General features: G+C 46.3%; 5 protein-coding genes and 1 pseudogene across 5 annotated transcripts; 2 read left to right on the forward strand and 4 right to left on the reverse strand.

Annotated features, from left to right (window-relative positions):
• Positions 1–10,181: 10,181 nt before the first annotated feature.
• LOC139783350 (uncharacterized) lies at positions 10,182–16,366 on the reverse strand. Its single transcript, XM_071722507.1, has 3 exons — positions 15,928–16,366; positions 14,201–15,481; positions 10,182–13,954 (listed from the first exon to the last, which is right to left on the reverse strand). The coding sequence occupies exons 2-3, from the start codon at positions 15,444–15,446 to the stop codon at positions 10,182–10,184; spliced, it is 5,019 nt and encodes a 1,672-aa protein (XP_071578608.1). The 5' UTR covers positions 15,447–15,481; positions 15,928–16,366.
• A 2,286-nt stretch (positions 16,367–18,652) lies between these two features.
• LOC139783351 (putative nuclease HARBI1) lies at positions 18,653–20,532 on the reverse strand. Its single transcript, XM_071722508.1, has 5 exons — positions 19,876–20,532; positions 19,613–19,757; positions 19,444–19,525; positions 19,048–19,384; positions 18,653–18,667 (listed from the first exon to the last, which is right to left on the reverse strand). The coding sequence occupies exons 1-5, from the start codon at positions 20,437–20,439 to the stop codon at positions 18,653–18,655; spliced, it is 1,143 nt and encodes a 380-aa protein (XP_071578609.1). The 5' UTR covers positions 20,440–20,532.
• Positions 20,533–21,963: 1,431 nt separating this feature from the next.
• On the reverse strand, positions 21,964–22,851 carry LOC139783352 (uncharacterized; annotated as a pseudogene).
• Positions 22,852–24,248: 1,397 nt separating this feature from the next.
• Positions 24,249–25,947, forward strand: LOC139783358 (putative nuclease HARBI1). The gene is made up of 4 exons (XM_071722514.1): positions 24,249–24,277; positions 24,458–25,026; positions 25,270–25,414; positions 25,500–25,947. Exons 2-4 carry the CDS (start codon positions 24,463–24,465, stop codon positions 25,550–25,552), a joined length of 762 nt encoding a protein of 253 aa, XP_071578615.1. The 5' UTR covers positions 24,249–24,277; positions 24,458–24,462; the 3' UTR covers positions 25,553–25,947.
• Positions 25,948–29,579: 3,632 nt separating this feature from the next.
• LOC139783353 (uncharacterized) lies at positions 29,580–31,048 on the forward strand. Its single transcript, XM_071722509.1, has 2 exons — positions 29,580–29,729; positions 30,107–31,048. Exons 1-2 carry the CDS (start codon positions 29,580–29,582, stop codon positions 31,046–31,048), a joined length of 1,092 nt encoding a protein of 363 aa, XP_071578610.1.
• A 22,280-nt stretch (positions 31,049–53,328) lies between these two features.
• LOC139783355 (uncharacterized) lies at positions 53,329–60,966 on the reverse strand. Its single transcript, XM_071722510.1, has 6 exons — positions 60,901–60,966; positions 60,356–60,517; positions 56,217–56,323; positions 55,588–56,175; positions 54,128–54,356; positions 53,329–53,340 (listed from the first exon to the last, which is right to left on the reverse strand). Exons 2-6 carry the CDS (start codon positions 60,509–60,511, stop codon positions 53,329–53,331), a joined length of 1,092 nt encoding a protein of 363 aa, XP_071578611.1. The 5' UTR covers positions 60,512–60,517; positions 60,901–60,966.
• Positions 60,967–71,368: the final 10,402 nt, after the last annotated feature.

A 71,368-nucleotide genomic window follows, 5' to 3' on the forward strand; every position in this document is an offset into this window, starting at 1 on the left:
GATGTATTCATTCAACGATTAATTTAGCATCGATAATTTTTTCATACATCGCCCATCCCTAGCTCGGGCACTCCGGGTTCGCAATACCCGTAGTGGAGGGCTCCCCCGGGCCCCTAAAGGGTCCGGAAGGACTCCCCCCACCACCTGGAGGGATTCACAATGTACCTGACAACGCAATAAATCTCATTCTACCAGACTTCAGGATTCACGAATTACTAGCCTCCGACTTCACTAATCTTCCTGCCATTCCGAAACATGGTCTTTCGAGCCGGATAGGTCATCCGGCGTTTACTGCATCCGCTGTTCGTCACAGCATAGAATCGGAAGGTACGGCGAAAGGAAGTCCCACCAAAGTAAATCGGCATGAATCCCGAAGTAGAAAGCGCCGTGCGGCGCCAGCACGAGGTATACGGTCAAATGGCAAGAGCCTATGACAACCTGAAGAAGTCAGGAGCCGCTTAAATCACTGCAGGATCCGTGACGGCTCGCATGGCCGGCCTTGATTCGAACTGGGAGGTATTCAAGGAAAATCACGATGACATGATGACTACACATTGGAAAGCTCTCAGCGAGCACGAATACGTCAAGGATGACTTCTACGCTGTAGCTGAGGCGATCTACCTTTCTCAAAAGACAGCGTTTCTCGACCTGCTGGCGAGATTTCAGCGCCAATCCGCCGACCAACCAGAGAACGCCAAACCAGCTGAGGGTGCAATGCGCAAGACATTGCCACGCATCCAACTACCACAATTTTCTGGTGCATACGAGGACTGGTCCGCCTTCAGAGATCTTTTCCACTCCGTGGTGGATAGAGATACCTCCCTAGAGGATGTCGAGAGGCTTCACTATCTTAAGACAAGCTTGAAGGGCGAAGCTAGCACCCTTGTACGCAATCTGCCTACCACGGCCGAGAGCTACTCTCGAGTTTAGACCATGCTCACTGAGCATTACGCTAACACGCGCCTTTTGGTGCGCGCCTGCTTTACCTCATTCTCATCGCTGCTTAAGGGGGTATTCTAGTGTAAAATGCGCTTTTTTCGGGATTTTTTTACAAATAACCAGTGAAAATTGTTAATATCAGCTTTTTATGTATATATTTTATTATCTTTAGAGAACACAAAAAATATTTTTTGAAGCTAAATTAATGAATATAAATATTAATTATACCCTATCGAATACATGGCAAAAAAAACGGTACACATGATTGCGTCTATTCTGGTTGTCTGAAACAAAAAATTCAAAAAGATTCAATTAGTATGAGTTTGGCTATAGCAGGAACTAAAATGGAATTTTTAAATTGAAAATTTAAAAAATGGCGGCACTTTAAAAATTTAGTATGAATTTTTTTTATCTTTCAAAGGTTGTCAAAATCGTAAAAAATTTTTTTTTTACTTAATTCTAGTTCCGGTTATAGCGGCACATCTGCTGAGGATGTACGCAAAAGCCGGACTTGATCGATCAAATAGATCTTGAGATATCTTGTGTACCAGTTCAAAAAACATGGTTTTGAGAAAAACGCGTTTAAAGTTTTGCGCACCGTTTATGAAGGATCTTTACTTACGAAGATTAATCTGCCAGTCCAGGACCATACAGATGTTTTCTCAGAAAGATCAGGTAGAAACCGTTAGGCCCCTCTTTCAAACTGAAAACTACGAGACCTGTCGAGACAAAGCTATTGCTCGTCTCCCGCTGCGTTCGGCACTGCGCGCTGTAAGCCGCTCCCTTTAAACCGCTACAACTTCGTCAATTTTATGAATTTAACCAAATCCCTTTACAGACATATTTTTCATAACATATACTTTGAGACAAAAAAATATTTTTTTTCGATTTTTTGAAATTTTTACAGTAGAATACCCTCTTAAAATGAAGAATGAAGCAGTGGACGACCTACGGAAAATCTTCCTGGGAATGCTAAACACAATGGGCTCTCTCGAAAGCATTGGACGACCAATCACCGACTGCAGTGATCTGTTCGTGCACCTTGTCGTGGAGTTGCTCGATCCCCGTTCCCGTAGGGAATGGGAAACCGCGGTCAGCGGAACTACTGACCCGCCATCGCTCGACACGCTGAAGAGCTTTTTGGAGTGTCGAGTGCGCACTTTGGAGGCGCTTCATCCTGACAGGGGCGAGCCATCCCCCGGTACGAAAGAGGACTCACAGAGCACGCTGTCTCGCTCTGCGCGGTCTCACGTAGCGGGCCAGCAGGGCGATTCTCTAACTTTATAACGACAATGTCGCTATCGTTTCGTAGCGACAATTGTCGCTTGCGCTAACGACACTCTAACGAAAATGTTATTCCGTAATTCCGGTTGACGTGGGTTGACGATACGATATCGATACAAAATACAATATCGACGTCGTTATGAAACGTCGTATATCTTCATCGGTGTAACTCCATCAATTTTCTCTTAACCAATCAGATCATGGATTTTTATGGATATATCTGAATGTACGAACGCGAAACAAAATTGCACAGAGAGAGAGAGAGAGAGATCTTAGATGTAAGGAAAATTAATTTTATATTTGATGAAAACATTAATATAAGGTTAGTCTATAATATTGTTGCACCCGTGATGGAACACCCGTTGCGCGCGGAACTTCGCTCACGAGAAGCCTGAACTTTGCTCGAATAGCTTCAAGCCAAAGCACGTCCCTTGACAACGGGACTCTTTGATTGATTTATTGATTTAATGAAACAGCTGATGATTTGTTCTGGAGCTGCTGGACCGAACGGACGTGTGTCCACGCTCTCTTGTATCGCGCCTTGTTTTAATAAACGCTAACCGAGTTCCTTTTGTAAAACGGTGTTCCCTTTATTTCCGCGGGTCACGGGAGTGAGTGCGCGTGAGAGTGCGAGCGTGAGAGAGTGCTTCGCGGCGAGCGCAACATTTTGGGGGCTCGTCCGGGATCGCACGGATCACACGGATCGTACTGTTCGGACGGATCTGACGAGCGGACGAGCGGAACTAAATGACGAGTACTGACGAGTTATTTACAGCACCCGCGACGAGAAAGAGAGCGCGGATGGGAACCCCGAGGCCGAGAGCTCCACGGCTCGAGACAGAGACGGAGATACGACCCGGATCGAGCGCCCCTCAGCTCTCAGCGGAAGTGGTGACACTGCAGGCGATGATGCAGGAGATCCGCCAGATGCGTGAGGATTATGCGGCGTTGCTGCGACAGCGGGAAGCGGAGCCACAGCGTCGAGAACTCCCGCAGCTAAGTTCCTTATTTAACGCGACCGGAGATACGGGAGCGCGGGCCGCCGCGGTCGCGGAAGTGACGCGTGTAGATTTCGTAGACGCGAGAGCGCGAGCCGCCGCGGAAGAAACGCGTGGAAGCTGTGCGCATACGGAATTGGGCTTCAAGTTGAAGCCCGACACGTTCGACGGCTCGACGCCGCTGCGAGAATTCCTCTCCCAATTTCTTCTCATCGCGCGTGCGAATAATTGGGACGACGCGTCAAAATTCGTTGCGTTGGCCGCGAGTCTTAGGGGAAAAGCGCGGACGGTATTAGAGTCGGTCGAAAATTTAGAGAATTTATGTTTTAAAGAACTAAAATCGAAATTGGAGTTGCGTTTCGGCGAGGGGGGTTTGTCGCAAAACTTTTATACGCAATTTACAGGCCGAAAGCAGAGAAATGGAGAAGATTTGGCTTCTCTTAGTGCGGAATTGGAAAGACTGTCGCGATTAGCTTACCCCGAGTGTTCTTTTTCGGTTCGAGATAAGATCGCGTGCGCGCAATTTGTTTCTGCAATATCTGACGGCTTTCTGAGGAGGACTCTCCAATTGGAGGGAATTACCTCCTTAAAGTTAGCGGTAGAAAGGGCGAAAGCTGTAAAGGCCATTCACGGGGAAAATTTCGGAAGTGAGAGGGGTTTTGAAAAAAAAGAAAGACGCATTTCGCGAAACTCGGAAGGGAAGGTGGGAGAAGAGAAGGAGGAGGAGGGTGGAAAGGACAGCGCGTCTCGAGGAGGTTCCAGGACCAATCGCGGGGAGTGTTGGTCCTGCGGAGAGACGGGGCATTTCCGTTCTGAGTGCCCCAGTTATGAGAAAATTTAGACTTTTTTTTATCTTCTATAGAAGCTTAATCGTTTTAGCAATGTTACTGCGAGTTATGTTACTGTTTTTGTTGAAGGAAAGTCTTTGTTCCTGGTAAATAAGAGGAGTTTTCTAAGGAATCCGAAGCGGTTCGTCATCCAACCAAAGAAAGTCTCGGCTCCTTAGAAGAAGCCGCCTGCCCACGGTTTTTGACCCGTGGTTTTTCCGTGGGCCGTAGGGCAAATGCCGGGCGGGGACCTGGGGAGCCCTGCGGGGCGCAGGGTCCACGGGCAGTTCCCCCCCCCTTGTCCGAAGATTTCGAGGAAGAGCGGTAACGTCGGGGGATGTTCCCGCAGAAGAGGAGGTTCGCCCTGGTGTCGGAGGGGAGGAGTCTGGCCAGCTCTTTCCCGGGAAGCCGAAAGAAGCGAAGCCTACCTCGAGGTGTTTTACGGCGAGGGACCAGGAGAGGGCAGTTCGTTAACCTGTGGCAGCAGCCCGGGGTAGAACAAGGGGCCAGCCTGGTGCCCGGGAAGTCGTGTATCGGGGCACTGCCCTTCTGTGGATTGTCGGGACGACAATCTAGGAAGAAGGGGGGCAGTGTTGCACCCGTGATGGAACACCCGTTGCGCGCGGAACTTCGCTCACGAGAAGCCTGAACTTTGCTCGAATAGCTTCAAGCCAAAGCACGTCCCTTGACAACGGGACTCTTTGATTGATTTATTGATTTAATAAAACAGCTGATGATTTGTTCTGGAGCTGCTGGACCGAACGGACGTGTGTCCACGCTCTCTTGTATCGCGCCTTGTTTTAATAAACGCTAACCGAGTTCCTTTTGTAAAACGGTGTTCCCTTTATTTCCGCGGGTCACGGGAGTGAGTGCGCGTGAGAGTGCGAGCGTGAGAGAATGCTTCGCGACGAGCGCAACAATATAATTTATAGTAAAAAAGGATGATCCTCCACATTGTAACATCCGTAAAACATACGTTACGTTACGCTATGTATTTTTATCATCTTTTTTTATTATAAAATATATACTAACCTTATATTCTCAAGTAGCAAGCTGACGTTATTTATCGTCATTTTAACGTCAAAATGTCGTCAAAAAGATCTTTTTAACGTCAAAATGACAATAAATAACCTCAGCTTGCTACCTGGGTTGATGTTCTCATCAAATAATATTTTTCAATATTAAATTAATTTTTCTTACATTAATTAGATTTATCTTTTATCTAGATTTATCTAGATATTATTTTTGATAGCAGTTCTTTCTCTTATCAGGTAAGAATAATATTTTGTATTAAAAATGAGTACCTAATTAAGTAATATGTTGTGTTGTGGTTATTCTTGTTCAGAAGCTCTAAATCATGTATACATAACTTCTTGTGTTACAGCTTTCGTTATAAGAGAGAAATAAGTGCTAAATAGTGTGCTTTCATTATAAGAGAGAAATAAGTGCTAAATAGTGTGCTAAACATGACAGAGTAAGTACAATCTATGAGAAATTCGTGGTTATATGTATAAAAAATGTAATACATCTTTTTCAGAAAAACTAGTAAAACACGACAAGGCAGAGCTAATCGCCAATAAATTGAGACTCTCATATGCCATTTGGAACGCCATCCATACATGGCCACGGGAAAATTGAATAGCATTAACGAAAATGAAAATGCATAAGACAGTTGGAACGAATTAGCCACATTATTGAATTCGTTAGCACCAGATGGAAAAAAAAGATGTGAAATCCTGGAAGACCGTAAGTATATATAGTGCATTAATATTCTTTATTGATATGTATATATATATATACATAGTACTAGACACTACAGACGCTTTGCGCGCGCTATTTAGCTTTAACATTATGCTATTACTATGACACTATTAACTCCTTGATACACACAACTGTCAAAATATACAATGACAGCTGCAAATGAAATAAGCGCAGCAAGAGAACCAATCGGCATCGCGGAAAAGCGACAACAATAAACTTCACATCTCCTTTTTAGAACAGGATTGTGATATAAAGATTAATATATTTATATTTTTATTATTTATTATGGTATATTACATTATGTTGTAGACTTGGCGAGATTATAAATCGAAAGTATCAGAAAAAGTGCAAAAATTAAGACGATTAAGAGCACAGACAGGAAATAATCCAATAAATATTACTATAGACGAATTGGACAAGCGTGTGTTAGGTATCATTGGACATGACTATGTTCAAGGTTTACCTAATGTACCAGATAGTTTTCCAGAGGAAAATAATGTAAGTAAAAATGTTTCATATAAAAATGTATGTACACTTATTTCTATGCAATATATCTATATATATATATATATATATATATATATATATATTAAACATTATCTCATTTGCAGAATGCTATAGAAGAATTAACAGCAGAAAATGTTGAAATATTAAACATTCCGCCTGTGCCAGTTGTTATTCCAGAGATAACAGACAGAATAGAGACTGGTATGTTTTTTATTTTATTAATGTCATAGTAAGAATTTATTTAAACGTAATATATTTATAAATAACTTTAATTTTAGTTTAACTTTAGCTACTGCAACCCGATTTTCCTCGGTCTCGCCAGCCGAGAAGGCGCGGCCACAAATTAATTGCTAATAGACAGGCGGCAGCTCCGAGGTGTTCACGGTGTCAATGTCCTCACCGTCACCTTCCATATACGTTATCCTCGACGAAACATTCCGATTGGGCGCCAGGTGCGATTACGCGCACCACGTTTCGACAATTCAAGTCTCGAAATCTGTTTCTACTGCCTCACCGCAAGCTCAGGGCGTAGTTCCAAGTCACGAGGGGTGAAGGCGGAGAGGGAGCGTAACGCAATCGACACAAAATAAATAATAACAATAAAGATATATTTCACATAAGCGGTATGCACAATATGGTTGGAATTCAGGATCAAATACAGTTCCGATGTTCGGTAGCACCGCGGTAATCGAGTCGGCGGCTAACACACGCACGGGGCGCGTGATCGCCTGATGTCCGCGAGGCTCTCTTTTCGAGCGAGCGCGATAATACTTGTCCGAACGAACGGCGCAAAATACCCGCGAGGCTCTTAAGCGAGCTCAGCAATCTCGATCCGTACAGTCGCGGAAACGCGGTAATTCGCACGACGCGAGTACGCAATGTCCTCAATCCGCATACGCAACCCTTCCCAAAACCTCGGCGCTACACATAAACACGAATGCACAGTCGGCCGCGAATGCACAATACCGTAAACTCGAACACGCAATGACTCTCATGAACGCGACATGGTACACGAAACGTGAATTCACAATACGTTCGCGAAATTCCCTTTCCGAGCGAGCGCGACGATACTTGCTCGCACACGCGACGCAAAATATCCGCGAAGCTCTCGACGCAACGCAATGTGCCCGACGCAATATACTTCCTGAAAGTACGTTCGCGAAATTCCTTCTCGAGCAAGCGCGACGATACTTGCTCGCACACACGACGCAAAATGTCCGCGAGGCTCGCGACGCAACGCAATGTGCCCGACGCAATACACTTCTCGAAAGTACACTCGCGAAATCCCTTCTCGAGCAAGCGCGACGATACTTGCTCGCACACACACGACGCAAAATATCCGCGGAGCTCGCGACGCAACGCACGCACGATGCTCCTCCGTGCACGACGAGCACCGATTTCCACAACTACGCAACACTATACAACCATATCTTCCGAAGCGCACCGCCCGCGGCACGTTTCCGCCCGCGGCACGCTTCCGCCCACGACTCACGAATATGCAACATTAGACAATTAACTCGAATTGACTGTTGCCCGCGTTTGGAGCTTTCGAGGAGGGCCTCACTAATTTTCCTGACTGCGATCCCGGCCGGCCACGCGTCCGCGATCTTAACTGCAAGCCACGACAAGCGAACCGGCATCCACGGCAACGGGAGCCGGCAACCACGTGCAGAGGTTAATCCGGTCGATCTGCACGGTAATCTAATCGGTATTCACGCTCAATCGTACGGGGCCGTGGCCGAGATCGAGCCCTTAATATCGCGGCAGTACCGGAGTGGAGATCTTACAGGTTAGCTGCTCGCTGCTGCTCGGCAGCGTCGGGGCGCTCGTCCAGAGGTGGCTCCTCGGCTGCGGCTGGTTCGACAGTGCGGAGTGGCCGCTCTGGCGGGACCGCGCCGGGCCCCCGCACACGCGCCTTAAAGCTCGTAGTGTTCTGCCCCGCCGATTGGTCGTGCGTGTCGCCGTGCTCGCGGCGCCGCTCGTAATGTCCGCCGTTTCCCGCGGTCCGTTCAATCCGCTGTTTCGTATACGGGCCCATTGCCGTCCTAGCCCGGCTGGCCAGGCCGTGGCTATGCCGCTCGGCCCGTCGGTCCCGACGGAGGAGATGTACGGGTCATCCACCCGCGCTGCAGCCGCGGGGGTGCACCCTTGGTAACGCTGCGGCGGGGCCAGGGTCGTGCCGTGCGAGACTTGTTCCTGCGCTTCTTCAGCGGCGGGCCCCGGCGACCCGCCCGTCGGCCAACCACTCCGCCCAGCGCTCTCGAAACGCCCGTCCTTCCCTCGTAGCGACACTCCGGTCGTTACATGCCTCCATCGTCGGTGATCCCACGCTCCGGCACCACCGGTCATTCCTACGAAATCTAACTTAAAGGCGATTAGCGCAAATGGCCCTTCCCCTTCCCGAGTCGAGGCGCCATCCCCGACCTTCCCCTCGGCCGAGCTACCGCCTGGGTGGAGGACGCGACTTTGTCACGTCACACTACATGGTGTATGTGTTTGCATATTAACTTTCATTTATATATGAATATGTACACTCTCGGACGGAATAGCCTACAAGTATGAAGTTGGCTGCGTTCAGAGTTTATCTTTTTTTTTTCAATGTTGAGGAAGAAAGATAAACTCTCAATACGGCCAACTTCATACTTGTAGACTATTCCGTCCAAGAGTGTACGCTATGAAATATATATTGTATATTTAATTGTTTGGATTTTTGTATATGTCTAATGATGAATATCAGTTATTTTTACGTATTAATTTTATTTTTATGTGCATATTAATATTATAAAAGTATATTTTATACAAGAAGATAAGATTAATATGTCTTACTTTTTTAGATACTACAGTTTTAACTGTGGAATTTGAGGAATTCGATGAACGTATATATTAGAATGAAGATTCTGTACTTCAACGTCAACCATTGCAAGATATTACAGAACCCTCAGTGTCACAAAGTAAGTGTTTGCATAAAATATAAAGAAATTGAAATTTTATACAAACATTTCGTGCGATTAAATGAAAAAGGATTTTAAGTGTCCCACACGCAATATATGTTTGTACTAAATTAAAATTTCTTTAAATATAGAAATTAAAAATTTTATCCACAAATATGTATTGTATATCTCAGATTTATCTTTATATTTTAATAGATATACCGGAAGAACTATCACCGTAAAACTCATTCAATAAGAAATCAAATGAAAAAAATAAAAAAGAATCAGGCATGAAACGTAAGTATAGCATTGTTCGCGAAATCGCTGATTAATCCCGGCGATGGTAGCGGGGTGAGAAGGACGCGCGTGGAGGGTGTTAACAAATTATGCCTTTATTTTTTGTGTAACTCAGACCACAGTCTGAGCCGTCTTTAATGAAATATGTACAGTCTGACCTGAGAAACGATGAGCGGTGTATAATGAGAAGTCTTTTGATGCGCGAGGCAATTGTATAAATTGCCTCGCTCGTGGTGATTCGCCCGTGAGCCGTTGAGACACGTGGCGGTCGGCACTCGCGCACGTGTGAGCCTGAGTCGTCGTGTTGATGTACCAGAGCTGGCTGGGGTGAGCGGTCTCTTTACACTTTACAGTCTCTTGGCAGCTTCAATCACTGCGAGCGGCACGGTATGCAGTTCTACGAACAGAACTCACAGAGCACACGTCGTACGTACGATCACAACGCGGACATGTTTCTCTCTGAGGCGAGGGAGAAGCTCGCGATGAGCGCGCCCGTGCTTGCGCAAGCTGCCGCGTCGATCCGGCCTGTCGATACCCGATCGAAGCTGCCATCTGATGAGATGGCGCAACGCGAGCGTAATCTCGAACATTCCGCCCGCCATCAGCAACCTTGTTGATGATTCCTTACTCGTGATCCTTTATCCTGATGAAATGGGTAATACGGCAAGCTTGGCAATTGGCCGGGTGAGCATCGTGGTGGCCGTCTTGAGGGTAACCACCCTAGTAAGTCCATCCTTTCCGGGGTGCAAAGCCGTTACTCTTGCGAGTGGCCATTTGCACGGTGGAGAGCGTTCGTCGGTGAGCAGCACGATAGAACCCACCTTGATGTTGTTGTTAGGATGATGCCACTTGGATATCGCCTGCTGGCGTTGCAGATAATGCGCCGACCATTGCGCCCAAAATTGTTGAACATGCTGCTGGATGAGCTGCCACCGAGATAGTCGCGAGGTTGCCAGGTCGATCAGAGATGACTCGGGTATGGTAGTGAGTGGACCTCCAATGAGAAAATGACCTGGGGTGAGCGCTGAGACGTCTTCAGGGTCGTCGCTCAACGGTTCCAACGGCCTTGAGTTGAGAATGGCCTCTATTTGCGTAAGCAACGTTGTTAGTTCTTCCGTCGTGAGTAGAGTCTCCCCGATGGTCCGTCTCAAATGAAACTTCACGGACTTTACAACCGCCTCCCACTTGCCCCCCATGTGTGGAGCACCTGGTGGGTTGAACTCCCATCTTATGCCGTCAAGTTGCAACACTTGAGCAATCCGTTGATGTTCTTGAGCGTCTTGGACGAACATTTTCTTGAGCGCGGCGTCTGCTCCAATGAAAGTTGTCCCGCAGTCCGAGTACATGGTCTGAGCAATTCCCCTTCTCGCTGCAAATCTTCGGAAGGCTGCTATGAATCCTTCTGATGAGTAGTCACTGACTACTTCGAGGTGAATTGCGGAGGTGGAAAAGCAGACGAACACACAGATCCATCCCTTGTATGTTTTCGCACCTCGTCCCTTCCATGTCTTGATGGTGAGCGGTCCGGCATAGTCGACTCCTGTATGAGCAAACGGACGTGACGGCGTAACCCGAGAGAGAGGTAGTTGGCCCATCAGTTGATGAGCACGGATCCCCCTCTGCCGAGCACACACGACACACCGTAAGATATGAGACTTCACCGGAGCCCGTCCGCCGATGATCCAATATTGTTGCCTGACATGAGCCAATGTCAGCTGTGTTCCTCCATGTAAAGTACGCAAATGGGCGTGGGCGATGATTAAAGTTGAGAACCGTGAGTGGCGAGGTAAAATCGCCTGATGTTTGTTGTCTTGAGCTAGTGCTGATTGGTTGAGGCGGCCGCCAACTCGGATAACCCCTTGAGCGTCTATGTACGCAGTCAATCGACTGAATGCGTGAGTAGGTGGTAGTCTCGAATTGGCCGTGAGCATCTTGATCTCATGCGTGAAGTATGCCGCTTGAGTAGCCTTGATCCAGAATAGTCTGGCCTTCTCCAAAGCTGAGTGCAAGTCCAGTGACTTGGCTCGGCGCTTTCTCAAGAGAGAGATAAACCTGAAACAGAGAGCTGTTACTTTCAATAATTTATTGAGGGTTGAGTACCTATATATGAGGTCCCAGTGGTATTCCGACTGAGATGCCGCTGCATGTAGCGCAATGCCAGGACGGGCCTCACTGCAGCTCAACTCGTCCGACAGCGCGGGTTGTGATGGCCATGCTTCAGGTGTGAGTATCCACGGTGGTCCCGTCCACCATAATGAGTGGCTTTGAAGTTGAGAAGTAGTCAATCCTCGTGATGCGCAATCGGCTGGATTGGATGTACCAGGTACGTATCTCCAGTGTGCCTTTGCAGTGAGATCTTGAATCTGAGAAACTCGGTTTCTCACAAAATCCTTCCAGCGCGATGCATGAGATTTGATCCACGTGAGTGTCACAACAGAGTCCGTCCACAGGTGAATTGCTGTAACGTTCAACTTCAAGGTGGCTTGAACGTATTGCATGAGCCTTGAGAGCAGCAGTGCTGCGGAGAGTTCAAGTCTCGGGATGGTGAGCCGTTTGAGCGGTGCTACCTTAGTTTTGGAGCACACCAATGAAATCGTGGCGTCGTTTGAGCTGCGGACGGTGATATATACGACTGCAGCCATTGCTAGTTGAGAAGCATCAGAAAAGCCGTGAAATTCCACTGACGAGGTACTCCATGTGTTATACCATCGAGGTATTGAGATTCTGCTTAAGCTGGTGAGTTCTTTTCTGATAGTGAGCCACCGTGATGAGAGCTGGGATGGCAGTGGTTCATCCCATCGGAGCTTATGAAGCCATAGCTCCTGCAAGAGCATCTTCGCCTTGATCACTACTGGTGATGCAAAGCCTAGTGGATCGAATATCTGAGCCACTTCAGACAAAACGAGGCGTTTGGTGAACTGAGTGGTGTGCGATGAGATCCTTGTTGAGAATGTGAATGAATCTTCGTGAGGAAGCCAGTTTAATCCGAGGATTTTGGTTGTGCAATCGTCAAATGCAATTTGCGAGCCCTGTTCCTTTTCTGCTTGAACCGCAGTGAGCACATCTTGATGAGTCGCGTGCCACTTTGATAATGGAAAACCGCCCGCCATGCACAAATTCTTCAGTTGCACTGCAATTTCCTTTACCTGCTGAACTGTGTCGGCGCCTCCAAAGGTGTCGTCAACATATCGACCCTCAGTGAGTGGCGGCACTGCAAGGGGAAACTTATGGCCTTCATCCTTCACCAGTTGCAGCAGTGTTCGCACTGCTAAGAACGGGGCACCCTTGGTACCATACGTGACCGTTGTTAGATAATTTTCCACTTCCTTGAGTTGTTTGTCGATCCAGAGAACCCGTTGTAAATTCCAGTCATCCTTATGTACGTTGATTTGCCTGTACATTTTAGTGATGTCAGTTGCCACTAAATGCCGAAACTGTCGAATCCAGAGCAAAACGTCTGTGACGTCTAAATGCAACTTGGCTCCCGTATACATGATATCATTGAGTGAGCGGCCGGATGTAGATACACTCGAGCCATTAAACACCACACGTAATTTTGTGGTTGCACTGTCTGGTTTGAGCACGCCGTGATGTGGCAAGTAATATTGCGCGTGCTGGCTGGAAACGGGTGAAGCCTCCGTCATGTGATTGAGCTCTCGATATTCTGTCATGAACTGATGATACAGGCGTCGATAGTTGTCATCTCGTGCGAACCTTCTTAGTAAGCCCTGCAGGCATCGATGCGCAGTGTGATACGAATCCCCAAGAGTATCAGGTGATGATTTTAACGGAAGTCGAACCGTGTAGCGACCTGTTGAGTCCCGCGAAACAGTGCTCTTGTAATATTCTTCACATCTTTGCTCGTCAGGCGTAAGATCATGAGTATTACTTGCAGGCACTTCTTCTTGTGTCCAGAATTTCGCCAGCAACTCGTCGAGAGCATCTTCTCTCTCCTGAATCGAGGCATGGTGCACTGCAGCAGATGCCGATGATGATGTGTCGACAGGTCCGAGAACGAGCCATCCAAAAATTGAGAGCTGCGCAATTGGCATCAATGGATCTTGTTTGATGATGTTGGGCTTGATGATCTGCCCATATGAGTCAGCTCCAATGATGATATCCACTGGCCGTGGTGTGAGAAAGTCTGGATCGGCCAAGATTAACTTGGTGAGATGCGGCCATTCCTGTGGTGCAGCGTTGAATGATGGCAAGATGTTGGTTAACGTCTGCAAAATGTGAGCTTGAATGATGACGTCTGATCTTGAGTAAAGTGAGCGGAGCTGGAGTGAGGCAACTCCTCGAGTTTGAGTTGACTTTTCGCCCCCAATTCCAGTAATGATGATGACAGAATGATGACGAGGAATGTTGAGCTGACGAATGAGTGATTCAGAGACGAAGGTGAGTTCTGAACCTGAATCGATGAGAAGCCGTACGCGCTGAGTAGTCACAAATGAATTTATCTGAGCCAGGGCCGTAGCTAATAAGGTTGAGTGTGATGAGCGGGCCAAAGAGGAGTGAGCGACGATTGCACCATCTTCCTATTGAGCTGCCGCAGCTGAGCTGGTGCTCGGCTTCGCTGATAAGTTCGCCTGATGAGCTTCATGCAGCATCGTGTGGTGTCGGTTGGTGCACTTCTTGCACCCTCGTGAGCTCTTACATGAGCGGACGTTGTGGCGGCCGAGGCAATTGAAGCAGAGCCTCCGTGAGATGACAAGTTTCTGTCGTTCGACCGGTGAGAGATCCCTAAATTTTGTGCACGTCACAACGAAATGCGTGCCGTTGCAGCAGTCACACGGGTACACCGTGGAGCCGTCTGATGATTCCGTGCGGGCCGGTTGAACTGCCGCATGGTGAGCTGTCGAACGCCTGGATGTTGAGGCGACCGTGCTCCCTGAGCTGACCGTGGACTCTATCCTCTCGAGTGCTCGAGCTCGAGAGGTGAGAAACTGCTCGAGCTGCTCGAATCGCGGATACTCGCGTTTTGCTCCTAGGGACGTCTCCCACTGCTCCTTCGTCTGGCGATCCAGCTGCCTGGACAGCTGGTACACCAGGATGCTGTCTCCCAGATCCTGTGAGACGCCCAAGGCTTGCAGGCCCTTTATTCCTTCCTTGAAGGTGTTGAGCAACTTGTCCAGTGATGCGGCGTTTCTCTGCACTGGTGTTGAGCTGGCAAAGAGTTGGTCTAGATACGACTGAATGAGCAGGCGTTTGTTTTCGTATCGCTCGACGAGCATCTCCCATGACGGGTTGAGAGAATCTCCGGTGAGAGGCAGTCCGGAGATGAGCTGAGAAGGTGTGCCTTCAAGCGAGAGTCGCAGATAGTGAAGTTTTTCCACGTCAGTGATTTGTCGGCTATCAAGGATGACGGCCCTGAATAGGTCGCGGTACGTGGGCCAAGTAGCGTAATCGCCCTTGAAGGACGGGATGTTTATGTCCGGCAGTCTCTGTTGAGACTGTGAGGGCTGCACCGTTTCAAGCGCCGCCTTCGGAGCAAGCCTCTCCGCTAATGCGCCCTTGAGCTTCGCCAGAGAGCGACGAGCCGCCATGCACTCCTGCGCCTCCACCGCGAAGGCGTTCTTCGAGAAGTACTCATGAGTGATGAGCGCCGCCGGCCATGAGGCTTCGAAATAGGTGTGATCCTTAAGGAACGCCTTGTGCACTTCCTCGAGCTGGATCGAGATCTGGAGAATTTCATCCACCGACGTGTCATCTGCGGTAGATGGCAACGTCTGGTTGATGGCCCGCACCGTTGCGATGCGATTCATCTGCGTCTGCACCTTCAGCGTGAGCTCCGCGGACAGCCGCACCGGTGAGGCCTGACGCTCTGAAGTGCGCTTGTCGGTCGGCAGCTCGAGTAATGGAGAGGTCTTCCCTCCCGTCCCGGTTTTGGCGGGATCCGTCATGATGAGCCGCCCCTGAGCTGTTCACGATGAGAAACCTGAGAAACGTCGAGACACGTGTAAGAAAATGCTGCACGAATCGAGAACGTTCGAGGAACGCGAGAGAAAGCGCTATGCGAAGCGAGAGTCATGTATTGAGCACGTGATACTGTTTATGTGACACTCGCGAGGGCGCGTGAACACTCGTGTAACACTCGCGAGCGCGCGTGAGAATGTCTGTCTTTCACTCGCGACAGCGCTATAATGTCTACGTGGCACATCGCGGAGGGCATGCCCCTTTCACGTGATCTGTGTCTGAGCCACACCACAAGTTCCACGCATCCGGCTCGAAGGACCAAATGTTCGCGAAATCGCTGATTAATCCCGGCGATGGTAGCGGGGTGAGAAGGACGCGCGTGGAGGGTGTTAACAAATTATGCCTTTATTTTTTGTGTAACTCAGACCACAGTCTGAGCCGTCTTTAATGAAATATGTACAGTCTGACCTGAGAAACGATGAGCGGTGTATAATGAGAAGTCTTTTGATGCGCGAGGCAATTGTATAAATTGCCTCGCTCGTGGTGATTCGCCCGTGAGCCGTTGAGACACGTGGCGGTCGGCACTCGCGCACGTGTGAGCCTGAGTCGTCGTGTTGATGTACCAGAGCTGGCTGGGGTGAGCGGTCTCTTTACACTTTACAGTCTCTTGGCAGCTTCAATCACTGCGAGCGGCACGGTATGCAGTTCTACGAACAGAACTCACAGAGCACACGTCGTACGTACGATCACAACGCGGACATGTTTCTCTCTGAGGCGAGGGAGAAGCTCGCGATGAGCGCGCCCGTGCTTGCGCAAGCTGCCGCGTCGATCCGGCCTGTCGATACCCGATCGAAGCTGCCATCTGATGAGATGGCGCAACGCGAGCGTAATCTCGAACAAGCATAATTGTCAACAAGTTTGAAGTAGAAGTTGTTACAGATGCACTCAGGCACGTGGCCACGTGTGCGTGCGTGCGTTCGTGCGTGTGTGTATGTGTGTGTATGTGTGTCAGTGTGTGTGTAAAATAATCATAAATGGTTGCAGATAATGTCACACGGTTAGATTCACACTATTCTGAAGCTCGAAAAGAATTTACAGACATCGCAAATAAACATGCAGATGCAATGCACGTTCGTATCCATGTTAATTAATTATTAATAATTTAATGTTATATAAATTAATTTCAATGTTATGTAATTTAATTTTAATTTGTATGTATGTAGATTTATTGTGTATCCCCGTAGGGTTTACAAGGCGTTTTTTTTTTATAAGAAACGTACCCAAACCTCTTACAAATCACTCCCTTACACGCCCTGGCCATATGCGACCTTACAATTCATTCTATTTCCCTCTCCCTCCCCCCTCTTCCTTCATCCCTCTGTTTATCTTCTTCTGCTTCCTCCGGTTCCGCGTACCTTCGCCTTCCTCCTTCCTGTCTCAACTGTTCCCTGTCCTCGTCCGTTTCCCTCAGCCACCTCTCCGCTTCCCTCCTATCCACCACTGCTCTCCTTTCCCTCCGTCTCTCACCCTCCTCACGCTCACCACACCCCTCTATTTTATTCTACCTTCTCTCCTCCTTTCTTCCCCTGAACTTCGTCCTCGTCCGTTTCTCCTCCATCCTTCTCGTGATCTCCTTCTCCACACGACCTTACAATTCCTTTCCCCTCCTTTGCGACCTTACATTTCATTTCACCTCCCTTCGTCTTCCATCCGTCCATCTCCTTCCGCCTCCCTTACTTCAACCACCTCTTTGCTACCCTTCTTTCTGCCAATGCTCTTCCCCTTTCCTTCCGTATCTCTCCCTCCTCTCGCTCGCCGCCTTCACTCCTTATTCCACCTTCTCTCTGAAAATAAACTGTGTTATAACATCATCTTCCCTTGCGACCTTATATTTCATTTCCCCTCCCTTCGTCTTCCATCCGTCCGTCTCCTTCCGCCTCCCTTGCTTCAGCCACCTCTTTACTTCCTTCCTTTCTGCCACTGCTCTTCCCCCAAGTAGAACAAATCAGTCATGAAAATATCAAAATGACATCATTCTGTAATCATTTTTTACGCGTCATCGTGACGTCAAAATGGCCCATTAGAAGCATCTAATCTTGACTAATCACTACTTCTCTTTGACTTTTATTTGATCTTTTCGTTCTATTTAAGAATATACTCGAAATATGTTATGAGAACTGAAGAAAATTATGACTGATCATGCAATTTGTAACAATATATACTGTTACATATATCGCGAGTCTCGTAAAACAGCATGTCATAAGTCAGTCATTTCAAACTGATTCTTGACGTTGACCATATGATGACATAAAATTCATCATTTTAATGTCACCTTGACGTTTCTGTGATTAACTTGTTCTACTTGGGCCCTTTTCCTTCCGTCTCTTTCCATCCTTTCGCTCGCCGCCTTCTCTCCTTATTCCACCTTCACTCTCTTTCACCTCCGCCTTTACCTTTAACCCTTCCAAACAGACTCTCCTCCATCCTTTCCGTAATCTCGTCCTCCTCCGTCCCCTTCTAACTCCTCCATTTCTCCTCTCTCCTCTCCTTTCTCCTTTCCTTCTCCTCTCTCTCTCTCTTACCCTCCTCGTATCCACCAATTTATCCTCGTCCATCTTCATCCTTAATCTACTCCCTTCCTCGTCGCTTTCTCTCCTTCTCCTTCTATCACCTGTCTATATGGCCGGCCCCTTCGATCGTTCGATCCATCGACCCGTCTCGATGACTCCCTGCTCCGTTTCGCACCTGCCGCGCCACCATCGACAATCCCTCTGTCTCGCGACAGGTCGATCGATCGCTCGATCGAAACTCCATGCTGCCAACTCGCTCAGCTTCCTCATCGTGTAACCTGGCCCCTTTATCTTCCTGCTTCTCATCCTAACCTCTCAAGCGTTCCCTTACTTTCTCTCATCACTACTCTTCAACCACGCTATCCTCGACTTCTCCTCCACTTTCACAGCTTCCTCCGAACCTCCTTAACAAGCTCCGCACCCTACTTCATCTTCCCTTACTCTTTACCTTCTCTCAAAACCCTTTTCTTACTCCTCTCCACTCCGGGCCAACTCGTCCACTACGTCTCCCCACTACCCTCCTCCTAATTTTAATTTGTAATTGACAGACATTAGCTGAAGCTGTGATGAAAATAAGCGAAGCAATTAACACAATGGCTGAGAATGGAGAACGACAAACGCATTTACTGGAGATTGTTCTGGAGAGGTTAAATTAAACACATTAAGATACTTTTACATTAAGATACGTTTAATAATTATGTTATAAGAAAGTATTTATGTATGTGCAATAATAATAATAATGTAGATACATTAAATAAAAATATTTCTTAATCCAATAATATATTTAATAATAATATTTCTTAATCCGCACTACTATAATACTACTAATTCTTATTTGATTTCTTGTCTTATTCATATCTTATCCAGGATAATAAAACCGATTAAATAAAATTTTATGCCTCTACTTAACAACGTTGACGATGTTAAAATATAAGATTATTTTGGCAATTTATTTTAGAGATATATCCTCCATACACACGCTCATACATATATAACCGAATGTGATTTATTATCTTACGTGCTCATCCGCACTACGATAATTAGGAAACCATTCCAGCATTAATTGATTTTGAATACGTTGTGCTACCGCGCGAGGTCCTCTCCGAAGTTCTGCTTGTATTTCTGCATTGTTCAAATGGTATGCAGGTGCAGGTTCATGTGCATTTTCAATTTCTACATCAATAGGTAATCTGTAATGCAAGCGCATATTATGTAAAATAACACATGCATTGACAATTTGTCCAGCGAAATTTGGTGCATACATGAGAACACGCTGGGACGATAGACATCTACATATTGCCTTTAATACACCGAAAAACCTTTCGACAATGTTGCGTGCTTTACATAATTTTAAAGTATATTGATACTCAGAATGATAAATTTCTTTTCGCCAGTACATAGAATAACAATTAATTTATATTGATACTGTCTACTCCATTCGGGATAATGCGCCAATGGAGTCATCAGCCAAGGCTCTAATGGATATCCAGCGTCACCTAAAAATACATAAACATTATAATTTATATAATACATAAACATATTAAAAAATATATATATAACTGTAGGGCTTAAATTATTTTTACCAATTAAATATGTTCTTCTTTCACCACGGTTATAATAAAATTCCATTGCGCGTTTAATAGCTGAAGTATTCCATATGTATGCATCATTCCGTGCTCCTGGATATCTTGAATTTATATTTAAAACTTTTAAATCTGGATCTACTATCTATAAAAAATATTCATAATCACACGTATGCACACACGGGGAGAAAGAAAGAGAGAGAGTTAAAAGTAAATATGAAATATAAAACAAAAGTAATATAAATCTTATGAATTATACTTACTGCTTGGACATTCAAGGAATGGTTACCATGATGGTTGATATACGCTTCCTCGTGAATATGAGGTGCTAGAATGTTTACGTGTGTGCAATCTATTGCTCCAATACAACCAGGAAACGGTTGTGGAGCATGTAAAAATTTATTTCTTGCTGCAGTTCTTTCTTGCACTGTCATTGGAAATAGGATCCATCGTCGCAATAGATATACATTCATGAAATGGGTTACTCTGTGTATACAACGACTAGTAGAAGGTTGACTTATAACAAGTTCACACTGATTGCCAACTGGCCTTTGATAACTGCCATTAGCATAAAAATTGATTGCTGTCAACACTTGAATCTCCGCACTCAAACCATTTATGCGTATTCTCATCAAGTCATTCCTTAATACATCCACAATATGCATCACTATTTCTTGAGAAACTCTGAATTTTGAAAGAAATTCATTGTGTGGTAACTCGAATGGATTCTGAGCATCTCGCAAAATTCTTCTCTCAATTCGTCGTTCAACCCTCCTTACTCTTTCTTGGAGAATAAATAAATCCCACACCAAATATGCTTCAGCCATCTAACTAGATAATAAAAACAAGAAAAAATAAAAACTAAAATACATAAAGAAATAATTAACAGTACGATTCAATTAATTTTATGTAAAACATAAAAAAAATCATGACAGACGACGTTTTGGCTAAATTAATGTAATTGTCTTGTAAATATACTTTTCACAATTATAAAGTGTACTTTATGTTTTTCGATTTTACGGTAAAACGTACATCATTTTTACGTTATTTCTTAGACTGCCTTTCGATATTCACTGCCAGAACAGAAAATTTATAATGTACGTGACGTAAAGTATAGATTTTCAGTACTGGTTGTAAATATCGAAACGCAGTGTTAGTATAAAATAATTAACGAATAAATAAATACTTACCCGACTGCAGCAATAAGCCTTGCTTTTTACGGCAATGACGACGACAGGAAAGGCAGACAATTTCTGCCTGTAATCTGGTTTCTGATACCAGAGTAGAAATGGAGATGTTTAAAAGAAATCACAGACAATGGTAGAGGACCAGTTTGTAAAATGCTGCAACAAGAGGAATATTCCATATTATGTTTAAAAAGCTACTTAGTTATAAAGTTTTCTAAAAAATAATCAGTTAAGAGTAGCTAAAAATCAATTACAAGCATTCTGAAAATGTTTTTAACATTTTGAATATAACCTTCAGTTTACACCCCTCACCTCCGATTTTGATGAACTTAGGCTTAATCGACGCGTTTTTGCTCAAAACGACTGAATCTGGCAGAAAAAAGTGTCGCTCTGCCCCGCGAAGCGAGATATTAACAGTCAAAGTTGACGACTCTCAGGTTATGAAACCTGTCATACCGACGAGATGTAGCGACTGGTAGCGACATAAACATGCCCTGCGGGGGCATATGCGCATGCTCAGTGGCCGCACGCGCATGCAAAAGTGCGCGAATTTCAAACCTATGTATACTTATAATGCATATCGCTTGACTTTGATGATGAATATGTCGCAGTCACATGGTGTACACACACACACGCGGGGGGGGGGGTGCAAGGGGGGCCTACGGCCCCCCTCCCGCACCCCCTCCGCCGGTAGGCAGGGTGAACCTCGCTTTACAACTTATTGTTAGCATAGGTTAGTGACGCGCTTTACAAGTATGCGCTTTGTAAATTGAAGCACATACAAAGCACATACTTGTAAAGCGCGTCACTAACCTATGCTAAGTTGTAAAGCGAGGTCCACCCTGCCTACCGGCGGAGGGGGTGCGGGAGGGGGGCCGAAGGCCCCCCCTTGCACCCCCCCCCCCGCGTGTGTGTGTGTGTGTGTGCGTACATCATGTGGCTGCAACATATTCATCATCAAAAGCCACGCAAGGATGTTAGGTGATAGAATTTAAATAACATATTGTCAGGAAAAGTTAGTAGATTTATTAATTCAGTATGATGTTTTGGCAGCTACAATTAAGTGTAGTAAATGTAGCAATGATATTAATATCGATAAAGAGATATTAATGTACCGATGTAGAAAACGGTACTATGTAAAAAATGTACACAAGAAACGTGTGTTCAAGCAGTGCTGGTACTTGGTTCTTGATCTCTGGATGTCCCTGGCTGGTCCTCAGAGGTGAATGTCGGAGGATATATTTCGGCGATGATCTCAAAGAAATTTTCAATTCGTTCCAGACGGCTATAGGCGCGTTTGAAAAGAAATTCGCACAAATATCCAAGGACGTGATCCTCCCTGGTTCCGTACCTTGGAATATTGCCGCGAACTTCTCTCCAAACACGCTCTATGTGCTGCGTATGAGCGCCTGAAATTGGAAAAATTTATTAGATACAAGGAATAAAAATAATATAATTAACAACTGTACAATTTCGATTATTTTAATATATATATTAATTTTAAACATCTCTCACCGCTTTCAGGATCGACGAAGTTAAAGGAATGGTTAACTGTCGCATGTTGGAAGCCCTCATTGTTTAGACAATTATAGGACTTCCAACAATCTGACATGATCGTAGTGCCTGGCAGTATCCATTCCTTGATACACGCCAGGAGTGTAGTTTCTGTCCGATCCTGAACTGGAACGATGAAAATTTTCTTTAGCCTCGCTCATATCACCTGAATATCCAGTTACCTCTGACGAGCCGACCACGATTATATTTTCTCTTTCCAATCTTTGCCTCGTCAATTTCGACTGTGCTTCCTGGGCCACCAAGTTTCTCACTATGCTGTTCAGCCCAGAACACACAGACCTGTAAAAAGAAATAATATTAATTTTTTATTTCATACATTACTATATATTTTTGAAGAACATATATGCAGTACGTATATTTATGAACATGTTAAAATATAATTACCTCTCGGCAAAAATTAAACCAATCTACAATCGTGGCCGACGACGACACGCCAGTTTCAGCCAGAGTGTCATCTTGACGTGGATGTCGCAACATCAAAAAACATCCAACAATTTTGCATATTGTTGCCACGTCAAGATGACTTTTGCCGAACCAAGTACCTGCTTTGGCACTTTTGTCGAAATCGCACTGCATCGAGACACGTTTCTTGTGTATATTTTTTACGTTGTACCGTTTTCTACATCGGAACATTAATGTCTCTTTATCGATATTAATATCACTGCCACATTTACTACACTTAATTGTAGCTGCTAAAACACCATGCTGGATTAAAAAATCTACTAACTTTTCTTGGAAATACGTTAAATGGCCAAACTCTAACAAGCCCAACATTGTTGCGTGGCGTCAAGCGTGCGATTGCGTGTCGCGTGTCTGACAATAACATTGTTGTGCTTCATTTGTTTAAGTTCGCTAATTTCAAAATTCGTGCATTCAACTGCGTGTGGCTACGGAGCATGCGCGTGCGGCCACTGAGCATGCGCATATGCCCCCGCGGGGCATGTTTATGTCGCTACCAGTCGCTACATCTCGTCGGTATGACAGGAATCATAACCTGAGAGTCGTCAACTTTAACTGTTAATATCTCGCTTCGCGTGGCAGAGCGACACTTTTTTCTGTCAGATTCGGTCGTTTTGGGCAAAAACACGTCGATTAAGCCTAAGTTCATCAAAATCGGAGGTGAGGGGTGTAAACTGAATAATTACCATATATTTTTGTAGCAATGGTATTAGAAGATAAAAAGTATAAAAATATATAAAATGTTTGTCCTAATGTTTTCGTTGGCTTTATTATTACACTTATGTACAATATTGAATTTATTGTTAAAGAATAGAAAAGGATTACCTTGGACAAAAATACTCCCGTGCCTCAATCCGGAAATACTATGATAGTGGCTGCGGTCGACTTGACGCTGCAATTGTGTCGCTATCAGCTATCGAGGGGTCTTGTACCCCTCGATACGCTAACGATAAAATTTGATAATTTATCGACACTTATATCGACATTTATCGTTTCAATGAGTTACAGAATAGAATTTTCGTTAACTGTGTCGATATATCGACATAGCGACGCTTAACGATAGCGACATTGTCGTTATAAAGTTAGAGAATCGCCCTGCAGTACCCCTATTCTGTAACTTCTTAACGACAATTTTACTAGCTAGGGATATCGTTATGCAGACTTAACGACACTATAACGAAAAGTGGTATTCCGTAATTCAGTGTAACGATAAATGTCGTTAAAGTTGTCGATAAAATATCGAACTTTGTCGTTAGATTATCGAGGGGTCTCGTACCCCTCGATAAGCAATAGCGACAACATAACTAGACATAGCGACCAATAACTTTGAGTGGGTCCGAGTAAAGTGTATAGAAAGTGTGCGAGTAAATACAGTGTATTTTTTATGTAATAAAAATATATCATTAAGGAAAGCTCGCAAGAAATAATATTACAGCAAAATTAAGTATAAAAATAATATGTATTACAAATGTCTTAATATTTAAAATTAATCAAATAAAAAATAATTTTAGGTTATATTTTACTTATAATCTTTACATGCAGTATAAATCATATATGTTTTTAATAAAAATTTTGTTAATTTTAAATTTTGATAAAATAATCTTTTTGTGTCTATATTTTGAAGGTACAATGGCTGAAGTATATTTAGCATGGAATGTATTACTCTTACAAGAAAGAGTTAGGAGACTTGAAAGAAAAGTAGAAAGAAGATTGATGCGCGATGCTCAAAATCCATTTCAACTTCCTCGACATGAATTTATTGCACAATTTAGACTTCCTCAAGATTTAGTCATGCAAATTGTTAATGCTTTGAGACAAGATTTACAAAAACAACGTATAACTGGCTTGTCTCCAGAACTCCAAGTGTTAGTAGCTATTGGTTTCTTTGCTCACGGCAGTTATCAAAGACCAGCTGGAAACCAATGTGAATTAGTAGTAAGTCAGCCAACTGCTAGCCGTTGTATACGCAAAGTGGCACGATTGATAAATATACGTTTATTACGCCAATGGATAAAATTTCCTATGACGGCACAAGAAAAAGCTGCAGTACAGAATAAATTTGCACAAGCTGCACAGCCATTTCCTGGAGCTATTGGAGCCATCGATTGTACATACATAAATATTCTTGCGCCGCATATTCATGAGGAATCATATGTCAATCATCATGGCAATCATTCCTTGAATGTTCAAGCAGTAAATATAATAATCATCAAAAGTTTTATACTTGTCTCATTTATTAATTTAGAGTTATGCAAACTATATAAACAATATACATAATATTAAACACACACACATACACATACACACACGCACACGCACACGCACACGCACACGCACACGCACACGCACACGCACACGCACACACACACACACACGTATGTATGTATTACTATCTCTGTAATATTATATTATTAGATAATTCAAATATTTTTTCAGATAGTCGATCCAGATATGAAAATATTGAATATAAATGCACGATATCCAGGTGCAAGAAATGATGCCTATATATGGAGTGCTTCTCCAATTAGACGTGTCATGGAATATTGGTATAATCACGGCGAAAAAAGAACCTATTTAATTGGTAAGAATTAATTAAATCTTGATGACATATGTACAACTTCTAATTTTCATTGCATAATTAATTATATACACATATGTATGTACAGGAGACGCTGGATATCTTTTAGAGCCTTGGCTCATGACACCATTGGCACATTAGCCTCAGTGGAGTCGGCAGTTCCACTATAATCAGAAATTATGTAAAGCACGGAGTATCGTGGAAAGATTATTTGGAATTATAAAAGGAATGTGGAGATGTTTATCTTATCAACGTGTTTTGATGTATGCTCCAGAAATCAGCGGAAAAATTGTGAACGCATGCTCAGTTTTGCATGATATGCGTGTACATTATCGACTACCATTGGAGTTGGAGGGAGAAGAAAATATAATCATTGACGATGCACATGCAGATCATGCAAATAATGTAGAAGAACAAGATGTAATACTTCGCAGAGGACCTAGAGCCTTAGCACAGCGTGTACAGAAGCAGATTATGCGAGACTGGTTCCCTAATTACCGTTGTGCATGGGATAACGGGAATGAAGAAATTTATGAACAAGAATAATTTGAATTTATTAAATTGACTACATATATAAATTTGTTTGGTTTTTGAAATAAAAATTATAAAACAATGTATATAATTTTTACTCAACCTCTTTATCGTCCATCACTTGCGCTATGCAATATATAATAACCTTTTAAACTCTTAAACGGATTATTAATCTATACAGATCTTTAATCCTTAACTTTCTTAACTTTCTTAACCTCTTGAACAAGGTATACACGGGATGAAGGCCGGGTCGGAATCGAACCACGGACCTTTGAGTTACTATCATATGCGAAGCCACGGAGCCACGCGTCATCCCTCTAGTCCTTTAAACATTTATATATGACTTCCAATAATTGTGTCTGTCGTTCCTCATTTCTTGCCATCCTATCTATGGCACTGCTTATTTGCAAAGTAGCATCGACTTGTAATTTCATTGCCTCAGCTAGCATCTGTAAACATATAATATTATTTATAGAGGTAGGAAATGTCAGTGTAGGTACGCGAGAGGTGATTGCGGTGTTAAAGTTAGAACAGTTTATTCAGGCAAAGCAGAGTACAGAAGGATCTAGAATCTATACGTTCACGTCCGCGTATCGATCGAGAGTGAGTCCGCGCTTCTTCCCTTTGTCGTAATGGAATGCGCGCATGCGTTGGTCTATTACACCGTTGCCGTTTATACGCGCATAATTGCTATATTCTTTTCATTATTGAAATAAAGTTAAATAAAAATGCATTTTTGAGAAATGAACAGAAAGATTAACCTTCATCGCTTCAGCATGTTTATCTGCTATTTTTCCAAAAGATTCTCGAGTATTATATAATTGTACTCCTAAACGTTCTGAATTTCTACCTGTAAATATATAAAAACGATTTAAATAGAAAACACACATAATTTATTATTTCTTTTTCTTTAATTATAGTGTTGTAACATATTGTTGCGCCCGTGCGAGTCTGTCCGAGACACCCGGTATGAAGAGAAGCGAAGCGTCCTTAGCAACGAGATTATTGAGTAAACAACAACTGACGGTTTTTTTTTCTCGAGCCGCCGGATTATTCGAACGTGTGTTCACGCTCTCTGTAACGAGCCTTGTTTAATAAACGCTAACCGAGTTCCTCTTTTTATAAACGGTGTTCCCTTTATTTCCGCGGGTCACGGGAGTGAGTGCGCGTGAGTGTGCGAGCGAAAGAGAGAGTGCTTCGCGACGAGCGCAACATTTTGGGGGCTCAGCCGGGATCGAAGAGACGAGCGGCGCTTTCGAGTGACGGAATGGCTTCGTCGGCTCCCACTAGAAAGAGGCTCCGGCTAGAGACACCTCGACCGGACGTTTCGGAAGCGTCAACGATGGCGGCGACTCTACAAGCCGTCATCCAGGAGGTGCGGTTGCTGCGTGAGGAACACGCACGGAGAGAGGAAGAGTTCTCCGCATCGTTGCGTCAACGAGACGAGGAGCTCCGTCTGCTTCAGGAGAGATTACAGCTAAGTCCTTCCTTAAATAGAGCGGTGATACGGGGGTGCGTGTCGCGTTCGCGGGAGAAGTGCGCGGAAGTGATATGCGTGCGCAGTTGGGTTTTAAATTAAAGCCCGACACTTTCGATGGCACGACACCGCTGTGGGAGTTCCTCTCCCAATTCCTACTTATCGCGCGTGCAAATAATTGGGATGACGCGTCGAAGTCCGTCGCGTTGGCCGCTAGCCTAAGGGGAAAAGCGCGGACGGTGCTTGAATCCGTAGAAAATTTGGAAAGCCTTTGTTTCGAGGAGTTAAAATCGAAACTAGAGTTGCGTTTTGGTGAGGGAAATTTGTCTCAGAGTTGTTATACGCAGTTCACGAGCCGAAAACAGAAATATGGGGAGGATCTAGCTTCCCTGGGGACAGACCTTGAGAGGTTTTCGCGCTTGGTATATCCCGAGTGTCCCTTCGCGGTACGAGATAAGATCGCGCGTGCTCAATTCGTCACGGCTCTTTCTGACAATTTCTTGAGGCGGACTCTCCAGATGGAGGGAATTACGTCATTAAAATTAGCCGTAGAAAGAGCAAAGGCTGTCAAAATCATTCAGGAACATAATCTCGGGAAAAGAGAAAATTTTGAAAAACGAAACAGCGAAAACTCTGAGAAGGAGGAGGAGGGTAGAAAGGATAGCGCGCCTCAGGGAGATTTCAAGACCAATCGGGGGGAATGTTGGTCCTGCGGAGAGACGGGGCACTTCCGTTCCGAGTGCCCCAGTTACGAGGAAAATTAGACTTGTTCATCTCGGTGGGGGGAGCAAATTGTTCGGGGACGTTTAAGTTTTTTTTTATATGAACTATAATAGTTATGTGTTCAAGTTACTGTGTGTTATTAATTTCTTTCCGAGGTAGAGCCTTCAATCTGCGGAGTGGTTTGCCTTCCTGAATAAGCCTGTCAACTGGCTGAGACCTTCCTGAAGAGGGAAGAAACTTAAGAAGTCTGCCTCTCCCTCGGTTTTCGACTGAGGTTTTCCGAGGAACTTGGGCAAATGCCGAGGCAGGGACTTGGGGAGCCTTGAGTGGCGCTGGGTCCTCAGGAAGTTCCCCCCCCTTGTCCGAAGAACTTCAAGTAAAGCGATATGCCGAAGAAAACCAGGAAGACGTCTTCGCGCTGGGTAGCTGAGAACGGAAAGCCGGCGCTGAGTAGGAAAGAAGACGAGGTTCCCTGTAACGGAGTAGGGCAGGGGTCGCCCTAGAGGCAGAAGAGGAGGACTGGCCATCTTTCTCTGGACGCCGCGGGGATCCGCTGTTGAGGAAGAGAACGTCCGCGGAACGGTTGAGACAGCGGCGCCCGGTAACCTGAGGCAACAGCCGTAGGGTAGGAAGTCGAGTCTCTGGAAGCCGTGACGAGGAAAACGTCCGAGAAGCGGTTGGGACAGCGGCGCCCGGTAACCTGAGGCAGCAGCCCAGGGTAGGGCAGGAAGCCGAGTTCCCTGGAAGCCGCAATGAGGGAACGCCCTGATAAAAAAACTGCCCTTCCGGATTGTCGGGACGACAATCTTGAAGAAGGAGGGTAGTGTTGCGCCCGTGCGAGTCTGTCCGAGACGCCCGGTATGAAGAGAAGCGAAGCGTCCTTAGCAACGAGATTATTGAGTAAACAACAACTGACGGTTTTTTTCTCGAGCCGCGGGATTATTCGAACGTGTGTTCACGCTCTCTGTAACGAGCCTTGTTTAATAAACGCTAACCGAGTTCCTCTTTTTATAAACGGTGTTCCCTTTATTTCCGCGGGTCACGGGAGTGAGTGCGCATGAGTGTGCGAGCGAAAGAGAGAGTGCTTCGCGACGAGCGCAACAATATTTACGTTTTTTACGCTCACTTGGCCTGTTCTGTGTTGCATTTTCTGAAAACATAAAGAAAGTATTAATGTTTGGAATATGTAGTTAAGTTAAAACAACCTATCTTCCGAAGCGCGGATCTAGCTCGCGGCTGGTCAGGGTTCGGAGTAGGCGCGGAGGAAGGCACAAGACTCGGTTAAAATAGAAACGTAACAAAGTTTATTCAATTAAGCGTAAATACATCGGTGTGCTTGCGGGGAGCGACGCGAATGTCGTGGCGGCGCGATGTACAGAGAGATCGCGGACGCGGCGGAGTTATGTACAGAGATCGCGGAGTTCGAATATCGGAGATATGTACAACGATCGTGGAGTTCGAGTGTCGGAGATATGTACAAAGATCGCGGAGGTCGAGTATCGGAGATATGTACAAAGACCGCGAAGTTTGAGTATCGGAGATTTGTACAAAGATCGCGGATATGGTAACGGCGATATACCGAGCGCTGTACGCGGATTGGCGGGCGCGCGGGCTCGCGGAATACGGGGTGCGACCACGGTGGAAGCGCAAGCTCGGACAGCGGCGGCGGTAATCGCACGCGGCGCTGGAGCGCGCGGAATCGAGCGGCTAAGATCCTTAGCGGATATACAGATAACTCTTTATATCCTGGCGCATCGATATACGTAGGCGGGAAGCGGCACCGGGTAGCCAAGATCCTTGGCGAGTAAGAGAGGAGCTCTCTTACCCTGGCCGATCCTCGCTACGCCGCCAACGACCCAGTCGAGCTGCTCCTGGGCGCCGAGGTGAGCTCGACCATCCTGGAGGATGGTCTCCGCCGAGGCAAACCGCAAACGCCGATTGCTCAAAAAACCATCTTGGGATAGATTCTATCTGGGGGCTGCGGTGCGACCTCCCTCGTTGGTCACCGCAGCTCATTCCAAGGTACCGCCGACCATGACTTGGCCGAGCTGGTACGCCACTTCTGGGAGCAGGAGAGCGAACCTCCCGCTGCCGTCACGCTCACTCCCGAGGAGGAGGAGTGCGAGCAACACATTGTGCGCACCCACACGCGCACACCCGAGGGCCGGTACGTCGTCCGACTACCGTTCTCGTCACCGCCGAAGAACCTCGCCGCGACCCGCAAGCCCGCTGAGAGGTTGCTCACTGCCATGGAGCGCAAATGTGGCCAAGATCCCCGTTTCGGCGAACTCTATCACGCTTTCATGCGCGAGTACGAGGACCTCGGGCACATGGAAGTCGTCGCACGGGCGGACGAGGATGATCACTCTCGCGACGTGTGCTACTTACCGCATCACGGAGTGCTGAAGGAGGCGAGCACTACCACGAAGCTCCGAGTGGTGTTCAACGGCTCACAGCGCACCAGCACCGGCGCCTCATTGAACAGCCACCTCTTCATCGGCGCCAATCTCCTGCCGGCGCTCGCTGACGTGCTCCTGCGTTGGCGCCGGCACCGCTACGTAATGATCACCGACATCGAGAAGATGTATCGGCAGATCACTGTGCACCCGGAAGATCGCGACCACCAGAGGATCCTGTGGCGAAGGGCCATCGACCTCCTTGTGCGCGTTCTTCGCTTGACGACGGTCACGTACGGCCTCGCGTGCTCACCGTGGATCGCGATTCGAACGCTCGTCCAACTCGCCAACGACGAAAAGGCACGGTATCCGCGCGGCGCGATCGCTCTCCTGGAAGACCGATACATCGACGATGTCGTGACCGGAGAGAACACTGTCAAAGACGCGATCGCCGTGCAAACCGAACTTCGCGTACTCTGCACGGCGGGCGGGTTCCTGTTACGCAAGTGAGCCGCGAACTCCGAGGACATCCTCGTCGGGATCCCTCCGGAACACCGGCTTCAACGCGCACTACACATGTGGGAGAATGACTGTCACTCCACTCTCGGCCTCCGAGAGGTCGGCACCCGACGGAAGACGAATTTTCCGTCGCGATTCGTCCGCGCGCGATCACCGAATTCACGAAGAGGCGCGTCCTCTCGGAAACCGCGCGATTGTTCGACCCGCTGGAATGGCTCACCCCCGTCGTGATCAGAGCCAAGATTTTCATCCAGTCCGCGTGGTTGAAGCGGCTGGAATGGGACTCCCCGCTCCCGTCGGCTGACGCTCAGCTGTGGGCGTCCTCCTCCTTAAAAAATTAAGGAGGAAAATTTATAACATAATATAATTAAAACAACCTAGCTTCCGAAGCGCGGATCTAGCTCGCGGCTGGTCAGGGTTCGGAGTAGGCGCGGAGGAAGACACAAGACTCGGTTAAAATGGACAATGTAACAAGTTTATTCTATAAAGCGTAAATGTACAGAGAGATCGCGGGAGTCGAAGACATATACAGAGATCGCGGGAGTCGCGGACGCGGGTAGATCGCGGAGTTCAAATACAAAGATCGCGGGAGTCGAAGATATATACAGAGATCGCGGAGTTCGAAGATATGCACAGAGATCGCGGGAGTCGAAGATATATACAGAGATCGCGGGAGTCGCGGGCGCGGGTACGGTAACGGCGATCCGCAGAGATCGCGGAGTTCGAAGATATGTGCAGCGATAGTGGATACGGTAACGACGATATACCGGGCGCTGTACGCGGATCGGCGGGCGCGCGGGCTCGCGGAACACGGGGCGCGACCACGGTGGAAGCGCAAGCTTCGGCCAGCGGCGGCGCGGCGCTGGAGCGCGCGGAATAGAGCGGCTAAGATCCTTAGCAGATATATAGAGAACTCTTTATATCCTGGCGTCTCGGAATACGCGGGCGGGAAGCGGCACCGGGTGGCCAAGATCCTTGGCGAGTAAGAGAAGAGCTCTCTTACCCTGGTTCACTCCGGTGTCACAGGCTCTCGGCTGGAAGATCGAATCAACCGCCTAGATACTTCACTCGGCAGAGCCAGAGATGCCTCTCTAACTCCTGGTTGTTCAAATTCGGGGATTGCGGGATCCGTGAGCAGCGGAGAACAGGTCGGATCGGTTTGCTGGCTCACGGCGGAATCTAATTGTTGCTAACAATTCGTCGGTTTATATACACCCGCGGTGGTGTGTCGGTGTGGCGGGGGTATACGCGACGGCAATCGCGAGCGTCGGGATGGAGCGGCGGAACGTTCGGGAAATACGGCGTCCCGACGCCGCGATTGCGTTCGGCGGCTTTCGGCCGTTTTCGGCACCGCTCGGCGCTCCGAGTCGGTTGCCGCGGTAAGTCCGTTCGCGGACTTATACGCGAGATAATGTACTTAAAAAAGGGCACACCGTGCCTCGTCTCGCCCGGCGGATGTTTGGCCGGGCGGCATCCGGCTGATGCTCGCCGGGAATGATGCGTTTCGGGGCGCATCGTTATATCACCCCCCCCCCCCTTTCTAGAGCGCGAACTTGGCGCTTCACAGCCGGGCCCTTGGTTTGCCCGGTAGTTTTCGGATTTTCCGGACCGTACCCTCGTGATTAAAGCGGACATGCCACTTGTAGCCCCTTTCTGTCGTCTTCCATTCCCGGGTGACGTGGGCGGCGTTGTGAGGCACCAGGATTATGTGGCCCGGCTCTACCTCCACCGGGATCTTCGGGGGTAGCCGGGAGCCTACGGGCCTGAGTGCCTGTACCTCCGCGGCTGGCGGTGCGGCAGGCGGTGCGGCCGGTGGGGCAGCAAGGGCCGGTGGTGCGGTGGGCGGAATGGCTGGTGGTGCGGCCGGCGGTGTAGTCGGCTTGGCGGCGGCCTTCCTTCGGGCCAGGTATTCCGCTGGCGTGACCCGGCGGCGCGGCATTGGCGGTGGCGGGGTCGTCAACCACTCCATTTTCTGCCTCCGTTGCTGGTCCGACCTCTGGATCACGCATCCGATCGTCGGCACGTTTTTGCGTGTCGGCGGAGCGGCTGCGGGTCTCGAGGCCTCGGCGGCGGCGCACAGTGGGCCAAAACGGCAATCTAGCTGGACAAAAGTCGATTTTCGAAGATTAATATTTCTTAAAATAAACGATTATATTTTTAAGAAAAATATCGGATAGTTCATTTTCTACAAAATATTTACCATTTACACTTGTAGTTGTGTTATAACAATCATTTGAATACGTCGTATAAATGTCATCTCGCAAAACGTTAAATCATTACTTTAGCAGCGCTTGAGAAATAAAGAAGTATTCTGCTTATATTGAAGAATATTAAAACTTTAAATTAGATAAATATAGAGAAAGGTATATATTTTTAAATTTTATTAACAAATTTTAATAATAGTTTTTTAATAATAGCGGTATTTTAAGTCAAACATTGCCGATGTTTAATTATGAAATTTTCAAAGTATGAAATTTAGAAAGGTCTACAAAAAAAAAACGCTGCGGATTGCTGCCGTCATTTTACCAGCATGTTATTCCTTAGACATTTCTGAGTTTTATCCTTTTAAAACTAGCTGCCACTAAGTGCCGGTTTCATAGATACAGCGTTTTTTAGAACTCGTAACTCGTCCGTTTGCGTAAAGATACACGAGACGGTCTCGCGCTGTGCGTGTACTTGGCGAGACTACCGTGTCTCTTAATATTGACATCTATCTATGGTTTTTCATAAATATCTCGAAATTGATTTAGAAGGAAATATCACAAGTTTATATTATTTATATTATCAATACACTAAAAATCTTTAACGACTACCATCTTCGATCAAAATTAATCGTGCGATGGTTGCGATAGTAAATACTTTAATGAAAGTAACAGTAGTAATTAAGATTTTGATTTTTATTTTATTTGTTAACTGAAAGATTTTTATTATTTTGATTTATTATTTTTAATTTTATTATTTTAGTTTATTTCAGTTTAGTCTGGCACTTTAATACTGAAATAAAATTATTTAGTATTTTAATTTGTTTCTGTTTATTTTTAGTTTTCAATTAATTATTTTTTATTTTGTATTTTATTAAAACTAAGACGTATGAATCGGCCTAACTGGCAATAATTTATCATCGTGACGATTCGACCATTGGTTTTGGTCCGATTAATCGTCAAGACATTTATAATCTTTGATACTTATATATATATATATATATATATATATATATATATATATATATATTGTCACGACTTTTTCACTCCCGGAGCGGTCCGGGGCGTGCGCCAGATCAAAAGGGGAAAGGAGAGCGGGAGGATAGGCCTCTCCGGTGATTCTCTCGCACCTCCGACACTCCGCGAAACGATTTTAATGTTGGGCGCCAGACGCGTGAATTCGCGTCCACGAAATCGCGAGAAACCAAAAAGAGACGCAAAACGAAATAAGTCGGTGTGCGAGGGAATGGCTAGCTCGACCTAATAGCAGGGCGGGGTTGATGAAGGGCAGCGCGGTATTCGGCGGGGTGACGCATAATAAATGATGTCGTAAACTCAAGCAATTAACAAATAAAGGATAACATTTATTCTGTAGTAATCCTCGGATGAACAACAAATGCCAATTCGGCGTCTTTTAATCAAACCAAAACAAATAGGTGATTGATAACGCGGGCGTCAGATTTTTAATAACCAAAGGTGATAACGCGGACGCCAGAAATAAACGAAAAATTACGTTAACTCAGTAAACGCGCGGAAGGCGCCGTTAGTAAGCAAGATAACGCGAGAAGAGAACTAAACTTACAAAATCATCGAGATCATAAAATTTCACAGATAATAATAGTAGAATATTACGCGGATAAATAATATAGAGTATCGGTAAAAATTACGACCGAATACGACGTAACTGGAATAAACGCGAAATAATAGCGTGAAATGCCGCGAAATGATAGTGCGTCACGCTCGGAGCGCGTGAGCGCAAGGTCCAAACCCGTGCAGGGATTCTGTCGCCAAATAATCTTAATCTAACACAAGTAATAATATTAATCTAACGCAAGTAATAATCCTAATCAAACGCAGAGAATAAACGTGACGCGAGTAACGTCCCAACGCAAGAAGGAACGAACGCAACACGTGATATCGCCAAGAACATCCTAACGCGCAGAATAAGGCGTAGGGACATCCTAACGCGAAATACTAAACTAACGCGAGGAAATATGCGGAATTACCGCGAGCAATACTATAACTAACGCGAAATTACCGATTTATCCTAACGCAGGAAACTGAGCTTAACGCAAGTGATTCTGATCGAACGCAACACACGCGATCGTCAGCGATCGTCCAACGCGAAAAATGATGCGCCGAGACACTCGGCGTAACGCAAAATACTCGAATTAACGCGAGAAAGATTACGGAATTATCGCGAGTAATAACGAGACGCAATATTAGGTCAGCGCGAATGGCCTCTTAAGGCGAACCACATCCTAGCGCGAATAATCTCTCAACGCGGCCGATATCGCGAGGATAATCGAAATGTCCGAACGCGAATCGTGAGTAACGCAATTAAACCAACGCGAATAACCGCCTGATGCCATTAACATCGCGTGCAGAATCTAAGATTCGACCGGGCGAAGTACTACGCACAACGAGACACGCGGTCGTGAACGCGAAGGGCGCGAGAAATGGCGTATTCGCGATATCGAATGTCGTCATTGACGCGCCTACCGCGATCTCCAGGAGTCCGTAGACTTCGATCGCGATCCCAAGGCCACGAGACCATTCCGGTGCCTCTCGCTCTCGCTATCGATCGCTAAATACGCCTTGTCGGCGAATACGCTAATTATCGCGAGTATTCCCGAGCGAGAGCGCGACCCGGGGTGCGGTGTCGTGGCTTTACATCGAATATTACCGAGGCAACCTCACCGTAGGTTGATTCTCTCTCGAGGATCCTCGCCGTCGTCCCAAGGGTCGGAAGAGTAGCTGCGAGAAGTTCGACAAGCTCCAACGTACGAAACGACGAAGTGCGGAACACAAAATTATCGCGACTTAGATTTTGTGTGTGTCGACTGGCGAGGACGATCCAAGAATGCTCCCGAAATTCCGTTCGATGGCGGAATCGATAGCGCGCCCCACCCCGGGCGTACGCGGCCCCGCGACGTTGGAGCGCGAACCAATGAGGGGTGAGCTCGCAGGCTCGCGGTGGATTCTTGCGTAGGGCCGTGAATTACGGCTTTCCGCAGGGCGCTAAACGGCCCTTCGCTCGCGCGGCAAATTTTCCGGGATTCTTCCCGGCGGCGGACGGGACGTGTCTGCCTCCGCGTTCCCCTTTTCGGTTCGGGAATGGTGGCCACCATCCCGGAATCCGGTCAGCAGTGTGAGGAGGGCAGTTGAGCTGATTTAGCCCCGGCGTCCCGGGGCCCTGCCATTATGGGTCCGCCCGCCGCTGTGTCACGCGCCGCGCGCGTGTCTTCCTGCGCTCCGTCGCTCTCGGCGGTCCGCGAGTCGCTTCGATCCGCTTTCCGTCGTCCGATCTCTCGCCTTTATCCTTTTCGTCGACTCCATTTTCCGCGATCCTCTGCATCCTCTCAGGAAACCCCGGTCTTCGGCTCGGTGAGGCGCCACGCAAATGATACAAAATAAAAATAAAAGGGATCAGTAAATGCAACGCGATTACAATATGCCCCTGGAGATCTCGCATCGATTCGTTGAACCGTCCTCGGGCGTGAAAAAGGTCGCGAAACCCGCGCCTTGTGACGGCGGCGGGGCGCTGCAACGATGCAACGAAAATTATATTGCGATCAATGCATACATGTACTGCTGTTATAATTATAATTTTTTGATATATGTAATTTGCTTAATTTAACACACTGACACACAATGAGAATAGTCTAAAAATGGCAGGCCAAAACGTTTGTTAAGTTTTTACCTAATTAAAGATTACGACTTTGATAAGGAATAGCGCTATGTAGTTAGTGGATGGTTTTTAAGGAACACCCTGTATATTAAATGTTATCAAATTAAACTGATATACTTTGTACATGTTTACTTTCTATTTTAGAACACTTGAGAACATTTGTTTAACGATGAAAACAAAATTACTACTTTTGTCCAGCTAGATTGCCGTTTTGGCCCACTGTGCGGCGGGTGGAGGCAGACGCGAGGGGCGCCCAAGTCGGGCGCTACGCTCGCATAGGGCGCAGCAGTCGAGACAGGGCTTGCAACCCCGGCGCGCAGGCTCGCGGGGCCAGCGTGGTCCCACCGGGCCAGGAGAGCGGCACTGTCATGCGAGCTTGCGAGCGGAGAGGTGCCACCCGACCCCCTGCGACCGAGACGACTGGCTGCCGACGAGCGTGCACTATTTGTAAGGCCACTGTTCAAGCACCGTACAAGTAAGATCGTCTCGATACCGAGGTCCTCCCGGGAGTCGCGTTGTGCCGCGAGTATTGTGAAATCCGCTAAGTAATACCGAGAAAAATACTACGGGAGGGCCCGGTCGAGTAAGTGAAACGCAATTGCCCGTCTCGGGGACTCGCACGCGCGGCCGCCGACAGTCAACGAGCGCTTAGAATAACGCGTAACTGGAGTCAACGCGAGCTTAGAATAACGCGTAACTGGAGTCAACGCGAGCGTGGAATAACGCGTAATTGGAGTCAACGCGAGCGTAGAATACCGCGTAATTAGAGTCAAAGCGCGCGTAGAATAACGCGTGATTAGAGTCCCGCGTGCTCCCAGTTCCGCGGTGCGGGATCGAAGTCGAGATCTGTGCGTATGGATGCAGTGCGCGGAGATCGTGTGCGGTTACGCTCCCGTCGTGTGGAATCGCGTAATCGATGGAATTAAGTGTCGGGAGATTTGAGTTAGACTCGAGATTATTGCGAAACAGCAAAATGCGCTTCGCGTAACCGGGTCGTTCTTGGCGAGGTGTCCTTCGCACGGGCCAGACACCGTATTATCGCGGGGCCGTCGAATGGGCTCCGCGTGATCGCGTCGTGGCGTGCAGGGCACCTTTTGTGTTGAGTATTGCGGACCTCGCGAGGTATCGGGCGTGACTGCGGATGCCCTTCGCGAGGTTATTGTAGGCGAGGTAGATGCGCGTAAATGCGAATTACCATTCGCCTTATTACTAGTCCCGTTAATGTATCTTGCGCGTTATTGTTATTCGCGTTAATGTATCTTTAGTATTATTAGTATTCGCGTGAATGTATCTTGCGCATTATTAGTATTCGCGTTCATGTATCTTTCGCATTATTATTATTATTCGCGTTAATGTATCTTCGCCTTATTACCCTTCGTGTTGATTAGTCGTTATATCATTCGCATTCCTATCACCCGCATTAATGAGCCGTAACCAGACGTTTTGCCGTTTCCGCGAAGTTTGTGGCGGGACGCGTTGCGACCGGAGCCGATGCTAACACCGATATTACCTATGCGATTAACTCTACCATTTATGCTTTCTACCCTGATTATTTCACATGCTTTTTATCTTGATCAAATATATTGTTTACTCTTGTTTATTTAACCTGTGTGCTGATTGCGCTGCGCTCCCTCTCCTCCTCTCCGAGATCTAACAGCGATCGCATTCTGAATCCACGCCTGAGATCATTAGCTGGCTAAGGTTTCGTGTAACGTGGTGCGAGTAATCGCACCTGGCGCCCATACTGAGCTTCAGAAAACTACTTGGTCGAGCTACCATTCATCATTAATAACCTTTACGCCATTCTAACTCAGAGGACTATTTATAGTGTCATACAGATTTTGTGATTTAGCGGAATTGATGGCGCGCTCCTTCTCGGCGGGCGAGACCGAGGGGACTCGTCGTCGTCATAATATATATATATATATATATATATATATATATATATATCCGGTTTTATAGCGTCTTTCGCCTTCCGGTTCCCAGTTTCCAGCTCTTCTTGACCTGGGAAACTGGGATTTTTAGCACTTTGTTAATTTTTACAAGTAATGGGTCGCTGGCCCATTGCTAAAACCCCCAACCTGGAGGACCGAGTGAGCAATTTAATTCCCTAAGCTGGTTACTAGCCATACTTAGGTAGCCGGCATAAATCGGCGTGGAAGTAAGAAGCACTGCGGTACCTCATAGCGTACCTCATAGCATCGACTATGTGTGGACCAACTGCTTAACGTCTCTTCCGAAAGACGGAGCCCAGTTTTCCCATCTAGGGTTACCTTGTAGCCGGACGATGCCGTTTGAGACCACGATTCACGCTATATCTCTGCCTATCGCACAATCGGCACTCGGTTTGACCTATTACTACCGAGAAGGTCTCGCAAAAGTTTCGTCTCGATTATTAACGATACTCTAAACTCTTCTTTTTTTCAGGTTCCTGCCTCGGATGGATCATCGCCGCTGCTGATTTCCCGGATCCTCGCCTTACCGCATACCGGATCAACGCTGGACTACGTTGGATCGACGCCGATGGACAAGGTAAGTAGAAGGTAAGTATGCGTAATGAATCTTGAGACTATGTTTAACAATTAACGATTCATTTATTTTAGATCGTCGATTCAATATTACAAAGTGTTTCACAGCTGAATATCGATTTTCGATGGTAACCATGTACCGCTCGCTATCGTTGAACGAGTAATTAACGCGCAATTACGCGGGAGTTCCCGATTGTTACATATAACGAATAACTATGTCCGCACGCTATGTCCGTATTCGAGATACTCTATGTCCTCGATTGTAATATACTGTATAGATACGTCCGTTCGCTACCGCTATATTCGAGAGACTGCCACGAGCAATCATGCTCGCTTTCGCTTCCCGCTTTGTCTCGCTATCCCCACTATGTCGCACGCTATTGTTCCGTCGCCGTGTTTGTCTGCTTTCACGCGCGTTCCCACATGTTTACGTGCCGATGATCACGCGCTCACCTTGTGTCTCTTCTTTCTTGATGTTTCCCGTGGAAATTTCCACTCGTTTTGCTACGTGGTGATCTCCCTCTGTTGGCGCCGCTGCACCAGGTTCCACTGGTTTTTCATCTTCGTCTGGCGTTGACGTCGACCCCTGCGCACATCCTCGGGGATGCTCCTCGTGTCGTTTCCGGACGAATTTCCAGGGGAAGTTGTCCGGGTTCCTTTGACATCGTCGGCTGACGACGCCGACCCTTGCGGGCGGTCTCCCAGGTCCGGCGGATGATAATTCGAGGGTCTGTTCTCGGGGAAGATGTCTTGGTATTCGGTTTGCTCCCTCGCGTTTTTGGGTTGACGCCGACCCCCTGGCGATGTTCCCCAGGTGACTCTGGTTACGCGTCGACCGTTTCTTTCCGGAGATGGCGTTTGTGTCGCCAACTCCTGGCGCAGTCATTTGTTCTCGACGCCGACCATTTTTTTTACGTTGGGAAAATCTTCGACTGCTGGGACGCGGTCGGAAAGCGTCACGACAACCAGTCATGGCATCCAGTCGGGGAGCGCCCTAAGGCAACCAGTCATGGACCACCCAATCGGGGAGCGCCCTTGGCAACCAGTCGTAAGGCCCGATCGGGGAGCGCCGTGGCAACCAGTCACGAACCCCAGTCGGGGAGTGCCAGGACAACCAGTAATGAGCCCCAATTGGGAAGCGCCGCAGCAAAAGTCTCCCCCCCCCCCATTCTTTTCGGACTAAAACTAATTTTGCAAAGTTGGGGGGAACTAACACTAACCCGCATCTCTTCACACATTCCAAAGTGCCAGCCATGCCCCGACCAGCAGCCGGCGCGCGGAAAATCCCGCCCACGCGCCCGCCCCTCGGATGGCGGGGGGAGAAGGAGCCGCGTGCGGAACATTCTCCCCCGCCGCTTACAACGGAGAGATCACTCTCATCTCACACATACACACATACAGCGAACGGCAAGCCCGCGGCGTAAGCACTCCCAATGGAGAGCCCGCCCGAAGCCGACGCCGTCCGGATTCATTCATACAACATACACACGTAGCGAAGACGCGCTCACGTGGAGGGAGAGGCAAGAGCCGCAAGCGGCCCCAACCCCTTTTATTATTAAAGCCGAGCGCAAACTGCGCCGGTCCGACAGGCAGTAAGGGAGCCGGACCACAGGCGACCGACCACCCAGACGTCCGCCCGCCAACTGGTTTTAAGCCAGCGTGACGTCCGCCGAGTAGGCAGCCCCAAAGAAACCACCCCCAGACCGCCGTCCCCCCCTTCCGCAGCACGCGCCTACCACACGGGAAAACAGGGGAGCCACAAATGGCAACCCCAACCCCCGTATCACCGTGGGGAAGAGCCAGGGCCGCACTACACATAGGACGGACCGAGCACCCCGAAGGCCAGCCACTGCATGGCTCCCCCCGGGCCAGGGAGGGAGGCGAGGCCTCGACCATACCCCCGGCCCTTACTAGCCGGGCAGGGGGAATAACCACCCCTCTCGGTCCCTAGCAGACCGTGGTTTTTATCTCGAGCTATCCATTCCTCCAGACCGGTGGGAGAAGGCCAGTGAAGTATCCGCGTGATTAAGACGGATACCGACCCCCCCCCCCTCTGGGTCCCGGCCGACCGAGGTTTTTGGCGAGGTGTCCTTCCTCTATGTCGGTGAGGCGGAATAAGCGGCCGCATCCGCCAGCACGAGGACGCCCCGAGGGACGCCTCGCCCGGCGGCATGCAACCACAGTACCGCCCCTCTCGATCCCGAAAGACCGTGGTTTTTGATGAGGTGTCCATTCCTTCCCTTCACGAGGTTTTTTTATCGAGGTCTCCTCCTCTATGTCGGTGAGGCGGAAAAATGCGACCGCATCCGCCAGTACGTGAATTTCGTATATGTATATGAATCACGGTCGCCACTCGGTTTCTCCCGCCAACCGAGAAGGAATGTCGTATTATTCGATGTGCTAATTTCTGACCTTAACTTTTCCTCGCTAATTCCCCTCCTTTTCTTTCTGTTGCAGGTTTTCCCTCGCCGCTGGATCGTGGATCGTCGCTGGACCTCGCGCTTCGAACCGTCTCTGGACTGCAGCTGTGCACCGCCGCTGATGCCTCTGGACCTTCGCTGGACCGCTCTTTGGATCTCCCCGTAGCAGGTAGGATTGGATCGCCAACAGGTAAGTAGGAACAAGGTAAGTATTTCAGGTACGAATGGATCGTCGCACACGAGTGAATCTAATAATTTGCAAATTTTTTGTTTTAGGTAAAATATAATTTATTATACCCTGGATTTGTACAAGATTAATTAATTCTCTCGCACTCGGATAAGAATACAACTTGATTGAGGATTTTACGCGTCGCCCGCGGGATCATTGCGTTCTCTTACGAATATCGACAAGTGTTTCAATGCTATGTCTATCTCCTCGGAGCTCGACTGCTCCGTATCGGGTCTGAGAGGCAACTCCTCCATTCCGCCGTTCGGCTGGGCCTCCCGGCTGTGGAGCCACTTTCCGTTCCGGGCCACTTTTCGTTCGGCACGCCCTATCACGCACCTGTCGCGTGGTCAACGTATACTTCGTCAATCGGGCTGTCGCTTCCGCGTTTCGCGCTAATCGTTCGCATACATCGCCGACTTTGCGCACAATAGGCTATTGAAACATACCGATGGTTTTTGCATACCTCTCATTGTTCGACAATTCAATTTCGGCACGTACGCTTGACGTTATCAACAACTTTCCAATTCCGCTTGTTCTAGAATTTTCGCGAATCTTCGATTCGGTTCTTACACAGCGTTCCGTCTTTTCGCGACAATTATTTATTTACTTAAACAATTTATTCACGCATTTGCCCCTTCGGGAGATGGAAACCAGCATTTACATCTTTGAACCTCCTATCCCGTAGGATGAATATTTGTCGACGTTTTCCGTACACCTGGGTCATTGGTGGGCCGGCGCCACTTCCGGTTACCGATTTTCCGTACCATGCATAATAACGCCCTGCGCTCTTATGGTTAGCCTCTGCATTACCCCTTGGCTCGATTTACTTCACGATATTTCGCGAAAACTCCGCGGTTTTGAAACTACTGCCCCAGTAGTCGGACAACGTTGGCGTTATTACCGACGAGTCTTTTGAACCTCGCTTATTGTTGTTCTTACATCGCTATCTCTGATTATACCGTGGTTCGCGTTTTCGCGATCCCGTGTGTCGATCACTTTTGGACCGCCCTCTATATGTTATTCTTACTCCCGACATGTACCCCGCGTTCGCATTTTTTGCCTACTCCTCTTGGTTCGGGAGTTCGCGATCCACGCTTATCAATCGCTTCGGGACCACCCGGTATACATTATTCACGGTCGTAGTACATACCTCGTGTTCGAATTTCTCGCGCTTCTCCCGTGGTTCGCGATTTCGCGATCCGCGCGTACGATTGCTTTTGTATCACCCGGTATGTGTTATTTGCGTCCACAACAGGCACTCCGCATCCCCGGTTCTCGCTTATCTCCCGTGGTTCGGGATTTCGCGAACCGCGTGTCCGATTGTCTTGGGCGCACCCGGTACGTGTTATTCGCGTCCACGACATACACTCCGTATACTCGGTTCTCGCTTATCTCCCGTGGTTCGGGATTTCGCGATCCGCGTGACGTCATTCGAAATTGCCGCTATTCTTGAATTTCGTATGATCCGTGTGTCACGTAACCGGCGGTAATTCCTTTCCTCGTTGATTAGTTTAGCGAAATCGTTAACCATGCATGACCCCGTTTGCTTACTTCGCGGTTCCCGTATATATGCCGTTACATACGCCTTTGAGACTCGATCTTCGCTTTCCGTCCCCCCTTTAAGGAGATATGAAAGGTAAGTTCTTTTATCGTCTACCATCTACTCTGTGTCGGGAAAATAACGCACTGTGAATCGGCCTTTACTCCTTGTCTCGGGTTGTACGTAGTCCATCAATGTATTTTATTAACGCATCTCGCAGAGATATGACAACATTATGTAAATAAACAGTCTTTTATTCTCGTCTTTGTAAACTTAGTGTTGATCCTATAATATTTGAACTAAATATTTTTTATCGCTCCTGGCGCGTTAATATGCAGAAAATGCACAAAGTAATCGTTGCTACTTTTAATCATTGCGTCGCACGCTTATTGATTCTTAACCTAAATGCCACAGTAAATTTTCAAACTAAAATAAATTTTCATGATCAAGGAAATTAATACATGTACTTTTGTAATGCTGTTAATCGATCTTAACCTAGTTGATACTCTGAATCCAATTAATTTTTAATATCTCTTGATAATAACTTTGAATCAAAATAAATTGTCATGATCGAAGAAAACTAATATGCACTTTTGTTATGCTATTAGTCGCACGCTTGAGTGTCGCAAAGGGACCTTATTATCTAACAATTAGTCTCCAACAGCCGGTAGGGGATGGCGACCCTGACTGCAAACGCCCGGTCGGCCGGGACCGTTAGGGGATTGTTATTCTTCCACCGGCAAACAGGACGGGGTGGGCCTTTCCTCCATCCATTGCACGCCGGTGCTCCGGCAGGATGGGGGATCAATCTCACGACCATTGCACGCCGGTGCTCCGGCAGGTCGTGGGATTGCGGGCCCACCGGGGGCTGTCCGGGCCGCTCGGAAATGATCCGAGATCGGGGTCGGGCAGCCCCAGGAGGGAGGACCCACCGGGCCGCCCGGACGTTTCCGGGTTAGGGCTGGTGACGTCCTGCTGCCGGACGTAAGGGCCGGCGGCTTGTGTTGAGACCCGTCGGTTGGCGACTACGACGATCGGGAGAGCATCCTGTGCCCTGCCCTCTCGCGGGCGGCGAGAGACTGGGATCGAGTTTACTCGGCCGGTTCTCTTGTTTGCGCGCGGGAGGGGTATGGTGGGGGCTTCCCCGGTCCGACTCGTGGCCGGTGGGCGGTGCATTTCCCAGGGGTCAGGGGCGGCCTCCGGGGGCTCTTCGGGGCTTCTGGTGGGCGTTCCCGATACGGGCTTGGCAAACCCGGGGTACCCGAGCTCGGGCAGGCTGGGCTCGTGAGGTCAGAAAGCCCACCAGCTTAGGAGAAGGAAAACTCCGAAATTAAACCAATTTCTAAAAATATGAAAAAATGCACAGCGTAGGTCAGAAGAGACTACCGTCCCAGGGTGACCGGACACCCAGGGACCGGCGAGAGGGGGGTATCGTCCCAGCCTCCCTCCCGTCGTAATCCAACGATGGGCTACCCGGCGAGTTGGGAGCGAGCTCGCCGGGGGAAGCGGCTATCGCTGCCGCTAAAAACAAAGAGGGGACGCGCACTGGATTAAAACCGGGAAGCTTTTCCGGTCCGGCGTGCGAAATGGTGAGGAGGGGCAGATCTCGTGGATCTGCCTCTTCTTCGCGCGATGCGGGTGAGACCCCCGCGGCCGGAGACGGGACAAGGATGTCCCGCCGTCCGGACAAAGGAGGTAAATCTGAGGGTGCGGGTAGGAGTGCGTCTGAGTTACATGACAGGTCGCGATCGCACAGTAGAAGGAGGGACGCGTCCCTGTCGACGGGCGACGCCGCCACTGACGCGGAGACGCGCCCCACGATTTACATCGCGGACACAGACGAGGAAGGAGACCGGACCGGACAACCGGAGGACTCCGAGTCTGCGGGGACGAGGAAGAGGAGGCCTCATCCTCGCAATCATGACGACGAAAGGTTCCTCAGGAAACGAGGACGCCCCGTTACAACGGGCGTTGGGGTAAGAAAAGAGATCCTGAAAAACAGGAGGAAACTTGCCCTGATCCAGCGAACGCTGGAGGATATAGAGAACCCCGCAATAGTCCCGAGTCTTTCCAAAAATAGGAAAGTCTTGGAGCTCGCGGAGGCTCGGACTGAAAGAGTCCCCGCGGAACTACCGGGCCTGATTATCGAGAGCCTGCGCGGCATAGATAAGGTGGTGGAGAAATCCTCCAACTTTAACGGCCGGATGAGGAAGGTGTTGAACGAGGCGGCGGCTACGATCTCTGCAGCCACCTGTCAGTTGGTTCAAAGGACCAAGTATCCAGAGACCGGTGCGGGCAGAGACGTAGAATTAGAAGAGTTGAGGCAGAAGATCTCCGTACAAGAAGCGGAGATCATAAGCCTCAGATCGCTGCGTGAGGTTAACACACAGTTGCAGCTGGATATTCAGCAGTTGCAACTGCAGATGGCGCAAATACAGCGGCATCAAACCTCATCGCAGGCACAGCCTGAGGACGTCCCCCAAGAGGCGAAAAGGTCGGATAGGGCGGCCAAGCGCAGACGTCAACAAATTATTGACAACACCAGCTCGGAGGAGGTGGACGTAGTCACAATGGGTGTGGCTGCGGACGCTGACGATAACATGGAGCTGGAGACAGAGAAGGAGCCGGAGAGCCAGAGAACCACCATATTGGCGGAGATTGGAAGGGACGGCATGCCGGCGGCGGTAAGACCGGCAATCCGGGGCAGGACCAAAGTTATCGATGATGCGATACTGCCAATAGTCGCCGCTGGAGAGCCGATAGCTGCCGCATCATCTGTCGACAACCGGAATGGCGAAGGACTGGAAGAACGGCTGTTCAGATCCCTCTCACAGAGATTTGAGTCAATGTTTGAGGGACTGATGGGCCGGTTCTTTCAGACAAATAAGTTCCCAGCAAAGACCCCGGCGCAGTCGGAAAAGAGGCGGATGAACGAACCCCCGCTTTGCCGAATGCTGGCAAGTCTGCTGCAAGAAAAGGAGGGAAGGGCGCTGCGTCCAAAGCCCCCTCGACAGAGAAGACAGCGTCCGCAAACGCAAGTGTCACGAGGGGCCGGAGTGCTGGCAGGGGGCATAGCCTGCCCCACCTCCGGCACCTTCGGCACCCATCGGGAACGCCACGGTTGGCGAAACATGGTCAACCGTGGTGAGGAGAGGGAGACAAAAGGGATGCGCGAACAACACGCTTCCCAAGTCAGGTCCGGGCGGTACTACAGCCCCGAGGCCGGGTCCCACGCCCCGAGGGGCAGGTACTGCGGCCAGAGGGTCGATTCCCAAGCCCGGGCCCGGAGGCAAGGGTAAAACTGGGGCCCTGTGGCCGCCGCCAAACAGCCCCCCAAGAAGGTGAAGAAGAGGGTGCCGCGCACGGCCGCCGTCACCCTGACCTGCCCGGATGGGGAATACGCAGAGTGCCTAAAGTTAGCGCGCTCTGCGATCAAGCTTTCGGAGCTTGGTATAGACCAAGCTCCGAACATCCGTAGGACGGCCACCGGGGCTATTAACCTGGAGGTGGCCGGCCCGAATTGTGCCGAAAAGGCGGATGCCTTGGCCACGCACATGAGGGTCACTCTTTCGGGCAGGGAGGGCGTAAAGATTGCGCGCCCCGAGATCAAGGCCGAGATCCGCATCACCGGGCTGGACGACTCGGTCACGGCGGACGACATAAAAGAGGCCCTGGTGAGGGAAGGGGGAGTTGCCCCCTCCGCCATTTTGCCGGGGCCTCCGAGGCGGGCGCCAAACGGCCTTAATACCGTTTTCGTGAGGTGCCCCCTCGCCGCCGCGAACACACTGGGAAAGGCGACTCGCATTGACATCGGGTGGGCCAGGGCCAAGATCAAGGTCCTGGCCAAGCGCCCGATGCAATGCTTCAGGTGCCTTGAAGCGGGTCACACGAGGGCCACGTGCCAGAGTGCGATTGATCGCACCGGCACGTGCTACCGATGCGGCGAGATCGGGCACGAAGCTCGCACCTGTAACGCTCCCATCAGGTGCGTCATTTGCGCCGAGGCGGGGCGCCCAAGCCAGCGCAGGGTAAGAGGCAAGGCCTGCCTTAGTGCTGGTAAGAAGAGGAGGGGAGGAAAGAATCCGCAAGCTAAGAAGGGCGATGGCGGAAAGGCCCCCCTCTCCTCGAAAAAAGGGAAGGCACCCCCTGCCAAAAAGCCGGCCACAAATAGTGCTGGGAAGAAGGCAGGCGGTGCGTCGGCGCCGAAGACCGCGCCGTCTAAGGAGATAAAGAAAGCTCCTCCCGCCGAACCCGGGATTACGGAGATGGTGACACTAACCGACCGCAGGGTGACCCTGATAGCCCCTGCGGTGTCGACAGACGTCGCGATGGAATGGGCCGAGGGGAAGAACGCCACGGGGTGGACGGCGGATCCCTCAACTTCGGCCGGTGAGCTCGCGAAAGAGCCTGAGGCAGGCACGGTCCCTCCCTCGAAGGGGCCAAGTGCAATGGAGGTGGAGGGGAGGACCTTGTTATTGAAAACTCTCAGTAATGCCCCTTCGCCTCTTACAAGGGAATTTAAACCACGCCCGCGCCGTCCAGGATTTATTTCTGCATACCATGGCGGAGCGCGGGTGTGGTTTGGGGGTGGTGGCGAAGCCGTACCGGGTCCCGGCAAACCACCCTTGCTGGGCCGTGGACGACACAGGCTCCGCCGCCATAACGTGGAGGGACCTGCTGCAATCCCCCCCCTGCTCGAGATACGAGACGGGGAGGGAGTTTGTAGTAGTTAAATGGGGGCTCATCTCGGTGGTGAGCGTATACGCCCCTCCAAATAGAGGCCGGGCGGAATTCGAGGGGATGCTGCACGAGTTAGGTTTATGCGTGCGTAGGCATCTTCTCTCGCCGCCCGGTCGGGTCATCGTGGCGGGGGATTTTAACGCCAAAAACCCACTTTGGGGTTCCCCCGCCGCGGACCTGAAAGGTCGTATTCTGGAGGGGTGGGCGTCGGGCCTAGGCCTGTAAACACAGGCCGCAACAGCACATGCGTGCGTCGGCAGGGGGCGTCGATCATAGATTTGACCTGGGCTAGTCCCCCTGCAGCGCGATCAATACGCAGCTGGAGGGTGGCAACGGAGTTGGAAACTTTGTCCGACCACCGCTACATCGAAGCGGTGGTCGATGCCGCCTCTCCAGCAGTGCTGGTCCGACGCCAGAACGCAGAAAAGTCAAAGCGGAGATGGGCCCTCAAAAAGTTGAGCCCAGATCACCTCCGTGCGGCAATAATTGGCCTCACGTGGGGTGACGAAAAGGAGCCGCGCGCCAACGCGGGGGGTCCTTCGACATCGACGAAGAAGTCGAACGTTTGCGAGACATTATGACGCGGGCATGCGATGTCGCAATGCCCCGCGTCAGAAGGCTTCCCCCGAGGCGCGTTGCATACTGGTGGACGGACGCCATCGCCGAACTCAGGCGGGCGTCCGTCCGCCGTATGAGGGAATGGCTTCGCGCCAGAGCGGGCCTAGGACACCGCGACATAGAAGAGGCCGGAGAGGCCTGGCGTGCTGCCCGCCAGGCCCTCTCCGGCGCAATCAGAGCGGCCAAGGAGAGCTCCTGGGAGGAGCTCCTCCACTTGCTGAACGAGAATCCGTGGGGACGCGCATATAAGTTGGTTCTCAACCGATTGAGATCATGGGCGCCCCCGCTGATGGAATCTTTGGACCCCCAATTCGCCGGCAGGATCGTAGACACCCTCTTTCCTGCCGGCGACGGAGGAGCCGTCCACTTTCCGGAGATCGAGGTCCCGGAGAGGAGCGACGAGCTGGGGGTCACCGGGGAGGAGTTGGAGCGAGCTCTCTGCAGGGTCAGGATGGGTAAAGCTCCTGGCCCTGACGGCATCCCCGGGAAGGCTTGGACCTTGGCCGCTGGGGGACTGACCGACAGACTACTGGGAATTTACACCGAATGCCTGAAGGTCGGTCGGTTCCCCGCAAAGTGGAAGGAGGCCAGCTTGGTGCTTCTGCCAAAGGCTGGAAAGCCCGCGGACTCCCCGTCCGCGTACCGCCCGATATATTTGCTAGACGAGGTTGGCAAGATTTTTGAAAGGATCATCGCCGACCGCCTCGTCCGGCACCTATCCCGGGGTGAGGATCGGGGCCTCTCCGATGACCAGTTTGGCTTCCGCTCGGGGAGGTCGACGATCGACGCGATCCTTCGCGTCGTCTCCCGCACGGAGGAGGTCACGGACCAGGGTGGGGTTGCGTTGGGCGTTGGGTTTGACGTCCATAACGCATTTTACTCCCTGCCCTGGCCGGTAATAGGAGAGGCCCTCTTAAGACTCGGCGTTTTGCCCTTCTATATCAGGGTGATCGCCGATTATTTCCGGGATAGGGGGCTCACGTACGTGGACCAAGAGGGAGTCTTGAGGACCAAGCTCATGGGGTGCGGTGTCCCGCAGGGGTCCGTGTTGGGGCCCCTGTTGTGGATCATCGCCTATGACTCGGTCCTGCGGGCTGCTTTCCCTGCCGGCTGTTGGTTGTCCGGGTACGCAGACGATGTGTACCTGAAGTCGGCGGGGAGACATGGCAGGAAGCACTTAGGCTGGCCAACGTGGCGGCAACCACGGTGGTGCGCGCAATCAGGCAGTTGGGCCTCCGGATGGCCCCGCAGAAGACTCAGGCCTGCTGGTTCTTTAACCGGCTACGGCGCGGCCCTGGCAGGCCGCGTAGAATCCTGACGGGTAGACCGGGTCGACTCGCCAGGGGATACAATATGATGCCTGCCGTAGCCGGGCCAGCTCTGCGGGAAGCACCTCCTGGGGGTCTTTGCCCGAACATAGAGGGCGTCCGCGTCCCAATTCAGTCCCAATTAAAATATCTGGGACTGTGGCTGGGTGAGGCTAGAAGCTTCAGCGAGCACGTTGCCCAAGTGGTGCCAAAGGCTCAGACTATGGCCAATAGTCTGGCCAGATTGCTGCCCAATCTGGCCAGCGCAGGCGGGCACGTGCGTCGCCTCTACACGATGACGGTCCACTCCGTCTTGCTGTACGGAGCGCCCGTATGGGCGGAGAGGGTGGCAGAGAACCCCACCCTCTGCAGACAGCTCGTGGCTGTCCAACGGCTCATCGCGAGCCGGGCAGCCCGGGCGTACAGGACCGTCTCGCATGTGGGGGCGACGGCCCTCGCCGGTATTCCGCCGAACGACCTCCTCGTTAAGTGCCAGGCGAGGATTTATCCGCGGACGAAGGCGATACAGGCGGAGATGGGCTTCGTTCTACGAGGGCGAGGGCCGCGCTGATGCTGCAAGAGAGGGAGACCCTCCTCCAGGAGTGGAACGAGAAGCTCCTGGATCCTCGGCTTGTCTCGGGGAGGAGGGTACGTGAGGCCGTCCAGCCAGTCCTACGAGACTGGGTATGAAAAAAGGGACATGGACTAACGTTTCATGCGACGCAGGTGCTCACTGGACATGGATGCTTCGGGGAGTACCTGTGTCGCATCGGGAAGGAGCGCACCACCGGCTGCCACCACTGTCCGGAGGAGGTAGACACGGCGCAGCACAACCTGGAGTATTGTCCAGCGTGGGAGGAGGAGCGCCGTGTCCTCCGGGCAGCGATAGGGAATGATCTCTCCCTCCCGGTCGTCCTGGTAGCGGCGGTCGGTCCTCGGGGAGAGGATAAGTGGAAGGCGTTCACCTCTTTCTGCGGCCGAGTAATGTCGCAGAAGGAGGCGGCTGAACGCGTCAGGAGGAGGGAGGTTGCCCCTCCTGACAGTGAGGACAGCGGCGACGGTGGACAACCACCACCGCCGCCGCTACTATCGCCGCGACGACAACGTCATCGTCAGAGCGACTACGATAGGACGAGGGATCGGAGGCGACGGTCGCCCCCACCACAGCGCCGGTACGCTTTGCGCCGTCGCGTGGGTGGCGTCGTCCCCTCCGTTGCTACCGCCCCCCGCTCGACGTAGACGGACAGCGATAGCTACGAGGAGGAACCGCGGCTGCCGCGACTACGCGGCAGCCGCCGTCCTCTCGTGGTGTCCTCCTCTACTGAGGAGGATGGATGACAGTAGGGAGCGGGGGATGGACATCCGCCAGCAGGGGCGCCGCGGTTGCTGTGGGCCTTACGACCTTGGTTCGAGGCCCGCTCCCCACCTCTTAGAGGTGGGAGCACCGCGTCCGCTATCCGGCGGTTCCGTCCTCCTCCCTCCCTTATGTCGGCTTTCACCCCCCACTTAGGGGGCGACATCGGATACGCGAGGAGTTAGTCCGGTCCACATGTTGAAGGAGGACAAACGGGTTGCACGGGCGCGCGGGCGGGGTAACCGCGCGTCCGTCGCAATAACCCCCAACGTGAGGGGTGGCGGGTTGGGGTTGGTATCCCTTCAACCCGCCACGTGGTAGGTCTTTATCAAGACCACGGGGCACAATTGCCCCGGGATAGGCGCCCAGCTATCGGGCGTGGCGCGGAGGGGGTTACGGATGAATCAGTGCGTTCCCTGATACCCGCGGGGTTTTAGCCGGTAAAAATCCGGCAGATCTTCTCGCCTCTCCCCGGAGGCGGGGGGTCTTCCCCCTCCTCTTCACAGAGGGGGCTACTGGGCAAACCGGGCTTCGGCTCGGAATCCCAGTAGTAGAAGATTTCCCCGCGTCAAAAAAGAAAAAAAAGGTATTGCTTAGATATATAGTTTATAAAAACTGTAATAAAAATTATATATAGTTTAATGGACATTTATATACACTAATTTTTTTTATTGTATTAAAAGTATAAATTAATTTTATATAGCATATAATCAAATGGAACCGAATATGGATATATTATTAAAAAGTATATTTAATTATATGGTAAATGTTTGAATTAAGGGCGACCTCGCCGATTTCAATGACCTTGATATATGTTGTCAAGGTCATGACCCCGAGTGACCTTCAGAAGGTTTTAGCCGTCTTTCGTTATTCGTCAAAAAGTTATTAACAAAAAGTTTTGAAAATATAGCAGCTATTTTGAGTATTGGGAGGCATAAATAACTAATATATATGTCGAAATAGTTCACGCATACACTTTCCACGCGAAACGAGGTGCCACATGGGTTCGTGACGCGCTTTACAAGCTCGTTTATATATATACATAATGTAACATTATATATAGAGTGACGCGCTTTAAAAGTATTTAAGTGTTTAAAGCACGTCACTAACCTACATAGGTTAGATGACGCGCTTTAAAAGTATTTAAGTGTTTAAAGCGCGTCAACTAACCTACATAGGTTAACGCTGACTTAAACGAGCTTCTGAAGGTCACTCGGGGTCATGACCTTGACAACATATATCAAGGTCATTGAAATCGGTGAGGTCGCCCTTAATCCAGACATTTACCAATTATATTTCTTATTTTATATAAAAACAATGTCACTCAACTGGACAATAAGTTTTACTAGAATAAAAATATTTGTTAAAATATGATCTAATCTAAAACGTCGCTTAATGTTAATAAATAAAATATAAAAATAATCTAACCTGTTCATTTCTAATATTTAGGGGAACCATTTTGTGGATCATATATATTAAAATTTCCTCAGGAGATTGCTGCTTGTCTGCGAGATATTCAGCAACACCTTTAACACTTTGAAGAGTCGGATCTAGAAGTGCTTTGCAAACATGAGTTTCATAAAATAGTTTCTTTAAGTTGTTTTACTACGAATGAATTGTATTCATTTACACACATACTACTCTCAACTTCTGCCCTGAAAATATTAAAGAAGTAATTGATACAGCAGCATCTATTTACTCAGCTTTTCAAATTTGGCGGCGCAGGGGTCTACGAAACGCTACACTAGTACGCTACTGCTGTTCATGGAGCTCGCATTCGCTAGCGCTATCATGGCTCCATGAACGGAGTTAATAGCGTTAGCGTTGGTAGCGTGGTAGCGAGCTCCCCGAACGCACCCGATGTCGGTTACGCCGTTTCTTCCTGGAGATTGTCGCGGTTTACGCTTAGTCGCACGCTTTGCACACGCCGATTCGCGTGCGGTTGTATTAAATTAATAATGTTGGTTCTTTGCGCAAACCGACCGAAATCAAAACAAAATAAAGTAATGAATCGGCGTAATAATAATTAATAGCTGCCCTTTGGGTTTTTTACTTATATCTAAACTTATCTCCTAACAAACATCAAATCTATCAATTGCCTGAAGGGCGTAACTAATCCTAAGAACCTTAACGTAAATAAAGACTGACATATCGTCCGAGCGAAAAACAAAAACAAATCTTCATCGCCTTGTCGCGGGAAACGAAACAAAAATTTATTACGCGAACAATCGCGGCTCGCTTGTTACGTCTTCGCGGCGGTCCCGACGCTTATCCCCGCGCTGAGGTTTTGTCCTCGGAATCGGAGCCCTCGCCGCTGCTCGGGCTTACGAAGTCATCGGAGGGTTGGTCCGTGGAACCCTCCATGACTGCGATCGGTAACTCCGAGACCCCGGTTGTTACCTCCGGCACCCCGGTTGTTACCTCCGGCATCCCGGTCGTTACCTCCGGCGGTTCCGGTAGCCTCGCCGACACCCCGGTCGTTACTTCCGGCGATTCGGCTGGTATCAACGGCATGTCTCTGGGTGCTTCCTGGGGCGTCGCTGGTGCGCCGGTCGCCACGGCCGGTGATTGCGGAGCCTCGGTCGGCACTTCGACTCGTCGGAGTATTAGGCGTGGCGAGCCCTTCTTCCGCGGTGGTGCTCCCGAGGTGTGCGGTCGCAACCTCTCTCCGCTAGATGGGAGGGGGCCGCATTTTTGCTGAGAAATTTCTCAGTGGCCCAGCAGGATTCGAACCCGGTTTTCCGGATTACGAATATGGCGCTCTACCTACTAGACCATCCGCAACCCTATTTTTACGTATTATAATATTTATTACTACCCTTATCTCGTATCTTCTATATTTCCCGTATCCTCAGATTTCCGGAGTCTTGAAAAAAGTAACCGTATATAACACATGAACCATATCACGCAAAGACCACAGTGGAAAAGAATTTTGCAACCGACTGAACCGACGCACCCGCCTATTCTTTATTTGTTTATTTGTTGCTATGGCTCACGATGCAATCCCTCGAGACATCGGAGTATCGGAGCACGGATGGAGCAATATACAGGGTGTCTCGGGTGTTTTCAAGCGCATCAATTTTACTCTTGAAAATGATATACAGGGTGTCCGTCCATAAATGTCCCAACAAATATCTCGAAAAATATGGAAGATATGGAAAAACGTTTTAGACAAAAGTTGTAGGATATCAAGAGGGACAAATAATGATAAAATCAATTTTTGAAAGAATAAGATTTTTTAAGGTCATATAAAGATACTGAAAAAGTATACACGAAAATAGTAAATATGGATAGTAAACCAAGTTTTGCGATGTAAACCAAAGTTTATAGATGTTATAACTTTTCTGCGATATTTTTATTTATGTGATGTTAAAGGCTGTTATTTAAAATAGCAAATTATCTCATTATTATTGTTACTTGCTAAATATCTATTTTATTTTTTTATAAATGATTGATATTTTATGTATTTGGACAATTCCAGAATTTTTTGTTTTTTATGATATCCATGTAAGTATTATTACGTAATACATATTTCTTTATAAAATAAACTAATTTGTAAAATACTTTACATATTTCATGACTATAATGTTCATACCTAAACCTTTATACCTTTCATAACTAAACAGTAAAACACAACGTATTGCCAAATATTATTTTATTATTATAAGATATTTGCTTCTAACAAGCCGGTGTATGTTTAAAATATGATATACATATACATAAGTTTCACTTATAAGATTCTAATTTGAAAGCAATGATAAATTCCACACAAATCACATATTCATGGAATAAAATCTTTAAAAATTAATATATTTAAAAGTTATTGATATCATTAACACTTCAGTGGATCAATATTAAATTTATAAAAGCGAACTTTTTTTCAAATAGAAAGAGACATATACGAGTGTACAAATTTGATGTGTTGTTTCCTTCTTCCTAGAGTTATCGATGAAGGGAATGGAGCAACAAGTTCCGTTATCTTCTTATAGCCATGCGATCCACATGCAAATTGCAACTGCAGTCCTTTCTTGATTGTTTTATCCGACCATGTAGAACCTCTCGTAGTGCCTCTTAAAACAGCGTTTTGTTGGTCTTTATTTACAACTTTATTGATTATACAGCTATATTCTTCGACTTTTTCTTCCAAACACTTAATTTGACTTTTCAAGGTTTTATTTTCTATCTCAGCAATTTCAACTTTTTTCTTTAGCAACTTCAATGTCTCTGGACTAGGCAAACTTTCGGTGAAGACTATTTTACTTGTAGTACTTGTAATATTTTCTGGTAATGTATTGATGTCTTGGGCTAGAACAGAATTTGACTCGGTATTTTCTCTTTCATGTACTACTTGCTTTAATGTATCTATAGCAATGGGTTTTTTGTTTATGATACATTCTGAAATATGGGTATACTTCTTTTTACGAGATAGAGTACTTTCTCGACTATGATTATATTCTCTAGATTCATTAACATTCTTGTCTCCCTGAGACCTTTTATTTTATCTACATTTGATTAAATTTCTAATAAAGGTGTCCTCTGTACTGATTTATGACATTTACAAAAGAATGTCGGTATAGCACTTTTTTCAATAAATTTTCTTTTGCCCACGCAATGTACTGCCGATGGATGGAAATGAACCTAAAATGCGCAACATGAATACATTAGAACATAATTGATGTACCATAATACATTTATACATACGTACAGTGAGGAGCATAAATGAGTTCCGTTACCCGGTGAGCTACGGTCGTAGCAGAGCGGTGCAGATGAGCGCGCTACCTCTAGGTCGGTTACCGACCTACTTACAGCCACGGTCGATAAAAGGTTCAAATACAGAACCGCGAACGCGTAAAAATGGTCAGTCACGCTGTATTGCTCGCGCGTGCATTTGATTAAAAGAACATTTTTAATACAATTTGATACACACAATTAATATTTATTACATACAATATAACAATCATAGGTGATTATGTAATTATAATTGTATTATGCATCTGCAACTATTATTCCACCGACTAAGTATGTGTTTACTGGAATAATATAATTATAGATAATATGATAAATATAATTACAACATAATTACCTATAATTATTCTATTGTATATGAAAAATTGTTTCGCGATATTTTATAATTTTTACGATGTCGTATTATTTTCAGTATCTTATTTATAAGTAAATAAAATATTAAAATTAAAAACCAAGTAATGTTACGGCCGATATTCCGAGCAATATTAGGGTATTAATAAAAAGCTATATATACATTTTGAATTATAATTATCGAGTCAACGTTTCGACCTACTTGGTCTTTCTCAGGGCATTACATTCAAACTTACAAGTAATATAAATAAAAATAATTATAACTGTTAGAGTTCACATTATCAACACTGAAAATTATAGTTATCGCCGATGGAACGATTACGACACGCAAAAGAAATAAAGTCAAAGCCAACTTCGAATTAAACGCCGTCACAGGCCACATAATTACAATAATTGTTACCGATTACAATAAATCCTGATCTGAGTTGCAGCTGACGGAGATGCTAATTTCGTGCATTTTCTGTATATTTTAAAAGGGGCAGTCCTCTGTATGATCCTGGTATCAGCCATGCTCAACGTCGGAAATTGTCATGTCCAATATTAAATGGAAGTAGAGATCGGTTTTGCGTCAAGAACCTTTTAAAATATACAGAAAATGCACGAAATTAGAATCTCCGTCAACTGCAACTCAGATCAGGATTTATTGCAATAGGTAACAATTATTGTAATTATGTGGCCTGTGACGGCGTTTAATTCGAAGTTGGCTTTGACCTTATTTCTTTTGCGTGTCGTAATCGTTCATCGGCGATGACTATAATTTTCAGTGTTGATAATGTGAACTCTAACAGTTATTATTATTTTTATTTATATTACTTGTAAGTTTGAATGTAATGCCCTGAGGAAGACCAAGTAAGTCGAAACGTTGGCTCGATAATTACAATTCAAAATGTATATATAGCTTTTTATTAATATCCTAATTAATTAATATTGCTCGGAATATCGGCCGTAACATTACTTAGCTTTTGCTTTCGACGAGCGATAACACGTCCTAGTTTTTTATATTAAAATTAAAATGGGTAAATTAAGGATTAATCGGATACGAAATCTATTTTGTAATATTTTATGAATTCCTAGATTCTTCTAATTTCAACATTAAGTTTATAATGCGATTTTTATCCATTTTTGCTTTTTACAAAATGTCTTTCCTAACATTGAAATATCTTCTTATATAAGAAGAAAATATTTTTATATGTAAGTGATGGTATCTTGTGTTTATGGTAATTGGAATTATTTTCTGCGAAAGAGAAGCCATTTTTTATGTGCTATAAATTGTGAAGAAGTATATAAAGTCTGCGATATTATCACGTAGCTGTTAACCATTATTTTCACAAATATTATATTATTTTTATTTTCTTTTTTATACAAAAAATTAAGAATTAAACGGATAGAAAGATATTCGTAACATGATATATATGTTGTCGAGATGTTTCGAGTTTCGAGATGTTCCTTGTCTTAATATTTGGTGGTTCTGAAAAAAACCGATTGTTTTGCTTGGCCCTGGAGCGAATTTTAATAATCCGTCTTCATTATCATTTCTCCGATCTTTTAATCTGACCCGAGTCGGGTCGAGTCAACAAATCGAAAATCGAAAACGCTATATGTTAGTGCACGATATATCATATTATCGAAAGAAATGATTACTGGACGGATTATTAAAATTCGCTCCAGGGCCAAGCAAAACAATCGGTTCTTTTCAGAACCACCAAATATTAAGACAAGGAACATCTCGAAACTCGAAACATCTCGACAACATATATATCATGTTACGAATATCTTTCTATCCGTTTAATTCTTAATTTTTTGTATAAAAAAGAAAATAAAAATAATATAATATTTGTGAAAATAATGGTAACAGCTACGTGATAATATCGCAGACTTTATATACTTCTTCACAATTTATAGCACATAAAAAATGGCTTCTCTTTCGCAGAAAATAATTCCAATTACCATAAACACGAGATACCATCACTTACATATAAAAATATTTTCTTCTTATATAAGAAGATATTTCAATGTTAGGAAAGACATTTTGTAAAAAGCAAAAATGGATAAAATCGCATTATAAACTTAATGTTGAAATTAGAAGAATCTAGGAATTCATAAAATATTACAAAATAGATTTCGTATCCGATTAATCCTTAATTTACCCATTTTAATTTTAATATAAAAAACTAGGACGTGTTATCGCTCGTCGAAAGCAAAAGCTAAGTAATGTTACGGCCGATATTCCGAGCAATATTAATTAATTAGGATATTAATAAAAAGCTATATATACATTTTGAATTGTAATTATCGAGCCAACGTTTCGACTTACTTGGTCTTCCTCAGGGCATTACATTCAAACTTACAAGTAATATAAATAAAAATAATAATAACTGTTAGAGTTCACATTATCAACACTGAAAATTATAGTCATCGCCGATGAACGATTACGACACGCAAAAGAAATAAGGTCAAAGCCAACTTCGAATTAAACGCCGTCACAGGCCACATAATTACAATAATTGTTACCTATTGCAATAAATCCTGATCTGAGTTGCAGTTGACGGAGATTCTAATTTCGTGCATTTTCTGTATATTTTAAAAGGTTCTTGACGCAAAACCGATCTCTACTTCCATTTAATATTGGACATGACAATTTCCGACGTTGAGCATGGCTGATACCAGGATCATACAGAGGACTGCCCCTTTTAAAATATACAGAAAATGCACGAAATTAGCATCTCCGTCAGCTGCAACTCAGATCAGGATTTATTGTAATCGGTAACAATTATTGTAATTATGTGGCCTGTGACGGCGTTTAATTCGAAGTTGGCTTTGACTTTATTTCTTTTGCGTGTCGTAATCGTTCCATCGGCGATAACTATAATTTTCAGTGTTGATAATGTGAACTCTAACAGTTATAATTATTTTTATTTATATTACTTGTAAGTTTGAATGTAATGCCCTGAGAAAGACCAAGTAGGTCGAAACGTTGACTCGATAATTATAATTCAAAATGTATATATAGCTTTTTATTAATACCCTAATATTGCTCGGAATATCGGCCGTAACATTACTTGGTTTTTAATTTTAATATTTTATTTACTTATAAATAAGATACTGAAAATAATACGACATCGTAAAAATTATAAAATATCGCGAAACAATTTTTCATATACAATAGAATAATTATAGGTAATTATGTTGTAATTATATTTATCATATTATCTATAATTATATTATTCCAGTAAACACATACTTAGTCGGTGGAATAATAGTTGCAGATGCATAATACAATTATAATTACATAATCACCTATGACTGTTATATTGTATGTAATAAATATTAATTGTGTGTATCAAATTGTATTAAAAATGTTCTTTTAATCAAATGCACGCGCGAGCAATACAGCGTGACTGACCATTTTTACGCGTTCGCGGTTCTGTATTTGAACCTTTTATCGACCGTGGCTGTAAGTAGGTCGGTAACCGACCTAGAGGTAGCGCGCTCATCTGCACCGCTCTGCTACGACCGTAGCTCACCGGGTAACGGAACTCATTTATGCTCCTCACTGTACGTTACAGTACTAACCTCGCACAGCCGAGCCGATTTTGAAGGCTGCCAATCTGGTTCTCCCGCAGCATCAATCCATTTTTGTTTTAACTCTGGATCTTGGTCTAACGTGGTTAAACAGTATCCGTCTTTGTTGGAATTTGTGCATCTCGGAGCACAGCATCCGCTAGGCATTTTAAACTATGCATACAACATAAAAATATGTAAATATATAAATATATATTCGTAACCTTATTTTATATATGTATGTAAAATCAAAATGAGAGATAAATATTCTTTTAAGATTAATAATTATTATGCGTCATCTACAATAGCAGTAAGAGTAACGGATTAAAGCTGTAAGACATTGGAGTAAGCCGTCGTTTTCGGCTAATAAGGCGTAGAATAAGTCCGTAAACGAAATGATTCAATCCTATTTAGGTTATGGGATTACGCCTTATTAGCCGAAAACGACGGCTTATTCCGATGCCTTACAGCCTTAATCCGCTACTCTTACTGCTATTGTAGACGACGCATTACTTATAGAAATATTCGAGTGTTATAACACTTTTATATATACGAACTTTTAATTTTTTGGGTGTATTTAACGTGCCATCAGCTGAATCAGACGTTTTGCGGCTGTCAGACAACAAGAATTTACTTATGTATGATCTACTGGAAATAACCGTCTAAACCGATATTCTGATTGGTCAAGACTCTTCATTACCCGAACGAATCAGAAGAGATGCGGTCACGTGACCCAGTTGGCCACTCTCTCCCTTTGAGGCTCTCTACTGAGCACTGGCTGGGGGGGGGGGGCGGGATGCGGCGACACGAGAGGGATAGGGGGACGGGGGTCACCAATACTCGGAGGAGATACTCGGGTGGTGGCTCCTCCTTCCTCCTAGATAGATGGCAATTTTGCCATCGAGACTGCGGGCTGAGGGGGGCTCGGGCGAATTCCCTACGGGGTTTTTGTCACAAGTGCTCCCCTTGGCCCGCCAGGGGGTCGGGACCCGGGACCTAGGTCTCAGGTTTGGGCCCCCCAGCCTTCCTCGGAAGGCGCGGCGGGAGGAGGGTGTTTTGTCTCACGATTCTTTCTCCTCCCGGCCGCCTGGGGGGAGGGCGCATGGGCGGGGTTACCATGCGTCCTCGGCTGACCTTCGGATCAGCACCCCCAGAGAGGTGAGTGGCGGGTTTGGGGTTAATCTCCCCAAATCCGCCACGTGGAGTTCCGCCCAAATGGGCATGGGGGAGGGGGCTTCTCCCCCTTCCCCACGAGGTGGTATCGTCAGGATAGACGTGGGGGGATTCCGAAAGTTATGATTAAGTTTGTTCCCGGGTCTCCCCCCCCTAAGCGTCGAGTTGGGATTCGTGGGAATTTTAGTCGGTAGGCCATGCATGCAGGATCGTTAGCGATGTGCATGCATGGAATCCGGCACTCCCCTCGCCTCTCCCCCGAGGCGGGGGGGTCTTCCCCCTTCGGGGGGCTACTGGGTAAACCAGGGCTCTTTACGGGTTCTGGGATCCCAGTAGTGGAAGATTTCCCCCACGTAAAAAAAGAAATAAAAAAAAGCTGTCACATTTTATGATATCAGGTTATTCTTGCCAACTATCTTTTATGAGTTAATCTATATTGGAATAAAATACGTTCAGATGTATAAAGCAACAATAAATAAATCAGTTTTGTAAATATATTTGCAATACTCTCCTTCTGAGTACCAGTTTTGGTCAATTAAGTGCACTTTATATGTCACATTTGTGACACTAACAATAAGTTATTACTGCCAACCACATCTAATATTCAATATATTCAGTTAAAATATTCTTAAATACTTAAAATACTACTAAATAAACTATCTGTATAAATACTTATGTAACACTTCCTTATTGGAAGTCATATATAGTCTATTGTGTACATTCTAGATATCACATTTTATGATATCAGGTTATTCCTGCCAACTACCTTTTATGATGTCTATATTGGAATGAGATATGCTTGGATATACCGGGTGAATCTTAATGGATGAACCAACTTTTTACCATAGGAGATGAGTTACCGACCGCAACTGTAATGAACCGAACGATCCATAGGTGACACCAGCTTGAATCGACCGCTTCGATCGACGAGTCCGAGGTGATGTACAGGCAAGTTAAAAACTGTGAATCAAATAACGTATATTGTATGTACATACTTTTCTAATATATCCAACTATCTTACGCATTTTTCTTTTTACATATAATTTTATTTAATAACACGATTTCTTATTATTCTCCATCTATGCGCAACGTATTTACCGCATGTACTACGTTTACGCGAGCGTTACTTTTGTAGTAACTTACAATAATTCACTCGTTTACGCAGAGTAAATTATCGTAAGTTACTACAAAATTTCCTTTACGCGAAGGAATTATCGAAAGTTACTACAGAAGTAACGCTCGCGTAAACGTAGTAATATAGTACGGGATCCGGCCGCGTGATTTATACGTTTATCTGTTATTTTATCGAAATGCGATTTTAATGGAAGATTACATATCAGGTCATACATCGCGGCCGGTGTGCCTAGCAAAATCTTGCCGCAAGTACCCTCAATTAGATCTGTATTAATTAAATTTTTTAAGACAACTTCGTTCATTTGTTTGCGAAGTAAATGAAGCGTCATCTGAAAGAAAGTGATCTAAAAAACTTGAAAAAAAATAGGTTCCCACCTCTCAGTCTGCCGCAACCTCCTGGAAGCCAGATGCAAAAAGGTTCTTTTTTGTTAATTATCAACGTTCATCGTGTATCGAGACAATTTTTACACAAATTGAAGCTAAATTTTTCCTCTACACGATGGAATATGGTTGCCTGCGTAAAAGCTGCCGCAACTAGTGGTTGCTAGCATTTGAATGACTCGCTCTCGCCTGCGCGAGCTCTTCAATCTTACAATGTGTTACAATGGAATAATCACAGCAATTTCCTTGAATTTCTTTAATATTACAATAGTTCCTAAACAAGTTTTCAAAAATTCCTTTTATAAATAAATTCCGCCGCTCATTCGTCTTCCGACTCGTCTGAACTCGCAACATCATACTCCAAATCATCAGAATTATCATTCGCGTTTTCAGATCTTTCATTTATCGACACGCGCAATTTTTGTAAATTCGATGTGGCAAAATGCTAGAGATCCGTGTTGTATTAAATTACGCGCTGAAGATTGCGGTTGGTTATTAGATGGTTTTTTGAAACCAACGTGGTTCGTTGGGTATCCAACGCCGTTGAAAGTCGAAGATGTATTGCGCGTGTCGATGAATGAAAGTTCTGAAAACGCGAATGATAATTCTGATGATTTGGAGTATGATGTTGCGAGTTCAGACGAGTCGGAAGACGAATGAGCGGCGGAATTTATTTATAAAAGGAATTTTTGAAAACTTGTTTAGGAACTATTGTAATATTAAAGAAATTTAAGGAAATTGCTGTGATTATTCCATTGTAACACATTGTAAGATTGAAGAGCTCGCGTAGGCGAGAGCGAGTCATTCAAATGCTAGCAACCACTAGTTGCGGCAGCTTTTACGCAGGCAACCATATTCCATCGTGTAGAGGAAAAATTTAGCTTCAATTTGTGTAAAAATTGTCTCGATACACGATGAACGTTGATAATTAACAAAAAAGAACTTTTTTGCATCTGGCTTCCAGGAGGTTGCGGCAGACTGAGAGGTGGGAACCTATTTTTTTCAAGTTTTTTAGATCACTCTCTTTCAGATGACGCTTCATTTACTTCGCAAACAAATGAACGAAGTTGTCTTAAAAAATTTAATTAATACAGATCTAATTGAGGGTACTTGCGGCAAGATTTTGCTAGGCACACCGGCCGCGATGTATGACCTGATATGTAATCTTCCATTAAAATCGCATTTCGATAAAATAACAGATAAACGTATAAATCACGCGGCCGGATCCCGTACTATATTACTACGTTTACGCGAGCGTTACTTCTGTAGTAACTTTCGATAATTCCTTCGCGTAAAGGAAATTTTGTAGTAACTTACGATAATTTACTCTGCGTAAACGAGTGAATTATTGTAAGTTACTACAAAAGTAACGCTCGCGTAAACGTAGTACATGCGGTAAATACGTTGCGCATAGATGGAGAATAATAAGAAATCGTGTTATTAAATAAAATTATATGTAAAAAGAAAAATGCGTAAGATAGTTGGATATATTAGAAAAGTATGTACATACGATATACGTTATTTGATTCACAGTTTTTAACTTGCCTGTACATCACCTCGGACTCGTCGATCGAAGCGGTCGATTCAAGCTGGTGTCACCTATGGATCGTTCAGTTCATTACAGTTGCGGTCGGTAACTCATCTCCTATGGTAAAAAGTTGGTGCATCCATTAAGATTCACCCTGTATAAAGTTATAATAAATAAACCTTTTCTTGTACCTATATATTTGCAATATTCTTATTCTGAGTGCCAGTCTTGGCCAATTAAGTGTACTTTACATGTCACATTTTGTGACACCAAGTTACTTCTGACAACTACGTTTGGTACTCCATATTCTCGGCTAAAATACTCTTAAATATCTAAAATACCATTAAATAAACCATCTGTATAAATATTTACGTAACATTCCCTTCTTGGAAGTCATATATAGTCTACTGTGTATATTTTAGATACTATATTTTATGACGTCAGTTATGTTGTCTATATTGGAATGAAATACGCTTAGATATATAGAGTAATATTAAATAGACCATTTTTTGCAAGTATGTTTGCAATATTCTTTTTTTGAGTACCAGTTTCGGCCGATTACGCGTACTTTAGATGTCACATTGACCAGCCATATAATATCAATTTATAATCTGCACGTTCACACTTTAGTTAAATATTTGGTTATTGGGGTGATACTATATTACAAATCACTGCTATAAACACCTTTTATTTCATACTGGATATTAATTACATTCGATTTTATATGAATGGATACATGGTTGGTTTGCAATAAGTATTGCATATGTGTTGGGTATTGTTTTTGTCGTTGACGTTGTCAACGTTTTCGTGCAAACATGGAGAGATTCTGCCAGTGCGCTCGACGTCCGTCATTTTACATGAAACATAAATAAGTTAAATTAAGGCTGCGGTCCAGATGACGTTTCAAACGCTACAGAGCATTCGTAGCGGCACTATGGATGGTCCACTTGGCGCTTCAAATGGCTCTGAGCAGATATAACACGTCATCAATGACGTCATTGTTTTCGATCTCGTTTCGCTCCAACTGCCTCACCTCAGGAGGTGGGTTAGCGGGAGCGTTCAAGATATATGGCGGAAAATTTAATATTTTCACAGGCACACGGCGACCGTTAACATTCGCGAACTGGTGGCGAGCGTGTTCGGACGTGTTTCGTGGCGGAGGTGCCAGGAAAAAAAACTGAAGAAGAAGGCGACCTTAGCTGCGACTCGCTGCGAGTCCGTATTTTATTTATTATAAATTTTTAAGAGCAAAAATGCAAAATCATGCTGACTGCATTATTATATATAAAGAGTATATAAAAAAAAATTCACGAATCTATGTAACTTATTTTATGAGAAATCTTGTTATTACGAATCCATAATTCGTACAACATCGCCGGTGAAATACCACTACTTTCATCGTTTCCTTACTTACTCGGTTAGGCGGAGCGCGTGCCCCGAGGGCTTTGTGCCCCGGCGGTCACGGTGTTCTAGAGCCAAGCGTGTCAGAGTGGCGTGAGGCCTCGCGGCCGATCGCCGTTAATACTCCCGCGTGATCCGATTCGAGGACACTGCCAGGCGGGGAGTTTGACTGGGGCGGTACATCTGTCAAAGAATAACGCAGCTGAAAAGTTACCACAGGGATAACTGGCTTGTGGCGGCCAAGCGTTCATAGCGACGTCGCTTTTTGATCCTTCGATGTCGGTTTCGCTATCGGTTTCGCTAGATATATAAAGAGTATATAAAAAAAAATTCACGAATCTATGTAACTTATTTTATGAGAAATCTTGTTATTACGAATCCATAATTCGTAATAACAAGATTTCTCATAAAATAAGTTACATAGATTCGTGAATTTTTTTTTATATACTCTTTATATATAATAATGCAGTCAGCTACAGAGCCCGATTTTGCATTTTTGCTCTTAAAAATTTATAATAAATAAAATACGGAGTTAAAGTGCAGTTTAACGTGCACTTAGTGCATACAGTGCACCTGAGTGCACCTGAGTTTGCCTGGGTCTCCTGCCGACTCTTAAGGAATAAATAAGTATATTAGGTTAATAAGATGATATTTCGTTATAGATTAAGAAATCTATACGGCGCTACAAGTGCTACAATCTGGTCCATTTACGTAGCAACTGCAACATTCGTAACTTAAGTGGACCAATCGGAGCGTAGCGTTTGGAGCGTAGCGTTCATAACATTTAGAAACATCAACTGGACCGCAGCCTAAATAAGTCACAAATAATAAGATAAAGGCTATTATGCCTAGGCTGTGCGAGCGCGCTGAGATGCGCAATTGGATAACAATATACTTTATTTCAGCTTTCATTGGGAAAAGAAATAAACAAATAAATAAACTGAATTTGTATATCTTTTTCTTTATTTTATAATAAATATAGAATCTCTTCGTCAATGTTTATGTTATTGTTGTATATACACTTTATACATGTATGCACCACATTTTGAACAAGTTACGATTATAAATAAGTTACGACTATAATAGTAAGTAAAGTAAATGAACACTATTATTGTCTATCGTACTAGGTTAGATTGGCGTTGTTTATGCGTGCGCGAACGATCACGTTTATTAATTAATTATTTATCATAATACAATTAGGGTTAGATTGAGGTTAGACTTGTACACGAAATTGTATAACCTCTGATCGTATAGCTATATGATAGCTGGCTTATAGGCCCATATAGGGACTTTTTGCTTAGGGCTGATTCTTATGTAGCTCTAATACCTGCGTATAATTGAGCGAACCGAAGATCACATGAGGTTTGTCTTTATAGTCTATTACATATTCTGATAGGCTTAGTCAAATTTCTCGAAATTATATGCTAGGTAAGTGTGTACTATATATCACATATATCACGTTTATTAATTAATTATTTATCATAACATAATTAGGGTTAGATCGAGATTAGACTTGTACATGAAATTGCATAAACTCTGATCGTATAGCTATATGATAGCTGGCTTTTAGGCCCATATAGGGACTTCTTGCTTAGGGCTGATTTTTATGTAGCTCTAATAGCAGATGCGTAAAATTGAGCGAACCGAAGATTATTGATGATGTTTGTTATTACTATATTGCGTTAACTAGAGTAGATAATAGGTATGCGTAAAATATACATATTGTATGACAAGTACAGCTTGCCTATGTAAGTACGTGCTCGAGATACGAGCTCAATTTAGATCATTCTGCGTACTGCCCTTTCCGCGCGGGAATTTATATCTTTCTAATTAACATCATTAGTAAGCGGGTGTATTCTGGGCGGAGTACACTTGTGCGAGGGCAACGTCCTTGGGGAAGGCCACCCCAAATCAAAAACCAATATTTACTATGGACATGTCAGACAAAAATGAAGATTTGTTACCGACACAGGGGGATCGGACCCCCAGTGATCGGCGCGCTTCCCCTATCGTCCCTGAGGGGAGCCCGTCGTTATCGTGCGAAGGGCTACCACCGGCGTTGCCTGCGGGCGCCGGTGGCGAAGTGGCTACCGTAGAAAGAAAGAGTAATCTCTCTAGGAAGAGCTTTCGGTATTCTCCAGTCATGACGCCGGAAATCGAGAGCATCAATAGCCGGATGTCCGAACTCGAAGAACGCGCGCGACAGCTGGGTACTGACGATCCCGAAGAGGAGGCAATCAGAGATCAGCTGCAAAAACTTGCAAAGCGTAGACATATTATAAGGGCTGATATATATTCTGGTCGATCCAAAATCACTCCGGTTCCGGATCACGTGCTACGTTTGCCGTCAAGGACTGACTTTCATGCGACACGCCTGCTATCGGAGAGCGATCCTGCTCCGGCGTTGGCTAAAACAATACTATATGGCAGTTATGATCACGATGGTGAGGATAACGTAGACGCAGACAATACTTTGGTGGATAGGAGCCCAATTTTGATTTCCGATTCGGGTGAGGAATCGGAGGAGAGTTCCGTTTCGCGGACACCTGGCAGGAAGGGGAAAAGAAAGGCGGAGGTGTCCCCCCACTCTGCTGATATTTCGCCCCTGGCCAAGGTCTTTATAAAGAAGATTAAGTCAACTCCTATAAAGAAGACTAGGGCTACGGTCAACGTGACGCTACAAATGCTTCGAAGCATTCCTCTTCTCTTTTCTTTCAATGAAGAAAGAAGGAGAAGAAGAACGCTCCAAAGCATTTGTAGCGTCACGTTGACCGTAGAGCGTAGGTCAACTAGGACCAGTGGCGGGAAGGTTACTCCCGTGATGAAACCCTTATTAGACCCGCATTGAGGTTGTGGTGGCGGACGAATTACGTGGATTCGATGCGGAGAAGTTGTCCGACTTCGCATCAGAATGTGTCAACAAAATGGATAAGATCAGAACGAAAAGTCAGAGACTCCAAGGGCCACTCAGTGGGTCTCTTAAAAGGGGTCTGATCAATGTACATGAAATTATTACTGTTCGTTTGGAGAGGTTCTGCAGGGGACATCTCCTCAATGAAGGTGCAGAATTCCAACCTCTCAGCGCAACTCCGTGCCTCCAAAAGGGAGGAAGATATAAGAAGGCAGGAGCAGACCTTGATGGAAAAGGAGAACTCCGAACTAAAAAAGGAAATCAAAAGTCTCCGCGAAAGAATATCGATTCTGGAGAGCAACGCCGATCAGAGGACTTCTCGCGGGGGTGGATCTTCGAACGCCCCTTCTCGGAAGGCGGCGGCGCCCCCGTCTACGGAGGTTGAAGAGGTGGACTCGCCTTTATCACCTGGGCGACGTGCGGGGGTCGGCATGACCTCTCGGGAATGGTCCGGGGATGCTGAGTTCCCTCCTCTCCCTCAAAGGAAGCCGAGGGCCATCCCGAAAATCATCAGTAAGGAACGTTTCCGTGGGAAGGTAACACTAGTCTCGGGCGAGTCGGGCACGGATTCGCCCTCAGGCTGGGATAGCGACGTGGGACGCACTTCCGCTGCTGACGACCGCGGGCGGATGCCCCCTCCTAGCGGAACGAAGTTGGGAAAGATTCGTCGTTCTGCTGGATACATTCCCACTCAGGCGGACGATCGGGAAGACCATATCGATCCTGGTCAAGAGATTGATCAGATCAATGATCGGATAGCGAAACTGTCCGATCGAAGACGTGAATTACGATCCAGATTAGCGGCGCACTCCGATGAACCTCCAGGCAACAGGAGCATAGGGAATAAGCCTCGGAAATCTTCGTTCCGGCCCGAAAAGTCCGCAAACAATGCTCCAGGTAGTGCAGCGAGGGTGGGTGCTCGTGAGAGCGGCGTAGACCCCCCCCCCGTACAACAGCTATATCGATCACAAGTCTGGATTCGAATATGACATATGCTGATATAATAAAGAAAGCTAGGGACGAGGGGTTCACAACTAGAAAAAAATTTGTACACCGGATTTCAGAGGGAAAGGATTTCAGCGGGTTTCATCAAATTTCAGCGGATTTCAACGGATTTCAAGGAGTTCATCGGATTTCAAGTGGATTTCAGAAGAATTCAAGTGGATTTCAAAAGAATTCAAGTAGATTTCAGTGGAATTCAAGAGAATTTTAGAGGATTTCAAACGTTTTACATTAAGTTTATCTTTATTTGAGATAAATCAGCGTTTTTATGCGTTTAATTGTATTTGCGTGTTAATTTTTTATTTTTTTTGAAAACCGTTTTCTTTCTTGATGTATGAAAATTCAAACCTAATCTGCTGTTCCTGACTGGGTTATAGCGAATTCGGGCGCTTGCACTAATGCACACTGAGTGCGCACTAAGGCTTGTTCTTAATCAATTATTATATTTACAGATCATCTTAAATACTTCTTAGTCTATAAAATGATTTGTACAGCATCCATATAGATATTACTTTGGTAATATCTACACTTGGTGCACTACTACTTTGGTACACTATTTTTATTGGCTAAAAAGTTTTTAAATGTGTATTTAAGCGACTTTAAATATAAGAATAGATTATAAACAAGCCTTAGTGCGCACTCAGTGTGCACTAGTGCAAGCGCCCGAATTCGCTATTAGATTCGAATTTCTGCGCCTTTCAAAATCTGTAGCCGCGCAAGTTGTAGAAGGCCAGACCGAGGGCCAGACTAAATTGCATTTGCATCACAACTTGCTGTCCAATTTCTTAATTCCATGCTTTCCTATTTGATTCAGTGTACAAGGAAATCAAGTGATCTTATTAGAACTGAATGTAGAATTATTTAGAAGTAAATAAATATTTTTTTAGCAAGATAAGCATGTGTATCTTATCACTATTTGATGAAATCGTTAACGCTGCTATTCTCAACACCATACTAGTTTGAGACTTTGAAAATCTTCTGGCGCAACATTTTTCATTCTAGGATTCTAGGGATTTTTAGACATTTAGTCTAAAGTAACGGCTGGAGCTGTTTATTGAGTTTCTTGAGTTATCTACTGCAGGTTTTTCTATTTTTCGTAGTAGAAAAACTATAACAGATAACTCAAGAAACTCAATAAACAGCTCTAGTTATTACTTTGTAATGCAAAAGAAAAGTAGGGCAATAAAGGTAACTTTTAAACAAGCTTTGAAAATTGAATTTTTATTTCTGAAGTAACTTACACATTAGGAAACTGATTACAAGTAGTAACAATTATTAATTTACTACATAGACTTCTGAAACACGCTGCAATTAAACTTATGTCAAACTAAAACAGCAGAACAACAAAACTAAACATAGAGACATTTTCAATCTTTAAACATCATCTGAATAAAATATAGTATAAGTAGTTAAAATCAAATAGAAACTTGCAATCTTTAAACATCTACTGAAAAACTTAAATACTAAACATCTTTGATACGTAACTTATACATTA

This window comes from Temnothorax nylanderi, unplaced genomic scaffold (assembly GCF_030848795.1).
Source record: "Temnothorax nylanderi isolate EJ_2023f unplaced genomic scaffold, tnyl_v1.0 TNYL_tig0492_pilon, whole genome shotgun sequence".
Classification (NCBI taxonomy): Eukaryota; Metazoa; Arthropoda; class Insecta; order Hymenoptera; family Formicidae; genus Temnothorax; species Temnothorax nylanderi.

Bases quoted from the DNA above. Each gene is read 5' to 3' on its own strand.
- LOC139783350 (XM_071722507.1), bottom strand. From the start codon at position 15,446: ATGACGGATCCCGCCAAAACCGGGACGGGAGGGAAGACCTCTCCATTA. The intron at 13,955-14,200 runs GTAAGAGCTCAC...TCATCGATTCAG, and splicing joins CCGCCACAACGTCCGCTCAT to GTTCAGAACTCACCTTCGTC.
- LOC139783351 (XM_071722508.1), bottom strand. From the start codon at position 20,439: ATGGCTGAAGCATATTTGGTGTGGGATTTATTTATTCTCCAAGAAAGA. The intron at 19,526-19,612 runs GTAAAAATAATT...ATGTATTTTTAG, and splicing joins AAGAAGAACATATTTAATTG to GTGACGCTGGATATCCATTA. The intron at 19,385-19,443 runs ATTAATTGTTAT...GTATCAATATAC, and splicing joins AGTAGACAGTATCAATATAA to TTTAAAATTATGTAAAGCAC.
- LOC139783358 (XM_071722514.1), top strand. From the start codon at position 24,463: ATGGCTGAAGTATATTTAGCATGGAATGTATTACTCTTACAAGAAAGA. The intron at 25,027-25,269 runs GTAAATATAATA...ATATTTTTTCAG, and splicing joins ATTCCTTGAATGTTCAAGCA to ATAGTCGATCCAGATATGAA. The intron at 25,415-25,499 runs GTAAGAATTAAT...ATGTATGTACAG, and splicing joins AAAAAGAACCTATTTAATTG to GAGACGCTGGATATCTTTTA.
- LOC139783353 (XM_071722509.1), top strand. From the start codon at position 29,580: ATGTACAACGATCGTGGAGTTCGAGTGTCGGAGATATGTACAAAGATC. The intron at 29,730-30,106 runs GTACGCGGATTG...ATCTTGGGATAG, and splicing joins ACGGCGATATACCGAGCGCT to ATTCTATCTGGGGGCTGCGG.
- LOC139783355 (XM_071722510.1), bottom strand. From the start codon at position 60,511: ATGCCTAGCGGATGCTGTGCTCCGAGATGCACAAATTCCAACAAAGAC. The intron at 56,324-60,355 runs GTTAGTACTGTA...TGCGCATTTTAG, and splicing joins AATCGGCTCGGCTGTGCGAG to GTTCATTTCCATCCATCGGC. The intron at 54,357-55,587 runs GTATATGTCTCT...CCTCCCATCTAG, and splicing joins CACATCAAATTTGTACACTC to CGGAGAGAGGTTGCGACCGC.